The sequence below is a fragment of the Haemaphysalis longicornis genome, unplaced genomic scaffold, assembly GCF_048455015.1.
Source record: "Haemaphysalis longicornis isolate Haplotype H1 unplaced genomic scaffold, Haemaphysalis longicornis Haplotype H1 scaffold_1, whole genome shotgun sequence".
In the NCBI taxonomy this organism is placed as follows: domain Eukaryota; kingdom Metazoa; phylum Arthropoda; class Arachnida; order Ixodida; family Ixodidae; genus Haemaphysalis; species Haemaphysalis longicornis.
This window is the reverse complement of record NW_027526203.1, coordinates 189,519,694-189,591,782: the sequence shown is the minus strand read 5'-3', so window position 1 is coordinate 189,591,782 and position 72,089 is coordinate 189,519,694. Positions and strand designations below refer to the sequence as shown.

At 46.5% G+C, this 72,089-nt stretch overlaps 2 protein-coding genes and 2 long non-coding RNA genes across 4 annotated transcripts in view; 3 read left to right on the top strand and 1 right to left on the bottom strand.

Moving 5' to 3' along the window:
• The first annotated feature begins 31,693 nt into the window (after positions 1-31,693).
• On the top strand, positions 31,694-40,513 carry LOC144156056 (uncharacterized). Its single transcript, XM_077687841.1, has 5 exons — positions 31,694-31,837; positions 37,788-37,894; positions 38,181-38,373; positions 39,891-39,964; positions 40,492-40,513. The coding sequence occupies exons 1-5, from the start codon at positions 31,694-31,696 to the stop codon at positions 40,511-40,513; spliced, it is 540 nt and encodes a 179-aa protein (XP_077543967.1).
• A 9,390-nt stretch (positions 40,514-49,903) lies between these two features.
• On the top strand, positions 49,904-51,141 carry LOC144140114 (uncharacterized). Its single transcript, XR_013316330.1, has 2 exons — positions 49,904-49,994; positions 50,161-51,141. It is a non-coding gene; the product is annotated as an uncharacterized LOC144140114 (long non-coding RNA).
• A 7,527-nt stretch (positions 51,142-58,668) lies between these two features.
• LOC144140103 (uncharacterized) lies at positions 58,669-59,994 on the bottom strand. The gene is made up of 3 exons (XR_013316321.1): positions 59,685-59,994; positions 58,779-58,874; positions 58,669-58,717 (listed from the first exon to the last, which is right to left on the bottom strand). It is a non-coding gene; the product is annotated as an uncharacterized LOC144140103 (long non-coding RNA).
• A 10,917-nt stretch (positions 59,995-70,911) lies between these two features.
• LOC144156046 (homocysteine S-methyltransferase YbgG-like) overlaps positions 70,912-72,089 on the top strand; it is a 1,987-nt gene continuing 809 nt past the window's right edge. Inside the window, exons 1-2 of the mRNA XM_077687830.1 lie at positions 70,912-70,943; positions 72,001-72,089. The exon at positions 72,001-72,089 is cut by the window's right edge and continues 809 nt beyond it. Of these exons, the coding sequence (XP_077543956.1) occupies positions 70,912-70,943; positions 72,001-72,089 (121 nt within the window). The remainder of the gene's footprint in view (positions 70,944-72,000) is intronic.

Below are 72,089 nucleotides of genomic sequence, written 5' to 3'. Positions count from 1 at the left end.
ACACCGCACCCTCGCTCGGTAGTGTCCGCCGCGACTGCGGGAAACTTCAACCGGCGCCGCCGGCGCGGCTGCGCGGGGACGGCGCTACGAGGAAGGCGACCCGCCGCCATGTTGGAACAAGGCCTACGCACCTCCCGTCTCGCAAGCGGGCCGCGACTGCGGTGCTCGGAGGTATCCTACTGACTCACCGCCTGGTGCGTGTAGGAAGGTTTACACATTTGCCGTCACGGCTGTATCGGGCATCACAACTGTCTGCCTGCAACCGACTGGCGCGAGGCGTTTCGTCCGAAGTCTTCCGGACAAAGGGTAGCGGGCTACGACTGCAGCAACGCATTTCTCGGAGAGCTAGCAACCTCGAATTCGTCCGAATACGAGACCCACGTTCGGGCGCCATGTGGGATATACGTGGGGTTTCTCGGGGGCCTTGCCAGCTCTCTGGGGTAGGCCCCCACGCTAGCTCCCGGCGTGTCAACCACGCGGGCTCCCATGGCTACGGCAGCCCAGCGAGGTTCGCCGATACGAGATCACAGTAGACAGTAGTGCCGAAGCACAGCCGTTTATTTGGGGAATCCCAAAGCATGCGAGCACAAGGCTCGACGGCGTTCACGAATCACGCCGTCCGGGTCGTGACCGCGAACGGGAGGTGGGCACTCACGGCGCGCGACAAACAAAGCTCCCACCTGAGACACAAGTATCCATCACCGCCGCCATGTTCCGCCGATCTCGCCCCGACCGGGTCTCCGACGAGACTCTTCTTCTCCCGTGCGCGCACGCTCGCGCCGCCCGCGCCCGCGCGCCTATCCCCGCACACATCGGTGGCTCCATCTCTCGGGGGACGCCGACGAACCAGCGGAGCGCCGGACCGGTTCCAGCGCACAAGCGTCTCTCCCGAAGCGCGCGCTGGCTCGGGATCGCAGGTCGCGGTTCTCCACGATTCCCACAAATTAAACCAGCGCATTAACCCGCAACGGCCGCTGATTATTGCGTTGCTAGAGGAAATGCGCAAGCAGAGGTAACTATGTCATTGCTTACTGTAAAACGAGTACACATATTGGTTGTTTTGTCGAGTGCAGCACGCGTCTTGTGCCGCGCGCAACGTAAACTAGCAGACGACCCGAGAGCGCCATCCACACTAGGAGCGGTTCGTCCCGCCGCCGCCAGGGGCCGACTGTGTTCGCGCTCGGGGCGAATAGAGCAGGGTGAAAAAAAGAAGCATTACTGAAATTATATTAACATAAAAGGATGGGAGAAGCTTTCTCGATAAAACGGCGTTCGATGAACTGCCCGGACTACGCAGGGGTTTTAAGTTAATCCGTACCTTGGTCAGGAATTGTTTCCGAGCGTAACGTTCTCACATTTTAAAATAGATCGTGAACTGTTCTGAGACAGTTTATCGAACACCGCTTTATCGACCGCCGTTTTATCAAAAAATGGCCGTTTTATCGACCGTCGTTTTATCGAATGCCGTTTTATCGAGCCACCCACGACCGTTTTATCGAAAGTGGGGCTTTGCGGCTTTCATTGTAATTTTCTGGGTTTATTTTGTTTAACTGGCCGTCGCATTCAGCTAACCTCCAGTTAGCTTCATTCTACATTGTCTCTGCCGTGCATTACATACAAAAACATGCCTATATATGTTGACGCGTCCTTCACGTGTTGTCGATCACCTTTTCTTTATTATATTTTTATTTGTTTGCGTCTTCATTGATTGCACTCAAGCATGTATTTCCCCTTGTTTATAATACAGAATTATCCACTATAGTAGGAACCCTGACCCCATCGCAATATGCCTAGATATGTACCGGTGTTTAGTTTGGTGTAGCCAAATATATTCCTTACGCCATGGTTCATCATTACGTGACCCAAAGTCTTGTCCTCCCCCGATTTTTCTAGTCACGTGCTATCTACGCGACTCTATTCGTACCATGTGGTCACATTGTTTTTATCTGGAGAAAAATCGTGCCGAACTTCGTAAAGATTAGTGCTATATGAATGGAACAGGGGAGGTTCCGACAGGGAAAGTGAGGCCCCAGTAGAAGTGGTGGAGTCTAGGACAACTCTTCACAAGCGAACCCACCACAGTCAACTCGTCATAGGCGAATTCGTCAAGTTGGGCAAGTGGTCATAGGTCATCTCGCACTAGGGAATCTCGTAACCTAGGACAACTGGCCCATCCCTTCATGATTTGGTGTTTTGTTAATCATGCTCACATAAAAATACAGGATTTCGTATAATTCCATACTTTTGCGTCAACACTCTTACGCCCCGCATTCGATTCACCAACCTTACGTTTCCTTGGTGACTTTTGAAGGAGCACGCCAGACCAGACAGTGCATTTTGTTGGTTTTTTGTGTGCTTTGTTCAGATAATTGCACGGGAAATATTAGATTTTGTTTGTTCGTTCTCAATTTGTTTCAGTTCTACATTTTTATTTTTAGGTAATCGGACGACGGCGCTTTATTGAGTTCACCTTCACGATTTCTCTATTTTTGGTGTTTAATACTTTTATCTTACCTTTTTTATGCCTTATGATAAATAGGTAAAAGAGTACGGGCTAAGTCAAGTGTTGCACACCAGGGGTGCAACATTTACCGCTTGCACTTAACACTTGGTGCAACTAGGGGGGGGGGGGAGATAAAAATGAACCAATCGGTAGTATGGTGACTAATTTTGTAACTAACTTTTTTTCTCGTCAGTTCTAACCAAGGCATCGAGAACAGTAGGACAAGGCTTGGTAACCTCTCAGTAACTGAACTCAGTGCCCATTAAGAATAAGGCAGAAATCGGGAGAGACTTTGGCTAGCGTTCCAGTTAGGTTTTCGACATTGGACTCACAAGCACCAAGACGTGCCTTACTTGAAGAAATACGCGGCGAAATAATTAGATTATATTAGATACAAAAGTGGTGTATACAAAAAAGTTCGAAGAATATCGAGGCATTCTAGTCCATATACGTCACAATGCCGTGATATGCTTCGGATCAGAGGGTGAAATAGAGATACAAGGGGATTTGTTATGGTAGTACCAGAGTCCTTCAATTGAAGGACTCTGGTAGTGCGTACCTGCGCAATGAACAGAACAATTTCGCGCATCACAAAAACAAAATGCACGAAGGAAATAAAAGACAACTAGTGCAAAGACTACAAATTCTGTTCAATAGACTTGCCGTGGAAAGATTTGCAAATTACATAGCGAAGAGGAAATTAAAAAACGTGCTGCAAGTTTTGTTACACAAAAATGCCGGGAAAAACACTTTCGATAAAACGGCTTCGATAAAACGTCCGTCGAAAAACGGTATCCGATAAAACGGCGTTCGATAAAACGGCTTCGATGAAGCGGCGTTCGATAAACTGTCCGGACCCCCTCGTGGACACATTCGACAAAGATCGAAGTTATTTAATACTACGAAGAGAGTATAGGTATTTAAGCTCGAGTCACTTGACTTTCAAGGTGACTTGGAATGGCAGTTCTCGTTAAACAGCCTCAAATCAGTCTAGGAAGGCTGACGAAGAGGGGTCTAGGACCGTTTCGGTGATGGTGCTTCCCTGTTTGAGACAGCCTTTATATTTTTACATGTGCAGCTTTCCCGCTCATGCAAGTCCTTTCAACAACGATTACTCCGCAGTTCTTCAGCGAAATGTAAAGTTATTTTGAGCAGCTAACATTGGGGGAGAAAACTTGCTTTGTGCGCAGTTTCAATTCTCGCACATTGCGCGACTAGGTTCCTGAGGCATGTAAACTGTCCCTTAGAAATGCATGGGGAGTAAGATTTGACATAGAATTACACACAAAATATTCAGAATCCTGGAATATTCTTTCAGTATTTTGATGTTCACGTTGACGCCTTGCTTTATGCCAAATATCACTTTCGTGAAGTGGTTTTGCTAGGTTCTTGAGAGGTCGGAATTTTGAGCGAGAAAGCTGGGTATGTTCCGCTTAACGTGGGTGTGGACAATAATCTGGAGCAGTAATTTTATTTTTTGAGTGATGCCATGTTTGATCTTTGCCAGGTATTTTTAAAAATTCGATCTTTATATATCTTTGTTCTATACCTCGTCCTGGGGACACCCGTTATGCAGCCGACTGATTGAATTCTTCAGCACGCGTTTCTTTTTTCATTTACAACAGGCTGTAAATTTATATTCGCTCTTTTTTTGAGGCATTCAAATCAGCTAAGACAATTAACTGGTGTTTACGATGGTCTAACGCCTTCTTTATGTAATTTTTTTAAAATTACATACACTGAAACATAAATTACGTGCACACTCTCAATACCCAAAACAACACACATACGGTCGCCCCCCAAAATGCAGCAAATCTTATGAAGAGTACTACGTAGGCTGGGCTGTCATGCTAAAATGAATTTGCAAACACTGTTCCCGCCATTTTTTTTTTTTACGGACACGTCTAGGATTTTGTTGGGGAGGAAGAACGGGCCTTTTAGAAAACAGCCGCAACTTCTATATCTCCTCAATGCTGATTAAGCGGATACGGGTTGTGCACATGCATTCTGATCGGGAAAACCAACCTTCATTTTATCTTTACATGCTTACAATCACCTCATTTTAGTTCTTTGTCCTAGCAGTCCCCCACGCCTGCCGCTAAGCTTCAATATCGACCAGATTTCTTTTTTAGTCATATTATTTTCGGTTTCGCCTGAAAATCTTACAGGCCTGGCGGAGTTCACGGCCTCCGAAGCGTCATCCCAGTAATGCATGAAAAAGCTTTACATTCACTATGAGTTTACAATACCTCTAAGATGTGCAACAAAATGCTACCCAAAAAGCCGCTGAGGACACAATGGCCACTATCGTTGGCGCCTGTCGTTCCCATCGAGGAACAAGCTTGCTGGCTTCACCTTTCCGTGAGTCGCGGTCATACCGACGGCGCCCCTCTCCAGGAATCGCTCTTCCTTCGCGTTCGGTCGCCCCATCGGCAATTAACTCTTCAAGTCGCGCATATCATGGACACACCAGACATACCTCGCTTGCTTCTATAATAAGAAGAAACAAATTGAATAGGCTGGTTTGACAAGAGCTGCGACAGTCGTCTTCAAGTCATCGACTTCCAGTTTACACATTGGAAAAACAAGTGACATGCCTCTCTCTCTACCAAGGTGTTTGGTAGTTGGTGGTGCTCATCACCCCCCCCCCCCCCCCCCGCTTTTTTAGTAAAGCCACTGTAAGTGTGATCGTTGGTTAGTTATTATAGAACCAACACTGAATGCAGCGAAAACGAGATTCATAGAGAAAATAATGGAAAGAGAATGCACACGCACTTAAGCTAGCTCGTTTCCTCCCCGTCATATTTCTTCCCGTACATATTTACTTCTTCCTGCCACACTTCGTTGGTTGATCGCCTTAGTTTTATTAGGAACACGACGATGTCTCAATTTCTCAAAAAGAAAGTCGTTCTCATAGCCTACCAAGCCATGCTAACTCTTGGACGACGGGTACCGCCAACGAGAATGCCCGCGCAAAGAAAAGTTCAAGGGGTCATGTGAAAATTTTCAATGCCATTATATCGGAGAAATGCGGAACTTCCCAACACGACTCCGAAAATACCAAAACGTTCTCCGATACTGCAGCGAACATTACTGAACACTCCCCCTCCCGCTTTCGTCTTTGGAAAAGGGTATGTGATTGCCACTAAGACGAATTACCTCTAAAGAGCCCCCGTGAAAGATTCTCCTGAGGCGACGCCTTGACACCTCCGTGCCTACGGCACTTAAAACGCGGGTATCTTCACAAAGAACGGTGGGTGCTGGCACAAGGCAGGAAATCACGCGAAAATTTCGAGCACGTTGAACCAGACGCCGTGCTAACCGCGTTGCCCTTTGTTTGATGCAAAGCAGATTTCCTCAGCTTTATGTGGCTACGCTTTACGTGTTCGAAGTGGTGAACAGAAGCGTAAACGGCAGCGGCGGCAAAGAAAGCAAGTTGACACACTGCGCATACGTGTCAGAACGAAAATATGAGCCGCGCGGGCTATTGAGATTCGAATGACACCGGGGCGCGTATTCGGGTTTCGGCGATGCATCACCCACGAAAGGGAGAAAAGGAGGAGTGCGAGAGTGTAAGGCGAAAGGTTGCGGGGCTGTTCTGCCGGTGTGCACACTCCCAGCTCTTGGCCCGGCGGCCGGCCGACAGTGAATACCGAAGCGTGCGCCCTTTTCACTTGCGCGAACCGGCAAGTGTTTCAATTGCGCGTTGGATTTCGCCTTCTGGGACGGCTGCGCTGTGATTCAACCACACTCCTACATCGGGATATTTTAACGAAGTTAAAAGTGCTTCAACTGTGCCTGTGTTGGATTTCGCGTCCCCTTGTGGTGCCCGCCGCTGTGCATTTCGAAGTGCTTCAACCGGGTCGTTTGATTAAGTTTTACGCTGCAACAGTGTTCGAGGTAATATTACCTAAATACTTTGACATCCGTGCTGTTTTGCAATCGCAGTGTAGCGTTCGCAAATCGTCGCGTGAACGGTTGCTACGCAAGCGTGCATCCACAGTTCACCCTGTGATCGGCCGCCGCTGTGAAAGTCGTCAACCTTTATTATGAATGAATTCGTGGAGTGTGACAAATAGAAATTTAACCTAATGCCCCATAAAGTTGGGCCGAAGTCACGCTGGGAATACGCGATAAGTATAATCACTTGTCGCCCACCTTAAACATGTTGGTACTCAGATTTTCTGACGATTGCTTTCAACCTTGTCACGATGGCTGCACTTTGTGCCCTGCTGCTTTTTATGCGATGGCACAAACAACCGGGTTGCTTGTTTTGTTTTTTTTTCTTTATCGTATCTAGCGCTCCGCCCAGACGAAACGACAGTTGGCACTAAAGTTTTTCCCAGACAGAATTAAAACTGTCAAATACTCCTACTCTGATCTTCGCCTCTTAGATTTAGACACGCAGGACTACCTTTGCACCGGCTCCTCTTCGCGATCGTGTGTTCACGGGTCTTTTTCTTTTTTGCTTGCAAGCCCCAATGGTGCTAGCACCCACATTTATTTGCGAGTTGGACTATGAAGCCTCCACTGATGATTTACGTTTGTCCACACACACTGACAACAACAAGCTACAAGGGGCTTTGGTATCCAGTATTCTTAAGCTGGAGCATGCTTCAAGGCAGGTGATCACAAAAGCACTTAAGTTTACAGCAAATACAGGTTCTCAAATTGACTGAAAAACTGAAACATAACATTAAGCCTTATAAATATTTACCTAGTATGTGTGCTAGTTCTGCATCAATTGCTAAAAAAAAACCTGCAACACATGCTAATGAACTGATCATGAAAAGGTGGCGTAGTGGATAGTAAATCTATCTGCTGAAAACAATTTTTTAATAAAACTACAGATTTGAATATATTGCAATGTATGGGCATATGAAACAGCATAAACCAAGTCCCAAAGCTCGAAAATTCTTTATTAAATGCTTTATAACCTCAAATATACATACAACATTTTACGTGTCCATCACGGTTTAGGTCAGGAACATCTTGGCTCAAAACTTTCCACAATTTCTCAGTCAGCACCTGCAACACCAAAAGAAAAAAAATAAACGCTTCCTTTTACAACCACACCGCAAACGTCAAGTGAATCTAAATTCACAATTGATGGTGCATTTTGTCCCATATATGGCTACATATTAATGTGTACACAAAAATTAGTTTAGCCTGCTTTTGAACTATTCTAACTGCTTATTCTGAATTTTTTTTCTACGTGACACCAGAGATCCTTTGCTGATGCAGTCTTGTGTCTAAAACCTGCTTTAGTCCCTTCACACCAAACGGTATTTTTGACTTTTTTGAGAATTTGTACAAGGCCAAATAATGGCTTACACTAGTAGGATTAAAGTTCTGAGCTAGACTGCTTTGATCTCTGATCTCGTTAACAAACTGCACTGCCCTTCCCAATAGCTAAGCAGGTGCTTACAGTGTATCTGACAGAACAGCTGTCACGCAATGGCCATACAGGACAACTGGGTCGGTTTATCAGTCAGGAATTATGAGGGGTACTAGGCTGAGCCCAGCTCATCGCACCACTGCTGCAAAAACAAAGTGGAAAAAGATTCTATTTCGGGGGTTGTAGTTGCCGAGGCCACTCTTGGGCTATGAAGCATGACACAGTGCTAGGTTCGATCCACGTTAATCCTGACATTTGGATATCTTAACTCGCACTGAAATCTCCACACACGGGCGTTTTCGATTTTTTTTTCATTTTTGGCTTCACTAAAAAAAGAAAAAAAAAGGAAAAGGAAACAGTCCTTGGGCTCTGCTGCACAATGCTTTAGGACTGCGGCTGCTGCTCAGGCACAAGTTGGAGCCATTACTTGACTAGGCACAAATCCTCAAGAGTTGAAAACTGATTTCAGCGCAAAGCGGCAAAACAGCACTTTATTAAAAACAAGAGAAGTGGGAAAGACCTTATAACAACACGCGCTAAAGAACGACCTCTTTGAATAAACACAGTGTCACTTTGTAAATCGTCAATGCCTGGATAGCATATCCTTCATGCACAAGTATATTTAGTTGCCCCTTTAGACCAACAACGATGGCCAGAAGAAGTCAGGCTGCTGCCTTGCACGCCTTTTACTTGCTGCTTCGCCTTAATATTACCATAAGTTAGGAGCCAAGTATCTGAAATACCCATCTGTTTGATGCTTTGAACGTGCCATGTAGGTGTTGTCGTGCAGTAATCCTCATTGGACGACAGGAACGAATGCAAATTAAATGACTCGCGAGCGAAAAATGACGTTACCAAAGTTGATCAGTTCGCGACTCTGGCACCGCTTTACCATTGAGCCAATGCTGTGGACTTGTTTGTAAACAACCTGTAATTTTTCCGCGCCACGTAACATCATTGATAGTGGTTGCGGACTGAAGTAGCGTAGAAAACCGGGCTAGTTGGTGCAGATTCATCTTCGCAGCGCACAAATAACGGGACAAAAAGGAGGATAACACTGGACAACCACTGAACCAAAACTGAATTTTTATTGACGAGACAAATATAAAGCCATCGACGGTATAAAACAAAGATAAAAACATGACACATGAACCCACTATAAGCAACTGTACAGACGAACGCTCTCAAGTTCTGCTCTCTTCAAGATACGCCAATTCTGCATCTAAAAGTGCTAAAGACGAGCGCTAACACACGAGTCAGACATTTTTTGAATTTTATGTGCTTCCACTATACTTCCCTCACCTTTTGTTCATCGTGCGAGAACAGTACCGTTGTATCATGAAGGAAAAGCGTACGACCACAATCTTTGCAATGGGTGGGAAGAGGGCCAGAAGGCACTCAGTGAACTGGCCAACATCAAAGCGACCACAATTAAAAGGAATGCCATAAACCACATTTAATCTATAAGGAACAACCTGTTTCTCATGTTTCACACCACAGCTGTTTGCTCGGCCCTTATTACTAATATTCTTTTCGATGGCGGGACAGCTGCAGTTTAAGTTAATTTTGGCTGAAAACACCACATTGATGTTATATCTGCTTCCCACTTCTTTCAAGCGGTGAGATACATCGTGCAGGTACGAGATTACAACTATCTTTTCCTTCACAACATCACAAGCAGGAGACAAGTTTTCTTCACCAAATCCAACAACTGAAGACAGGCCGACCCAATGACTCCGTCACCGTAGCCAGCATTTTTGGGTCCAACTAACTGTTCACCAAAGCTAGACTCAATTAGGTGAAAACAAGACTGAAACCAAAACAAGATGGCTGACCTGAGCCAGTTGACAACAATCCCATATTTTGCAATCCTAGAACGTGCTGCTGAAGAGCTCAGTAAAGGCTTCTTCGATCGTGGGCTATAGAGCCAACATACATGATTCTGCTCGAATTTTAACAACAGGTCCAAAAACTGGATTGTTCTTTCGTTTAGCGCCTTGGACATAAAGGTCAGCCTAAATGCATGACGTTTGAATGCTTTTAAAATGCCTACCATTTTTCTTGTAGGGTCATAGTTTCCACAAAGTACTAGGTAATCGTCAACATACATGAAAATTTTAATTGCCAAACCCTCCAAGTCACGTTCTAATACACGGTCAACATGAGCCAAGAAAATGTCACTAACAAGGTGAGGAACTTTAGAACGTCTACAGATTCCAGATCTCTGCACAAAGACTGTCACACCATCCTACAATAGTTGATGCTAAGTAGAAATGCAGAAACTCCAAAAAGGATTCCACGGAAATCCCGCAACTTTGCATAAATTTACTTAACCTCGCCGTTGTAGACGGTGATACACTCTTTCACAGAGACCAAAACTTGTTCATGCGGAAGGGAGTAGAAAAGGTTTCCAGCGTCAATGCTGAAAGCAGAGCACCAGCCTGGATTACTGCGCGCACAGTAACCTCATTTGTGTGCTGTGAAGATGAAGAGGCTTGCGCAGCGTGCCCTATCCTGGTCCTCTTGCATTGCAACATCTGCTACCTCAAACACGGAGCTGCGCAGTGGACACCAGGTCGGCACAGAAATTATGGCACTCGATGGAGCCCTCTGGCCGACTATGCCACTTATGGTCGTCTCCCATCCCTGCGACCGCAGCACCTTCTGCGGCACTGACGTTGATGGCTGGATAAGCACCTACGAGAGTGCGAGCGCTCATAACAGATGGGACGCAACCTTGGGGCTGGCCAACGTAATATTTTACCTCAAGGGCCCAGCCAGACTATTGTTGGTTTGAGACACACGAAGCAGACCTGACAAGCTGGGAAACCTGCAAATTGACATTACGTGAGCTGTTCGGAAAGCTTGTTGGCCACCAACTAGCCGCGAAGAAGCTTTCTTCCCATGCCGAAACCTCGATGGAGTCATCCGTCGCCCATATTCAGGATGGTGTTGCTCTGTGTCACAAGATAGATGCCGACACGTCAGAAACTGGCAAAGCAGGCCATGTGCAGAAAGGAATTGCTGATGGCGCTTTCAACCTGCTTGTTTATAAGGACTGCACCAGCACAGACGGCATCATTACAGAGTGCAGACCGTTTAAACATCTTGAGAAGGGCCTCGCAGCCTCTGGAAAATGCTTCTTTGGTTATCAGCGTAACTAGTTGATGCATTTCTTTTTGTTATTCCCCCCACTGTAATGCCAACAGGCGCTATGGGTACCAAATAAAGAAAGAAAGAAACAAGCGAAAGCTCACTGTATTGCCCCATGGTTCACTCGACTGCCTAACACGGCTCCCACATCCTATTACGAGTATACCACTCCACTGGAATGTGCCCTTCTTTGTTCGACGACTTAAAGGTGTTGTGCCACCAAATTTGTTGCTTGTGCATTCTTTGTTGCAAACGTTTTATAATTCGTTAGAAAGCATGATACATGCTCTCATACGCACATATTCTGAGTGAAAAATTTATTATCGCACGATTCATGTGAACAGGATTCGGTTTCGGTTTCTGGGCGCCGCTTCAAGCAGTGACGTCACATTGTTGCGAGGAGCCTCTGCCACGGCGGCGCTGCGGTACGTTGCGACTTTACTGCGGCGTCTGCTCCCCCACATACGTGCTTCACCACGGAAGTAAACACGCCAACTCGTCACGTCAAGCCGCGACAGCTCCGACGCGGATTCTTTGTCTGCATCCTCGGATGCAGACAAATGAAAACCATGGATTTGCAAACCATACAAATGCTAAAAAAACGTTAAAAAAAAAAAAGGTGCCCCCGCCGCGAATCGAACCGGCAACGTTGACCGGACGGGCGGAACGCGCGAGACCACTGAGCCAGCGAACAAACAATTCCACACCGCGATATAGCCGGTGTACTAGATGGAGGCCCATCCTTGGAGTCGTACGTCGGTGTTTACTAGCTAGTTTACAAAATTCCTGGCTTGTAAACTCAAATTTCTTAAATAGCGCGCAGCAAGGTTCCGCGAAGCCCCCGCGACAGCTTATCGCCGTCAACTCTGCTCTTCTGCGAAAGCGCTCGCAAAAATAAGTGTGCCCGGCTGCGACTGCGATTTTGCACTGAAGGGATAGTTCTTGCCGTACTTTGGTTTTACGTTTTACGTTAAAAACCTTTGCCGATACTGATCTCTTATTACCCAAATTACCCTACGTAACTGTTCTTCTGCACGAAACTGACCTTATATTTTCTACAGGCGAGCCGATCGCACACGCATTCCGGGGTAGCGGCGTCGCAGAAGAGCACGGCCGAAGCGTCGAACGCCAAAATACGGATCGCATTAGCGCTAGTGTTGAGTTGCATGGGCTTCATGGAACTTATTGAGTTTATTACCCTCCAGAAACTAACAAAATAGAGCCGCGTTCATTGCGGCACGAATGTTGTCGGGGCGCAGTTTTCGCTTCTCGGTCGATTGACGACGCGTCGTGCGAACAGTCAGGCGACCGGTTTTGTTGGCGTCTTCGGTCGGCGAGTCAGTCACACTACGGCGACTTTCCATCGGCCGACGTGTTTGTGTCGCCGTCGGCGTGGTGTGACAACACGGTCTGGCAATTCGGCACTTGGCCGATGTTTTAACGACTCGTCGGCGTCGCGTCGTCGTCGCCGTCGTATCGGTATAGTGTGTCGATACGACCAAGCATAGAGTTAATACTCGACCAAGCGACCAAACAAACTGTGGTAACTGGAGTTCACGTTGACGTCGCTCGAGTCGCTAGCTTTGTATGACGTCACAAACTTTGCTGAGCTGGCAATTCATTGACGTCACGGTTAGTGGCGCTAGCGATGGGTCCCGATTTCCAGAAGAGCATTTAGGTAATTTTTAGAAGCGAATTAAAATATATATTAAGCGCTTGCTGTACCCAGCACTTCGTGTTGAGGGTCGTTGCATGCAGATGAAGCCTACAGCAGGCTTTTTACAGACTTAAAATTTGGTGGCACAACACCTTTAATGAAAATGGTACGCTGTGAGCTGGAGGCTACGGCTACGGCTGCCCTACTAGCCCCGACCCGTGAATGAACGTCACCTTCCATCTCCCTAATCCATACGATATACAGCAAGAGCTCGCAAGCCACACCATTCCACGCATTTGCTCTGTAGCTCACCCGAAAAACGCTTTAACTGTTCCTCGTGTCTTAACTGGTCCCCACCAATATGCCCCACGCCATTTTCAGACACAAAATTCCGAAGAGTGGAGTACTCCCGAAAACAAGCCAATATGCTTCCACTGCTGCCACGGTGGGCATGTGGCCCGCTACAGCTTTCGACATTGCCACGCTAAGCCTTCGCTTCACCAGAAGACTAATCAATACAGCTCAAGGAGGTAATACTGCATCTGTGACCTGGACGACAGATCCTCTATTAACCAAGGAGTCTAAGCCCAATTTACTAGACGTTACTGTTGATGGTGTTGCAGCCCAGGCTCTCACTGACACAAATGCTCACATCTCTGTAATGATCTTAACCCTCCGCTGGCATCTCCGCAAAGTTCTGATGCCACCCATGCAAACATTTGTTCGAGTTGCCAATGAGAGCACACCTTTAATTGCCGGATTGCGTACCGCCTGATAATGGATTGCCGACCACGATAGTGTCGTTCTCTTCACCGTCCTTGAAAAATGCCCCCATGACATTATCCTCGGCGTCGATTTTTTCTCGAACCGCTCTCATTGACTGTTCTGCGGGACTTCTCTCTTTAGAATTTCCTTCTGCCAAAAATGCTCAAAAGCACCGTTCTCGTTCCACAGATTATGTCCATTTCCTGTCAAATGCTGTAACATACATGCCCCTGTGATCAAGCCCACCCGTTTCTCACAGGTATTTCTCACCAGATTGTTCGACAAGCCGAGCGGAAGCTACTACAAGCACGTATCCTTGAGTGCCGCCAGAAGCTATATATACGAGCTTTGGAGAAGCAAACCTTTTTTGCACGCCGGCAACTTGAGTATCTTATTCCAGAGGGCTTCCCAGATGTGCAACTGCACGCAAACTTCACCGCTAGCATGGAAGAAGGCCGTCATAGAACGTCGCAAGAGAGGAAACTGCAAGCACTCCGGCCGGACGTGCCACAATGCACCCAAGAGGCCATCAACCTATCTCCGTACACACCAAACGAAGAGGAGGCTAAGGTTTTGTCCCGTGGTTTGAATTTAACACGGAAGCACCCCCGGAGCCAGGAAAGGTGATTTGTGCGGTCGAACGCGCGGTCGGCCAGCTTCCCTCTGAAGTACGGCAAGAAGCGCGCACCCGTGATATTGGTGTGCTCTCTCATTTGCGAAGACATTGTGCAAGACTGCATTTACCGGTAGCGGAGAGGCAAACCATCAGGAGCCTGCGGAATAACAGCAGTATTGCAATCTTTCCTGCTGACAAAGGCAATGCCACGGTCTTGCTAGATAACAGTGACTACCACACGAAGATGTTGGCCCTTCTCGAAGACCAGCAGACATACGCTCCTCTAGCCCGTGACCCAACTAGCAGGTTACAGTCCAAGCTTCAAGAACTGCTAACCAGGCTTTTCAAGCTAGTCCCTCCGCACCACAAGGGCCTCTACTACAGGTTACTGTGCACGAACGATTCAGCCCCGGCAATCTACGGTCTGCCTAAAATCCACAAGCCTTGCGTTCCTCTTCGGCCTATCGTCGACTTCTCGAGGTCCCCGCTCTACCGACTATCAGGCTACCTTCATCAAGTGTTGAGCCCTCTAGCCGGTAAGACGCCCACGAACGTCGGAAACTCGTCCTCTTTTGTTTCAGAGCTGAAGGACGTAACTCCAACTGAAGACGACGTCATGGTTTCGTTCGACGTCAAGTCTCTTTTCACTGGTGTCCCAGTGGATCTGGCAGTAGCCATGTGCGAAGAAGCACTAAACGCGGACATTAGTCTTCCCGATCGCACTCCCTTTGACGTCCCCGAGCTCTGAGTGTCTTATGTTTTGTCTGAGCAACACCTATTTTTCTTACGGGGGAAGCCCCTATCAGCAGACCCATGGCACGGCGATGGGTGCGTCAATATTAGCTACTGCGGCCAATCTAGTTATGGAGGCTTTAGAGGGGAAGGTATTGGGAACCTTCACACCGGCACCGAGGTTTTTCTGCCGCTATGTCGACGACTGTTTTTGTATTTTAAAAAAGCAAGATGTCCCATGTCTTCTGGACATCCTCAACGCCCAGAACGTGCATATACAGTTCACCGTGGAGTTCGAGCAAGACAACATGCTTCCCTGTTTTGGATGTTCTTTTTCGCCGCGATGCGGGCGCTCTCTCCTTCTCAGTGTACAGGAAGCCCACACACACGGGTTGTTACCCCAGTTTTGAATCTTGCCACCCTCTCGGCCACAATACATCCGTTCTGTCGTCCTTGATAAAGCGCGCCGTACGCATCTGCTCAGGTGACAGTGCACTGAAACGTGAATTAGGAACGATTCGCCGCGAACTAATCGCCAATGGCTATCCTAAGCGACTTATTTACCAAACCAAGAATAAGATACTACAGCCAAAATAGCCAACAACAGGACATTACCAGCACGCGCAGCCATCCCCTACGTCCCAGGAATAAGCGAAGCATTGTCTCGCGTCTTTTCAAAATACGACATGCGCATTGCCCATGTACCGACCAGCAAGCTCTGCGACGACTGAAAGAGCACCAACGTGATGTAAGAAATCATAATCACATGACGAATGCCATTGCGGAGCACGCGCACAAACATTCCCACAAGATTGACTGGGAGAACACCGCAATTTTAGCTAAGGAAAAGAACACATCATCTCGGCGTCTGCTAGAGTCACTTTTTATCCAATCAACGCCAGCCACAATGAACCAGACGGATGGGACTTTGCCTCCCGTCTACGCATGCTCTCTACGTCATGTGCTGCCTATATAATTGACGACGACGGCTTGTCTTACGTAGTGACAAGGGACCCGTATATGGTTCCGAAACGTCAATATATTTTTATTCTTGGTCAGTGTTCGCTTTTCTTTTGCAAGTTATTATATGGTCTTCCCTATTACAGACGCGCTGCTTCTGTGAAACGTCACTCTGCCACACATCATCATTACTGTGGTAGAGAACCAAACCTGCCTTCCCTTTCAGTTTTTCAACTTCAGTTTCACACCTCAAGTCCTTCCCAAGGGGATTTCGCTTGCAATGCTGTGCCCTTTCTGCCATGAATGCTAGCACCCCTGCAGATTTACCTCCTGCTGTGCAGGTGTCCCATCAAGCACCATCAATCAAGGCAGTGGCTGCTTCAGACCTCCCACCGGATCATACCGCCGATCTCCCTCGTCTTCTGGAATCCTGCAAGGACATCTTCGACTTAGACAACCATCCACCAACCCAAACTTCTGCAGTCACCCATCATATCAACACCAACGATGCTTCACTAGTGTACAGGTGGCCCTATTGCGTATCACTTGCTGAACGACTCGTCATCCAAAAGGTAAAAAAAATGCTCAGTAAGGATACAGTCGAACCATCTTCCAGTCTGTGGGTGTCTCCAGTCGTGTTGGTGAGAGAAAAAGATGGGACGTAGTGCTTCTAGATGGATTATGCAAACTTAACTATTATGAAGGAAGACCTTATACAGTGGGATCTCATTGACACAATTCTGCATAATACGTTTTTCTTTTCATTCCAAGCCAAAATCCCTTCGAAATAATGCATTTTCGTGCATTTGACACGATCACATTTTGCTAAAAATTGGATAGCACGACCACGAAAGTGAAGCTTGACCATTTTTGGAAACCTTACATTTATTCTTCGGTATACTAGCTCAAACCCCATGTCAACAACCCATGACCTGCATGGCAGCGCCGGTTCTGCGACAAAAGCACTGCTGCCGGGCGTGGGCGCTCTGTTCAATGAGGATGATATGTGAGGCGAGGCACTGCGCCATCTAGTTTGAAGTTTGAAGTTTATTAGGAAGATTGCATATAATACAGTACATACATTGGTAAAGAATACAGAAAGAGGCCCCATAGTTGATCCATGTGGGGGGACCTCTTGTTAAAAAATACATAAACAAACGGTAAAACAAGAGCAGTCAGAAGAGATAAGCAGAAATATAATGTAGATTTATACACAAACGAAATGGACATGGTATAACGGTATAATGAACAATTGCGATGATCGTTCATTACTGATTAGGCCAAAATTTCAGAGCGGAGGTAAAAAAAAAATAAAAAAAAAATAAAAAAATGACGCTTCACTGGACATCAACAGTGTCGAAATATAGAACAAAACAGTTTAATTGTGGCAAATCAGCCTAGGCTGATTTGTTCAGCCTTCATAAAGAAAATAGAGCATGAAAACAGAATTATTGTAAAATATTATTACACAATAAACGCATTACGGGGATCAATCAGGCAACATGCTTTCACTGGGATGGATTAAAAAAAAATTGCAACACAGAAATCAACGTCAGTGAACTGGAGACATACATTTTCCCTGAATACTTACGCTTTCCTTGGATTTATAGGGTGAGAGTGAATGAAGGACTATTTAGAAAGAAACATTTAAGTGATCTCTTAAAGGATGATAATGGATTTCGACTTTTTAAGGCTACCGGCAGGTTGTTCCACAATTTTATCATGTTGAATTCAACCGACTGTTTTCCGTAGTTCGTGCGGACTGGAGGAAGCAAGAAATTATTTCGCATTGCAAAACGCGTGTTGTTGTTGTTGGTAAGACTTGTTCGTCCTATTACATAAAGAAGGTGAGAGTGGCTGAGTAAGTTATAACTGGTAATTCCTAAGTTGTACAAAACGAGCTCACTGATATGGAGAAGGTTGAGTGATCGCAAAAGAGGGCTTACATGGGTGTATCTCGGGCTAAAGGTGATTATTCGGGCTGCTTGGTTTTGAATATGCTGCAGTGACGCAAGGTGAGACGGGTAAGTGTTCCCCCAAGATGTTATGCAGTAATTTATGTGACTATGGATGAAAGCATTATAAAGAGTAATTAACGTGGGCAAGCTGAAATAACGCCGAGCTTTCACCAGTACCCGAATTCCAAAGGCTGTTTTTTTTACTAAGGAAGAAATATGTAAATTAAACTTGAGGTGCCTGTCTAGTTGAACACCAAGGAAAGAGCTCTGAGCAGTACTTGTTATGGGGTGCGAGTTAATCATAATAGTAATACTATCAGTGTGCTGGACCCTGGAGCCAAATATCATAAATTGAGTTTTCGCCGGATTAATTTTTAAATTATTTTTTTGACACCACAAGTTAAGGTTTCGAAGGTCAGAGTTTAATCTCTCAGTTATGGCTTCAGTACTTGTATGGGACGTAAAAATTGTGGTGTCATCAGCATACAATAGGCATTCCATTTCCCGGCTGAGGCAATGCGGTAGATCGTTAATATATAACAAGAATAAAATCGGCCCAAGAATGGAACCCTGAGGAACCCCAATATTAATTATTTTGGTATCTGACAGCACATCAGATAAAGAGACAATTTGTTCGCGGTTAAGCAGATAGCTTTGAATCAGTTTAAGTGGGGGCCCAATTATTCCATATGAAGCAAGCTTACGGAAAAGTATGTTATGGGTAATCGTGTCAAAGGCTTTGGTAAAGTCTATGAACACAGACCCTACAATTTTTCCCTGGTCGATTTCTTTTTTAAATTTGTCAGTTAAGGCTATTAGAGCGAGGTTGGTTGATAAGCCATGACGAAAACCGAATTGCCTTTTAGTTACTATATTCTTTTGTTCAAGGTAATTAGATAAACGCTGTTCGAATAATTTTTCAACAACTTCACTGAAAAATGGAAGAATTGAGATCGGTCGGTAATTTGAAATCAAGGTTCTGTCACCCTTTTTAAACACAGGGATTATTTTGCTTTTTTTCAGTTCCTTTGGGAAAATGCCCGTCTCAAATATAAGGTTAACGATATGCGCAAAAGTATCAGAAATGATGTCGACAATGGCTTTAATGTAGCTTGCATGCATATTATCAAGGCCCGCACTCGTATTTTTAAGATTAAGAATCGTGGAACGTACTTCACTGGGAGTAGTAGGTAATAAGAAAAATGACTGGGGCACGAGTCGCGGATAATCTAAAGTAGGCGGGTCAGCTGAAGTCGGTGGGGCAGAAAAAAAGATACTGAAAGCATTTGCTATATCATCGGGCAGGGTGAGGGTATTGCCATCATGATTTATTTCCGCTATCAGATTCCGGCCTATCTTGTTATGCATAAACTCATTCAACAAACGCCATTGCTTTCCGATATTGCTGCCAGACACAGAGATTTGGTTTTCGTAGTAAACTCTTTTCGCTTTCTTTAGTATTGACGTAAGTACAGTACAATATTTCTTGTACCGTTGCTTTAGTGCGCTGTTGAATGGCTGCTTTTTAGTCTTCCGATAAAGGTTATCCTTTTTTCGTAGACTTTTGAGCAGACCAACTGTTAGCCATCGTTTTTGCGGAGACGATTGCTTTTTTTGGCAAGACATGACCGATGTTGAAGATAGTATGCAGTGATTTATAATGGATGCGAATTCAGTGTAAGATGACTGGGCATCTTTTAGAGATGTGACTCTGGACCAATCTGAATTGCTAGCTAAATCAATAAATTTCGCTTTGTTGAAAGTAGATTTGGTATGGTGCGATAAGCGTTTGGGGTTGGGGCAGGGAAAGCGGAGGGCAATTGGGAAGTGGTCGGTGATGTCAACCTGAATGATAAAGGCTTCCGGTGGGATGAGCGCATTCGTTAAAACATGATCAATTAAAGTGCCTGAATCAGTAGTAGGGCAACGGGTAGGTAGATGAAGCAAAGATTCAAAACCATAGCCATGGAAGCAATTGGTGTAATCGGTATGCTGGGAGGTCCCGTGAGCTAAAAGGTTAAGGTTGACGTCTCCAACTATAATAACAGATTGGTTTTCGTGAGAGAGGGAATGTAATAAATTCTCAAGTTCCAGGCAAAAGGTACCAACCGCTGAATTAGGGGATCGGTAAATGGTACCAATGATAACATTTTTACTGTCAATAGCAAAATCGGGGTCAGTAACTTCAATCCACACTGATTCACAGTCAACTACGTTCAGGCGTAGATCAGATCGCCGTCGGTAGTTGATGCAAGATAAAAGAAATATGGCTGCGCCACCATGACTCGACGTCATACGATGGGAGTACTCTGAACTGTATGAGGGAAAACAGTATAGATTCTTATCGGCATCGCCTAGCTAGGTTTCTGAGACACAGATGATCGAAAAAGGATGTTTTGCTAACGATACGAAAGCTTGAAATTCATCATAGTGTTTTCTAAGGCTGCGGGAGTTGAAGTGAACCACAGAATGATAGGAACCAGTGAAGAATGATTGTACGTCTTTAGCTTTGATGTACGCCATTATTACGATTTCTAAAACAGCTCAAGACCAGTTAGCGAAAGATAGAAAGGTCAGACTCGTCCTTGATGCGGATTGCTCGGCTATCCTCAGTTTTTCTGGCCAAGATCTGGCAGTCCACTGTCCACAGAAATTTCCATACTTTTTCATTTTTTAGTTCCAAGGCCTTTGCAAACAGTTTTTTGTTGCTCACAGTCAAGTGATCATTGACGTAAAGTTGTTTTGTTTCCAATCCATGGAACCCAATGTCTTTTGCTTCTAGACGGGCCTTTCGTGCCTTCTTCACAAACTCATTCTTTTTTTGCGCGCGAAAGAAAACGAGCAATCAAATTCTTTGTGTTTCCTTTGGATGGTACGCGATGTACAACATCAAAATCGGACTCTGACACAGGGCATTCGATCTTGTTTCCAATGGCTTGCATAATTTTCACGCAGTCTTCACCTTTAGTTGTTGGAACGCCTTTAATCTCAACGTTGTTCTTTCTCGAGTACTGCTCCATGACAGCAACCCTACTCTCCAGTTCCTGGTTACGTGCGACCAAGGTTTTGTTTGCTGCTTTGAGCTGTTCCCGCTCTGTTGTCATTTCTTCTATCGTTTCATTCAGGAAAGTAAGGCTGCGTCGGAGTTCATTCAGTTCATCATCAGCTGTTTTCTTTGTCACGGCTGAGTCCGCTTCAAGTTTCAATTTCAGGTTTACTAAAATATCGTCAACCACTTTGGTTACTCTGTCGTTAAAATCATTTTCAAGTTCTTCAATTCGCTTTGCTAGCTCGGCGTTACTAGGCATGCTGGCACAAATTTAAAAGAATGCAACACTCGTAGCAGCAGCAGCAGTCGCAGACAATTCTTAAAAAAACTAGTGTTGACAAAATAAAATTCCAACCTGTTGGGCGGAAAGGAAGAGGTCAGGCACGTGCATTCGGTTGCGACTGCTGCTGCAAAGTGGCGGTCAGATCGGGCCACCCAGGTTATATAGCTGTCAGTGGTATGGCGCTGCTGGCAAAGGGGTGCGCAGCAGGTTTGTAGGTCTTCAGGAGCAGGCGCAGATCTTTTCCAATGGGGCCGCTCGTTCACCGGATGAGTGCAGAGCAGTTGACTGCGGTAATCTGTTGGGCGGAAAGGAAGCGGTCAGGCACGTGCATTCGGTTGCGACTGCTGCTGCAAAGTTACTGTCGAGGAAACATATCATAATCACAGAGTTTCTCAGTTTGATCATAATCGAGGAAGAAGGTTCCAATGCTCTTGGCAGGTGGCGACTTCCCTCCCCAACTTCTCGCCATGCTCTGTGCTTCCCGCTCCGTTCTTTGTTCTCTTTCTGCACTGTTCCTGTGTTCGGGGGTGTTGCTTATGAGGCTATTTTTGTTCTTGTTCTATTTGACTAGTCTTGTTCTCCTTAGGCTGCCTTGTTGCTGTGCGGGGTGTGCTTCCAGGCTTGTGGCAATGTCGAGGAAACGGAAGGCACTCAGTATAAAAAGAAAAAAGTGGAAATTGTACAGAAATTGGAAGAAAACCCGAAGAGGAAATGCGTGGATTTGGCACACAAGCTCGGTTTGCCAGTGTCAACGCTCAACACTATTGCCGGTCAGCAAGAGGAACTTCAAAAGAATCTGCAAGTTTCCGGACCTGATGCGAAACAAGCACAAGGTGCGAAGCATGACCAAATGGAAGACATCCTGTTCACATGGTCGGAGGAAGTTAGAGCGGCAGGATGAACGCCGATAAGTCAGTACTAAGCGAAAAAGTTGACAACACTGCGCTCTCCTTGAGCATTGAGGACTCCAAAGCGTCTGGTGGCTGGCTTCACCAATTCAAGGCACAACGTGAAGTGTCATACAGAACAGCGTCCGCCCAAGTGAAAAATACCAGCAGCTTTTTTTTTTATTTTTACATTTCAGGAGAATTTTCTCCCCGACTTCGAAAAGAAAGTGCAGCACAAATTTACCAGCTACTCCACTGTTGCTCAATAAAATTGAGTTGCTGACGGAGAATGCTGATTTTTCTCATTTTTTTAAGCAAACTCTTTGGATAATACAATTTATCATAATATTTTTTATTTCCCGGTTCCCCTGAAAAACGTATCAACGAGATTTCACTGTACATGATACATAGACAAGATGTGGCTGGCAACTTGTGAAGGGAGGTAACTTCGTGCAACCAAAGCCTGATTAGTCAGGCTAATTCCTCCTATATTTCAATATGGTCTAACACCAGCTACCCCACTTCGGCAGAGCCAGTGGGGAACATTTCACCACTACTGTCACTGTGTACTGCAGAACGAACATCCATCCCGCATTTAAAAACCCTGCATACGAAGCTGCATCGCGCAAAGTTGCTCTATGGTCACTGAATGTCCTCGCTGAATGTCAAGGAAGCGTCCTCACCGACGCGCTTTGGCGTCGTCTATCAGCGGGTTCGTATGTATACAAGCGTTTACAGCAAGAACGGTAAATATATTACTACGGCCTTCAAGCATATGTCGGCAAAATGCGATTACTTCGCCGCGTTCGCAGGATTGAGCCGCACAGTAGAGAACACAGTCGTAGCATACTAGCAGGAATGAACGCATCGTACGGCTTCTTCCACGTTTCGTCACCCCGTGACTACAGTTTACCTCAACACCAATTTATAACACACTAAAAAGCGCTACAGCCTTTCTGGTAACCTTGAGTGAATGTAAAAGCGTAGCCACCGCGCACATCACGTCGTAGCTAGCGCCGACTTCAATGCGAACGCGGTCGTCGACGCGGCTACGTGAACGTACCGCTGACAGCCTCAAGGAAAGTGTATTTGGGGGCTCTAGAACAATGTATTTAAATTTAGCCCATGTTTGCGTTTAACAAATGATTCCTTGAGGGCTTTAGTTACATTGTCATCCAGAATGTGCCTTGACAATTATGTCCAACATACGGAGAGCGCACGGCGTTTGCAGTACACGGACAGGTATATAATTACCCGTCCCTCTTGACACCAGCCCTTAAAAAATATCTTACCTTTCGTTTATGACGCAAAAAGATGCCCAGGAGAAAGCAATCGATGCTGGCTTGCGCTTTGAAACTCGTACACAACAGGCAAGTGGCTTCGGCTTTTCTCCTGGGCATCTTTTTGCGTCATAAACGAAAGGTAAGATATTTTTAAGGGCTGGTGTCAAGAGGGACGGGTAATTATATACCTGTCCGTGTACTGCAAACGCCGTGCGCTCTCCGTATGTTGGACATAATTGTCAAGGCACATTCTGAATGACAATGTAACTAAAACACTCAAGGAATCATTTGTTATTCGCAAACATGGGCTAAATTTAAATGCATTGTTCTAGAGCCCCCAAATACACTTTCCTTGAGGCTGTCAGCGGTACGTTCACGTAGCCGCGTCGACGACCGCGTTCGCATTGAAGTCGGCGCTAGCTACGACGTGATGTGCACGGTGGCTACGCTTTTACATTCACTCAAGGTTACCAGAAAGGCTGTAGCGCTTTTTAGTGTGTTATAAATTGGTGTTGAGGTAAACTGTAGTCACGGGGTGACGAAACGTGGAAGAAGCCGTACGATGCGTTCATTCCTGCTAGTATGCTACGACTGTGTTCTCTACTGTGCGGCTCAATCCTGCGAAAGCGGCGAAGTAATCGCATTTTGCCAACATGTGCTTGAAGGGCGTAGTAATATATTTACCGTTCTTGCTGTAAACGCTTGTATACATACGAATCCGCTGATAGACGACGCCAAAGCGCGTCGGTGAGGACGCTTCGTTAACATTCAGCGAGGACATTCAGTGACCATAGAACAACTTTGCGCGATGCAGCTTCGTATGCAGAGTTTTTAAATGCGGGATGGATGTTCGTTCTGCAGTACACAGTGACAGTAGTGGTGAAATGTTCCCCACTGGCTCTGCCGAAGTGGGGTAGCTGGTGTTAGACCATATTGAAATATAGGAGGAATTAGCATGACTAAACAGGCTTTGGTTGCACGAAGTTACCTCCCTTCAGAAGTTGCCAGCCACATCTTGTCTATGTATCATGTACAGTGAAATCTCGTTGATACGTTTTTCAGGGGAACCGGGAAATAAAAAGTATTATGTGAAAATCGTATTATCCAAAGTGTTTGTTAAAAAAAATGAGAAAAATCTGCATTCTCCGTCAGCAACTCAATTTTATTGAGCAACAGTGGAGTAGCTGGTAAATTTGTGCTGCACTTTCTTTTCGAAGTCGGGGAGAAAATTCTCCTGAAATGTAAAAATAAAAAAAAAGCTGCTGGTATTTTTCACTTGGGCGGACGCTGTTCTGTATGACACTTCACGTTGTGCCTTGAATTGGTGAAGCCAGCCACCAGACGCTTTGGAGTCCTCAATGCCCAAGGAGAGCGCAGTGTTGTCAACTTTTTCGCGTAGTACTGACTTATCGGCGTTCATCCTGCCGCTCTAACTTCCTCCGACCATGTGAGCAGGATGTCTTCCATTTGGTCATGCTTCGCACCTTGTGCTTGTTTCGCATCAGGGCCGGAAACTTGCAGATTCTTTTGAAGTTCCTCTTGCTGACCGGCAATAGTGTTGAGCGTTGACACTGGCAAACCGAGCTTGTGTGCCAAATCCACGCATTTCCTCTTCGGGTTTTCTTCCAATTTCTGTACAATTTCCACTTTTTCTTTTTATACTGAGTGCCTTCCGCTTCCTCGACATTGCCACAAGCCTGGAAGCACACCCCGCACAGCAACAAGGCAGCCTAAGGAGAACAAGACTAGTCAAATAGAACAAGAACAAAAATAGCCCCATAAGCAACACCACCGAACACAGGAACAGTGCAGAAAGAGAACAAAGAACGGAGCGGGAAGCACAGAGCAACAGAAGCGAGAAGTTGGGGAGGGAAGTCGCCACCTGCCAAGAGCATTGGAACCTTCTTCCTCGATTATGATCAAACTGAGAAACTCTGTGATTATGATATGTTTCACTAAATGGCGCAGTGCCTCGCCTCACATATCATCCTCATTGAACAGAGCGCCCACGCCAGGCAGCAGTGTTTTTGTCGCAGAACCGGCGCTGCCATGCAGGTCATGGGTTGTTGACATGGGGTTTGAGCTAGTATACCGAAGAATAAATGTAAGGTTTCTAAAAATGGTCAAGCTTCACTTTCGTGGTCGTGCTATCCAATTTTTAGCAAAATGTGATCGTATCAAATGCACGAAAATGCATTATTTCGAAGGGATTTTGGCTTGGAATGAAAAGAAAAACGTATTATGCAGAATTGTGTCAATGAGATCCCACTGTATAAGGCCTTCCTTCATAATAGTTAAGTTTGCATAATCCATCTAGAAGCACTACGTCCCATCTTTTTCTCTCACCAACACGACTGGAGACACCCAAAGACTGGAAGATGGTACGACTGTATCCTTACTGAGCATTTTTTTTTACCTTTTGGATGACGAGTCGTTCAGCAAGTGATACGCAATAGGGCCACCTGTACACTAGTGAAGCATCGTTGGTGTTGATATGATGGGTGACTGCAGAAGTTTGGGTTGGTGGATGGTTGTCTAAGTCGAAGATGTCCTTGCAGGAATCCAGAAGACGAGGGAGATCGGCGGTATGATCCGGTGGGAGGTCTGAAGCAGACACTGCCTTGATTGATGGTGCTTGATGGGACGCCTGCACTGCAGGAGGTAAATCTACAGGAGTGCTAGCATTCATGGCAGAAAGGGCACAGCATTGCAAGCGAAATCCCCTTGAGAAGGACTTGAGGTGTGAAACTGAAGTTGAAAAACAGAAAGGGAAGGCAGGTTTGGTTCTCTACCACAGTAATGATGATGTGTGGCAGAGTGACGTTTCACAGAAGCAGCGCGTCTGTAATAGGGAAGACCATATAATAACTTGTAAAAGAAAAGCGAACACTGACCAAGAATAAAAATATATTGACGTTTCGGAACCACATACGGGTCCCTTGTTCACTACGTAAGACAAGCCGTCGTCGTCAATTATATAGGCAGCACATGACGTAGAGAGCATGCGTAGACGGGAGGCAAAGTCCCATCCGTCCGGTTCATTGTGGCTGGCGTTGATTGGATAAAAAGTGACTCTAGCAGACGCCGAGATGATGTGTTCTTTTCCTTAGCTAAAATTGCGGTGTTCTCCCAGTCAATCTTGTGGGAATGTTTGTGCGCGTGCTCCGCAATGGCATTCGTCATGTGATTATGATTTCTTACATCACGTTGGTGCTCTTTCAGTCGTCTCGGAGCTTGCTGGTCGGTACATGGGCAATGTGCATGTCGTATTTTGAAAAGACGCGCGACAATGCTTCGCTTATTCCTGGGACGTAGGGGATGGCTGCGCGTGCTCGTAATGTCCTGTTGTTGGCCATTCTTGGCTGTAGTATCTTATTCTTGGTTTGGTAAATAAGTCGCTTAGGATAGCCATTGGCGATTAGTTCGCTGCGAATCGTTCCTAATTCACGTTTCAGTGCACTGTCATCTGAGCAGATGCGCACGGCGCGCTTTATCAAGGACGACACAACGGATGTCTTGTGGCCGAGAGGGCGGCAAGATTCAAAACTGGGGTAACAACCCGTGTGTGTGGGCTTCCTGTACACTGAGAAGGAGAGAGCGCCCGCATCGCGGCGAACAAGAACATCCAAAAAAGGGAAGCATGTTGTCTTGCTCGAACTCCACGGTGAACTGTATATGCACATTCTGGGCATTGAGGCTGTCCAGAAGACATGGGACATCTTGCTTTTTTAAAATACAAAAACAGTCGTCGACATAGCGGCAGAAAAACCTCGGTGCCGGTGTGAAGGTTGCCAATATCTTCCCCTCTAAAGCCTCCATAACTAGATTGGCCGTAGTAACTGATATTGACGTACCCATCGCCGTGCCATGGGTCAGCTGATAGAGGCTTCCCCCGTAAGAAAAATAGGTGTTGCTCAGACAAAACATAAGACACTCAGAGCTCGGGGACGTCAAAGGGAGTGCGATCGGGAAGACTAATGTCCGCGTTTAGTGCTTCTTCGCACATGGCTACTGCCAGATCCACTGGGACACTAGAGAAAAGAGACTTGATGTTGAACGAAACCATGACGTCGTCTTCAGTTAGAGTTACGTCCTTCAGCTTCGAAACAAAAGAGGACGAGTTTCCGACATGCGTGGGCGTCTTACTCGCTAGAGGGCTCAACACTTGGTGAAGGTAGCCTGATAGTCGGTAGAGCGGTGACCTCGAGAAGTCAACGATAGGCCGAAGAGGAACGCCAGGCTTGTGGATTTTAGGCAGACCGTAGATTTCCGGGGGTGAACCGTTCGTGCACGGTAACCTGTAGTAGAGGCCCTTGTTGTGCGGAGGGACTAGCTTGAAAAGCCTGGTTAGCAGTTCTTGAAGCTTGGACTGTAACCTGCTAGTTGGGTCACGGGCTAGAGGAGCCTATGTCTGCTGGTCTTCGAGAAGGGCCAACATCTTCGTGTGGTAGTCACTGCTATCTAGCAAGACCGTGGCATTGCCTTTGTCAGCAGGAAGGATTGCGATACTGCTGTTATTCCGCAGGCTCCTGATGGCTTGCCTCTCCGCTACCGATAAATGCAGTCTAGCACAATGTCTTCGCAAACCAGGGAGCACACCAATATCACGGGTGCGCGCTTCTTGCCGTACTTCAGAAGGAATCTGGCCGACCGCGCGTTCGACCTCACAAATCACCTTTCCTGGCTCCGGGGGTGCTTCCGTGTTAAAATTCAAACCACGGGACAAAACCTTAGCCTCCTCTTCGTTTGGTGTGTACGGAGATAGGTTGATGACCTCTTGGGTGCATTGTGGCACGTCCGGCCGGAGTGCTTGCAGTTTCCTCTCTTGCGACGTTCTATGACGGCCTTCTTCCATGCTAGCGGTGAAGTTTGCGTGCAGTTGCACATCTGGGAAGTCCTCTGGAATAAGATACTCAAGTTGCCGGCGTGCAAAAAAGGTTTGCTTCTCCAAAGCTCGTATATATAGCTTCTGGCGGCACTCAAGGATACGTGCTTGTAGTAGCTTCCGCTCGGCTTGTCGAACAATCTGGTGAGAAATACCTGTGAGAAACGGGTGGGCTTGATCACAGGGGCATGTATGTTACAGCATTTGACAGGAAATGGACATAATCTGTGGAACGAGAACGGTGCTTTTGAGCATTTTTGGCAGAAGGAAATTATGAAGAGAGAAGTCCCGCACAACAGTCAATGAGAGCGGTTCGAGAAAAAATCGACGCCGAGGATAATGTCATGGGGGCATTTTTCAAGGATGGTGAAGAGAACGACACTATCGTGGTCGGCAATCCATATTCAGGCGGTACGCGATCCGGCAATTAAAGGTGTGCTCTCATTGGCAACTCGAACAAATGTTTGCATGGGTGGCATCAGAACTTTGCGGAGATGCCAGCTGAGGGTTACGATCATTACAGAGATGTGAGCATTTGTGACAGTGAGAGCCTGGGCTGCAACACCATCAACAGTAACGTCTAGTAAATTGGGCTTAGACTCCTTGGTTAATAGAGGATCTGTCGTCCAGGTCACAGATGCAGTATTACCTCCTTGAGCTGCATTGATTAGTCTTCTGGTGAGGCGAAGGCTTAGCGTGGCAATGTCGAAAGCTGTAGCGGGCCACATGCCCACCGTGACAGCAATGGAAGCATATTGGCTTGTTTTCAGGAGTACTCCACTCTTCAGAATTTTGTGTCTGAAAATGGCGTGGGGCATATTGGTGGGGCCCATTTAAGACACGAGGAACAGTGAAAGCGTTTTTCGGGTGAGCTACTGAGCAAATGCGTGGAATGGTGTGGCTTGCGAGCTCTTGGTGTATATCGCATGGATTAGGGAGATGGAAGGTGACGTTCATTCACGGGTCGGGGCTAGTAGGGCAGCCGTAGCCGTAGCCTCCAGTTCACGGCATACTATTTTCATTAAGTCGTCGAACAAAGAAGGGCACATTCCAGTGGAGTGGTATACTCGTAATAGGATGTGGGAGCCGTGTTAGGCAGTCGAGTGAACCATGGGGCAATACAGTGAGCTTTCGCTTGTTTCTTTCTTTCTTTATTTGGTACCCACAGCGCCTGTTGGCATTACAGTTGGGGGAATAACAAAAAGAAATGCATCAACTAGTTACGTTGATAACCAAATAAACATTTTCCAGAGGCTGCGAGGCCCTTTTCAAGATGTTTAAACGGTCTGCACTCTGTAATGATGCCGTCTGTGCTGGTGCAGTCCTTATAAACAAGCAGATTGAAAGCGCCATCAGCAATTCCTTTCTGCACATAGCCTACTTTGCCAGTTTCTGACGTGTCGGCATCTATCTTGTGACACAGAGCAACACCATCCTGAATATAGGCGACGGATGACTCCATCGAGGTTTTGGCATGGGAAGAAAGTTCCTTCGCGGCTAGTTGGTGGCCAACAAGCTTTCCGAACAGCTCACGTAATGTCAATTTGCAGGTTTCCCAGCTTGTCAGGTCTGCTTCGTGTGTCTCAAACCAACAATAGTCTGGCTGTGCCCTTGAGGTAAAATATTACGTTGGCCAGCCCCAAGGTTGCGTCCCATCTGTTATGAGCGCTCGCACTCTCGTAGGTGCTTATCCAGTCATCAACGTCAGTGCCGCAGAAGGTGCTGCGGTCGCAGGGATGGGAGACGACCATAAGTGGCATAGTCGGCCAGAGGGCTCCATCGAGTGCCAAAATTTCTGTGCCGACCTGGTGCCCACTGCGCAGCTCCGTGTTTGAGGTAGCAGATGTTGCAATGCAAGAGGACCAGGATAGGGCACGCTGCGCAAGCCTCTTCATCTTCACAGCACACAAATGAGGTTACTGTGCGCGCAGTAATCCAGGCTGGTGCTCTGCTTTCAGCATTGACGCTAGAAACATTTTCTATTCCCTTCCGCATGAACAAGTTTTGGTCTCTGTGAAAGAGTGTATCACCGTCTACAACGGCGAGGTTAAGTTTATGCAAAGTTGCGGGATTTCCATGGAATCCTTTTGGAGCTCCCGCGTTTCTACTTAGCATCAACTATTGTAGGATGGTGTGACAGTGTCTTTGTGCAGAGATCTGGAATCTGTAGACGTTCTAAAGTTCCTCACCTTGTTAGTGACAGTGTAAGAATACTGGATACCAAAGCCCCTTGTAGCTTGTTTTGGTCAGTGTGTGTGGACAAACGTAAGTCATCAGTGGAGGCTTCATTGTCCAACTCGCAAATAAATGTGGGTGCTATCACAATTGGGGCTTGCAAGCAAAAAAGAAAAATACCCGTGAGCACACGATCGCGAAGAGGAGCCGGTGCAAAGGTAGTCCTGCGTGTCTAAATCTAAGAGGCGAAGATCAGAGCAGGAGTATTTGACAGTTTTAATTCTGCCTGGGCAAAACTTTAGTGCCAACTGTCGTTTCGTCTGGGCGGAGCGCTAGATACGATAAAGAAAAAAAAAACAAAACAAGCAACCCGGTTGTTTGTGCCATCGCATAAAAAGCAGCAGGGCACAAAGTGCAGCCATCGTGACAAGGTTGAAAGCAATCGTCAGAAAATCTGAGTACCAACATGTTCAAGGTGGGCGACAAGTGATTATACTTATCGCTTATTCCCAGCGTGACTTCGGCCCAACTTTATGGGGCATTAGGCTAAATTTCTACTTGTCACACTCCAGGAATTCATTCATAATAAAGGTTGACGACTTTCACAGCGGCGGCCGATCACAGGGTGAACTGTGGATGCACGCTTGCGTAGCAACCGTTCACGCGACGATTTGCGAACGCTACACTGCGATTGCAAAACAGCACGGATGTCAAAGTATTTAGGTAATATTACCTAGAACACTGTTGCAGCGTAAAACTTAATCAAACGACCCGGTTGAAGCAATTCGAAATGCACAGCGGCGGGCACCACTAGGGGACGCGAAATCCAACACAGGCACAGTTGAAGCACTTTTAACTTCGTTAAAATATCCAGATCTAGGAGCGTGGTTGAATCACAGCGCAGCCGTCTCAGAAGGCGAAATCCAACGCCCGATTGAAACACTTGCCGCTTCACATGGAGGAAAGAAATGGGTATTCACTGCAGGCCGGCCGCCGAGCCAAGAGCGGGGAGTGTGTACACCGGCAGAACAGCCCCGCAATCCTTCGCCTTTCCCTCTCGCACTCCTCCTTTTCTTCCTTTCGTGGGTGATGCATCGCCGAAACCCGAATACGCTACTGGGGCTTCTCGTCAACAAAAAAAGGAGGGAGTGCTCCGCGCTTGTTACGAATGTATGCCCTCAGATCGAGACGAAATGAGGATAATGTTACTGGCTCGAAGGTGGCACGCACAAAGCGGCTGCGGCGACAAAGAATGCAAATTCACACAGTGCGCAGGAGGGGACCCCATTCTATTTTTTTTACTGCGCGTTTTTTAGGTAGGTGAGAAAACTGCATTTATATGGCGAATTGATAGGCTACTACAGGGTCTCAAGGTCAGCTCCACCCGAGATGGACGTCAAATTCATAAAAACACAGAAGGGCAAGGACGCATTAGTGTTCGAAGACTGCAAATATTGCCTTCAGCGAAAGATTTTAAATGGGATGTCAGCATGGCGATGTTCAAAATACTGCAAAGGTAACTGCAGGGCAGCTGTTTTTAGTGGATGAAGGAAGAGTGAAGTCAAAGACACAAGGTAAGCTCATTATGTTTTGCTAATTTTCGTGTTGCTATTGGTGTTTGTAACGGTAGATCTCATTTAAATCTTGAGTGGAAATGGGCGATGCTTGCTTGTAGAAGTCTGTCTAAAGACGCAATTTTATGAGCCAGAAACAGTGCAGAAAATATCCTTATATCCGATGTAGTGCGGCGCAAGGAGGCATGGTTTAAAAATTGATTGAAAAGCTAGGCAGGTTGACTTGTAACAGACCAGTTTGTGTGTTATAACCCGCGTGAAAATAAATTCAGTTTTTCGCACAAGTGTGCGGAAAAGTTAGGGGAAAGTAAATACAATGAACCATAGAAGAACCTTGCTAATGATGTTTGACTGCCACGTGTCATATTCATTTTGTAATAATGATGGCTGACGCAGCCTTATGGATAACATATCCTTCTCCATCTATGAGCTCTCTCTTACTTAAAAAATGTGGACCGGGATTTCGTTTTATAAAAGGGCATTGGTAAAACTGGAAGCACGGGGAAAAAGAGGCACAGAATAATTGTACCTGTAATCGGCATCAAGCAAGCAAAAACCCCCAAAGCTTTTCGATCAAGGCATTTCAGTGATGCCTGTTGCACAAAAAGTTACGGAGGAGTTGTAGAACTGCTCAAAAAATTTTTGTACAGCCTGCTGTGCCAAACCTGCCTAGGGCACGCAGACAGACAGGAATAGTGAAGCGAAATATGAATCAGTCGAGACAATACAGAAGACGTTTCGGATACTTTGTGGTGTCAGTACTCCTTATTCGGTATTCAGTTGCCACAGCGCTTTCTTTGGGGCTGTAGCCAGAAATCTTTTTTTCGGTGGGTGTCATGGGTTGTCGGAAAAGGAAATAAAATACGGAGGAGGTTCTTTTTAATTTTAAGTTAGGTTTTTTTTTATTCTAACGACATAATTTTGAGTGTTTTTGCAAGGACATGTATCAACGTTTTCTCAATCTCGATTCTGACGCGGAATGAGCAACCACAAAAAGAGGCAGTGGTGTGATTTTTCACGGCGGATAATCGCATTGCGGTTATCAAATCAATGCTGCATGGAGCCTGTGGACATCAAAATTGTTTGCAAGGCCAAAGTTCCAATGTCGCTTCATAGACTGCTTTACAAGTGTCATCGTAAGCCATTGCACTAGTGTTAATTGAGAAAACTGCTTCAGAAGCAGCACTTATAATGCAGAATATTTCATGCAGCAGTCATAAATTCCAGCGAGTGAGTGAGGGTGGATTCCCATTTATTGGTTCCTACGGAATCTCACAGTTTGAGTCCCGCGAAACAAGCTAACACAAATGTACGAAGGGCTTTAAGAAGTAGCAGTAGCAGTAATAAACATTTTTACTTGGATAGTAATCGAGAAATAATGGGCTTCAAATTTATTCTCGCACCTCTATCAAACAATTTTCGGTGTCACGAAATAACGATGCATGATTCAATCAACCAAACAGTCTATTACGAGTCTGCCTATGACGAACCGCTATGTGATGAATGTGATGAATACTCCGCTGTTTACCAGCGGAGTATAAAACTGTGCCGCGAATGAACCGTGTGGCGCCTCATGCTATGGCGATTGTTCTGTTACGAGCAGGTGACGAGCGCCTATTCTCTCCTCAGACTACTTTTAAATGCAGAGCATTTCAGTAACTCACGATGTCACCCGCGTTGGCGTCCGTAGTCCGCATCACTCGTAGTCCGCATCGCTCCCCCTACACTATATAAAGAAATAATACTTACCGGCGCCAGGTTTCGATCCCACGACTCTGCGGGCGGAACGCAAGGTGCACGTCGCTCTAACCACTGCGCCACAAAGCCGACACAGAGTAGAAGGTTACGAACGCGCCTTATATCCTTGACTCATTCAAGCGTCGGCCACAGGTGCGCCCTCTCCCCGGCGTCCTCCTCGCCTTCTCTGCGCTCGCAACACCCTCTCTCGCCGCGTTCGGTTCGCGCGCAAGAACAGGTGGGGGCGCTCGCATCGCGCTCTCTCGCCGCGGTCGGTTCGCGCTTAAACCACATATGTCGTTCGTGCGCTCTCCGGTCGCTAACATCTGTGGCGTGATCGTGACGTCAACATCACGCGTTCGTGTGGTGGCGCGATTTCGGCGCTATAACACTCTCTCGCGAGGGGCATTGGATTGGATTCGATTGGATTGGCTTGGATTGGCTTGGATTGGTTTGGATTGGATTAAAGTGGATTGTGTTGGATTGTGTTGCGTCATAGCCGCTCCACGTTGCGTCATAGCCGCGGCAGGGGGTTCACGGCACGTTTCACGTTTCACCATCGACTTCATCGACAATGTCTACGCTGGAAGACAACAATTAAAACAACAACAACAACCAATACGTAATCCATACGACTTGCAGGCACGCACCCCGCGGAAATGCTCTGCATTTGACCGTGCCCCTCGCGAGGGGGATGTTTGCATAATGCGTCGACGCGGGCGACGACTGTTTGACATGCCTGCGCGCGGCCAACCCCAAGGCATCACGCTGTGGACAACTGAAGGGTCAGTCGGAGCCCAACAAGACACCACTACACCAAGCCATAAACACCATCAATACGTATCTCATACCTCGAGGGCTTCGCTGTCAAGCCGAGAAGTCTTCAGTACTGATGCTTCGCTCGCGCACACGAGGTACGCCTCCTGAACTCCCAATGAATCCTAATCTGAAAATCCAAAACACTTCTATCCACCAAGTGCCTACTCTGCGTATTTCAGATGGAGAATGCCTACTCTGCGTATTTCAGATGGAGAATAGCTGCGAGAGGAGCTTGTCCACGATGGTAGTGTGGGCATGCATGGAGAGAGTCCGTGACAATCGTGAGGGGGTGTTGAAGGTAGTGCGTGGTAGCGGCGTTAGCGATTGTCTGTCTGTATGTCTGTATGTCTGTCTGTCTGTCCGTCTGTCTGTTTGTGACTCGATTCAGCCACCCGGCCAAAGCAAAACAATGCCTGCGCAGTAGTCTTATTTAGGAAGAGCTAAATCTACCCGTCTATGTCCGGTGTAATGCTCATACTTGTCAACATTGTTGAAGAAGAACAAGACATTACGCAAATATGTGACAACAAATCAATACAGAAGTGATATTTGCAGTGTTCCTGTATAAAAAATCAAACATGCTTGGCTTTTGCGAAATTAAATACTTCATCAACTGCAGAAAAAGAATTCACTCCGCCGTCGCCTGCTGTCGCCCGCGCCACTACAACTTCGGGCGCCATTTTAAGAAAGCGACCGGCAACAGTTACGCAAGGTTCCGCTAGATAGGTTTCACGTTCTGCTTGCAATGCACGTGGAGTAGGAAAACGCGGTTCTATAAACCTTGAAGTAGGGCGCCTCGATGAACACTCGTCTTCACGGTACGGCAGCGTTCGCATCGAGACACCCGGTTTGGAGCAGTGGAACGCGGGAAATTTAAAATGATTTAAGCAAACATTTGGCGTATTTACCTTGGGAGGAGCGCGACGCAAGAGGAACAACATGAGAGGTGAGCGGGAAAGCGAAGGGAGGCATTTACTACGCAAAAGCCGATAAAGACTATCGATGATGTGATGATGATGTTTGGAGTTTAATGGCGCAAGGCCGACTAAGGGCAACGATAAAGACTATCGTCTTTTGACGGCATTTGCAACGAAAGGAGCAGATACGCGGCCATTTTTTTTATTTATTTGATACCTGCATCGCTTTTGCATTCATTACACGAGGGGGATACATAAAAGTAAGCATCCAATTTGACACCAAATAACAAAATAGTTCTAAAAAGCGCAGTAATGATCATCAATAGAAACAATAGATACAATTATAGGTGGCATAAAACACGACTCTCGTATTGATCTAAAAATGAACTGTGCAAGGCGGCACATTTAAATAGAGTTATTAATTTACTTTGAATTTAACTTCGCACTTCGTGATGTGTAGAATAGCGCTTGGATATACTTCTCCTTATCGATTACAGTTTACGAATGGTAAATGTTGTGGAAAAAATTCAACCTGAGGTTTCATCTGCGATGGTTCACGTATTACCGTTTATGTTCACTTTAGCTTTCCCTCATACCAAGTTGGCGATTCCAATCACTAAAACGAATCGCACTGCCTGTTTGTCTATGCTTTCGAGCATATCGACCTGCTCATTGGTGTACAGATACCGAAAACACATTCGTACTCCACCATTCGGCATACATGAGTGAAATACGGTTGTTCTTTTAAGTTAGATGTAAGTTCGCTGGAATTCTGTCTCAGAAAACCGAAAACACGTGCAGCCTTGACTTTTATTTTGTGAACGTGCCTATTTATTCTCAAACCACGAGTAAATTAACTCCTAGTTATTTATATTCACTGGCAGTTCTACAAGGAGCGTCATTAATGCTATACGGATTCAACTATGAAAGGTTCCTTGTAATGATGACGTGAACACACTTTCTAACATTCAATGAAATTTCTTCGGCAGTGGCGGTGGCGCCGAACGTTTCTTGGGCTGACGTATCGTCTTTACGTGATGCACGCATGCAAAAACTTTTCAACACCGGATTTCTCTGCGGGATTTTCGTTCCCCCGTAAGGAATTTCCTCCGTCTATTCTGCGGATTACTTCGCCCACGTGGTACTTTTAAAATGGGAACTACTGCCGCTAGCGCCCCTATGCTGTCATTCACCGCAACAATCCCGGCAGCACTGCAGCTGGAGCGCCCACATCTTGCCGCTTCGGCAGTGGCGGTGGTGGCGAACGTTTCGTGGGCTGACGTTTCATTTTTACCTGATGCAGATTGGTTATTCTGTGTTTTAGCCTGAAAAGTGCTGCTGTAATTTTTTTTATTCGCCACTTCGCCCTGGTGCTGCCGACGTATGTGATATTTGCCGTTTTCTTCTTTATTATTTCCTTGTTTCGCAACTTGTTGTCAATGTGTAATGGACCATTCTGACAATAGAGAGTTTTAGCCACTAAGTAAGACCGTTTTTGACGCACAAGCGGAGCGTCAGCAGCCGAGCGTCAGCAGTTCCGCACAAGCGGAGCGTCAGCAGCCGAAAGGCTTTTAGCTAAGCGATAACCGTATCTCCCTCGGCGGGGAATGATTCGCGTGACTGGTCGTTTCGCGTGCGCCTGTAAACCAAAACTTCAACCTACAGGAAACATAATAATTTGTATTTGGTCACCCAAACAAAGCAAAATAACGTGTTTCTTACCCTCATTTAACCTTTTTTTGTATTATGTAGCCGCTGACATGGTATAATTTTTCCAAATACCAATAAACAAGCCGATAAACTTTGGAATAGCCAAGCCAAGGGTGTCTTTCACTGCGCTGCATAAAACCAGCCCCGCGGTTCGGTCGACGTTTTTCGCTTCCGTCATAAAGATCTTTGAGGTGTGTGGCACCATTGCCTATTCGGAAGAGCTTTCGCGGCTGCGTCGGTCGTGTTCCAACTGAAGAAACGAAGTACGCCGTAGCGCGCTCCCATCGCGGGGGCAGCCATGTTAAATTTCCGCACGGTAGCGTAAGCTGCCGCGACGGTCCGCTAAGGGGTCTCAGTTAGCGGAGCGGGCCCCCCTCCTGTATCGCCGGTAGCGCGCTAGCGTGCCACGCATGCGCAATGGCGCTCCCGCTTGCTATCAGAGCAGAGCGGACCGTCAGAAATGGTCAGCTAAAACTCCCTAATGCTTGCGGTGGCTGTTGTAAAGCGCTTCCTGCGCGAGGCCGTTCTATGCGATGCTCGGAGTGCTCGAAGATTTATCTTGGTAAATGTTCCGGTATCACTGAAGCAGTGGTTAAGGGGAATGGTGATGCCTTTTTCGAAGCTTGGAAGTGCGCAGCGTGCTAGTCCTCGCGACTGAGAGGTACAGGTGCACCGAACGAAAGGTCTGATAGCGACCTATATGAAATGTTGCTCTCTATTAAACAGCAGTTGAATAAGCTGGAAGACCTGCCGGAAAAAGTCGACAAGATCGAGGAATCGATTTCTATTATGTCTGCCGAATACGACGAAGTGCTGGTTACCATGGCAAGACAGTATGCGGAGTTAAAGGAACTGCGCAAGCGCGTAAACGTTCTTGAGGCTGATAATCAAAAACAGGAAACTGAGCTACTCAAACTAGAATTAATACTGGTAAGCCTAAATTTAACTGGGTACGCAGACAATGACATGAAACGAAGCACAGGCGCTGACTGTGCTTCGGCGCTGACTGCGCCGTTTCATGTTATTGTCTGCGTACCCAGTTAAATTTAGGCTGACCAGTATTAATTCAAGTATGATCCAACTAGCTCAGACTCTGCCTATTTACTTTGTTTAAAATAGAGGCAAATTATTGGATTTCGGTATAAAAACAATACAATTTATCAAAACCCTTACAGAGCACACCCACCCCCCTGACAGCAAAGAGCTCAGTGAGTGCCGATTCAAGAACTCGCTCAAGGAGACAGCCAGGCAGCGTCCGCACACGTCGGCCCCGGAAATTTACAACCAAGAGATGCTGGGCCTGGTGGGCAAGGTAAATTTCACTTCTACCTATTCAGCATGGTTAAATAGTTAATATTTCTAGGCACCGTACATCAGTCAACCAAGCTGCAATACTATGCGAATGAAAACTCGCGATAATTGAATCATGATGAGGTCGTTTTCGCAGAGGAAGTTTTATGAATTAAGACTTTAATAGCCGCTTAATGAAGTGTCCGATTCTTACGTGCCGTCCTGTTTTGACCGAAGATTGTAAATTTTGAATTTGTAATGATGGATTTGTAATTTATTTCCACTGAATGTTCAGCCGTCAAATACGCGCTACGTTTTGTGAAGATTTTGTTAATTAGGCCGGTGAAGATACCTATTCGCTCCAGAGGAGTTAAAACAGTGTATAACCATGATTTTTTAGCGTTAAAAACTTCAGAATCTGGCATATTCATTCTCATCATAAGAATATTTCTAATACGAAGATTAAGCTCCTATTTAGTTTAGTTTGGGTTACTCACGTTAACAATTTGTCCTAAAATGCATGCTGGTGTAATTCTATAACACGAGATTAAAGACCTTGATCCGGACAAAAACTGTATGGTTAATCATATAAACGCTCACGAACCAGTGGGGCAGTCATTATAGTTTTAAGCACGTATGAAAATGTTTTTAGGGTAGGTACGTAACGGTGCCTCGTCACAACTACAGTCGAGGGCAGGGAATACAAGGAAACGGATTCAATTTAAAGACCAAAAGCTCTGCAAGCTGCGGTAACCGGTTCACTGTATTTTTTAAGCTTCCATACAGCTGCGGGTTTGAAATTTTACCGAAACTCATTATTAGCATACAATTGTGTATGTATATTGGCAAAAGCATATTTAATTTTCTTTTCCATTTTTTTTGCTCCACGTTGTATGCTTTATACGTTGATAGCAATATTGTGAAGCCCTAACAACCAAGAATCTACCTGACTTCTTAACTTGCACCACTGAAACTATGCGAAAACTATAGTTCATATCACAAGCTAGCTGGAGCACTGCGAATGCTACGAAATTTAACCAATCAGGTCAATACTCTTGAATTTACGTTAACGCCGCCATATCAAGATGGCGTTTTCCGCAATCAGTTCGATTGGCTTTCATGATTTGGTTCGACATTGAAAGCCAATCAGAAGAGGCTATTGGAAAGATGGCGATTCCCAGGCAAACTGTCCCACGGACTGCACGGACGGTTCCGTAAACGTATTCCTCCGCCAACATCGTAATCAAATATGGCGGGAGCTGGCTTGCGGGGAATCACCGATGAATGCAGCCGTGGCATGGGATAGCCGTCTGTACGCTTGTGTGGCACTCAGGTAGCAACAAAGTAAAAGCGAAGAGACATCGCGTTACCGTTGTGCTCCAAGATGCAACCTGCGTTGTGTAGCCGAGCGCGAAGCTTCGAGCAAAACGTCGAGGCAGCGATGCAGCCGTGCAGTGTGTGTTTTGGTGATACTATTGCTCTAGCGCAGTTTGCCGTGTCAAACGCTTTTACTGGAATGAACTTCCGATGCGCTTCCAGATACGACCGGCCGAGTCGGCGCACTCAGAGGCTCTCTTCGTCTGGGAACTCCCTCCGACTGCGGGCGTGGGAAGGTGAGTAGAATGTGGTGTTGCAATTGTGTGGATCGTTTCCCAGTACGCAAGAACAATCAGATGCTACGAAATAACAAGCGCGAATCATTCTAATATGCCCTCACGCTATCCAAATGTAACATGCCCTAACGCTATCCTAATGTTTTAGTTTTGCACGTTTCACCAGGGGACGCCGGGTTGTAAAACGCAGTTACAGGCGAACCTAAGAATATGATATAAAACGTTCTGCCTAACCGTATGCTTAGGCAGAACAGAAATGGCGAGTAAAAGAGCAACAGGAAATCAGTCTCGCTTTCGATTTCTCATGTAATTACATGCGCAATAATAATTTGCGTCAACTGCGAAGTATGTCCCAGTGTAATGTAAGCTGTAAAAATAGTGTCCACTGACCTAAATCACCATAGAAAGGTAAGGCAAATCATTTTGAAGGGTAGGATGCTCTACCACAACTCTAGATAAATGTGCAAGGAAGATTTGACATAGTGGAAGACTGATTCTTGTAATTTGTGTGCTTTCCCTTTTTGCAGGCTGAAAGCGTCTGTCATCTGAGGACCAGCATCTGCAACAAGAAATTCCGCCTTAATCCTGTTGGGTATGCTTTCATGACTCTTAAATGTGATGAAACAAGTATGAAGCTGTGCGCCTTAAAGTGTTTCTGGAGTACCTTCCACAAATGCACAGGGTTCTTCACAGCACAGTTTGAGTAATGAACGCCTGCAAAAATTTTGTAAATGGAATGAGTTATTACAGAGCATATATTTGTTTGTAAAATGCACAAGTGAATAATGCACAACTGAATATGAACTGGTGAGGGACGCGATGTGACCAAAACTACTGCGCTCGAAAGAAAACAATTTAGGTATTTTCTGGATATTTTGAGTTCAAGCACCGCCCGCCTATATTTCTTTTTGGCTTAAAAGAAGTCCTACATTGTAGCGGGATCCCACATTCTTCAGCCCATGCACGTTCTTGTGCGTGTGTGGCATGGCAGCTCGGTTCTCCACCTGTTCTTACCCTGCCTGATCTGTATATTAATCCCTCACACACAGAAATGACTACCGAATTTGACTACAGCTATTAGCGCACTACAGGTTCTGGTCTTGTTGGGGGTGTCGAGATTTTGACAACAAATTGTTGTGGTGTTCCTTAGAGGCGACATAAAAAGGTGTAGCATACTTTGATTTAAGGGCTAGTTGTCAGTCCATCTTAGGAAATGCATAGTTACAAGCAGTCATATTATTAGTTATCAGAATACCAAATATACTGTAGTATAATTAAGTTAGTAATTACAGATGCAGCATAATACATAACGTGTAATACCTATTTAGAAAAGAAGTACTCAATCTTTGCTATAGTACACAAATAATCATACTCCGATCAGGAAAAGAACGTATACTTCTAATGCGGGGTACAGTCTTCGGCATATGACAACAGAAAATGGTTTTTCACAGAAATTTTGATCATTATTAAGATCAACAGGGATTTTATTCCACACTTTTGCACCAACATAATGTATAAACATTACGAGTAAGGGGAAGATTGAAAATGTTGAAGGTGAAGTTTCTTGTGTGCCATAATGGACTGTTCAATAGGGAACCCCATCAAGAGCATCCTTCCATCTCCTCTTCACTGCCCCACCTCTAAGCTATGGGAGTCGGCACTGACCAGCCCAGCAGCGGAGTGGCGACTTGCCCTGGTGCAGCGAACACTGAAATAAGTGTGGCTCGTGGCCTTCCAGACATGGGAGGCTGACCATGATGATGATGATTGCTATTGGTTTCCCCTTTATAGCAGGGTGATGACGTGTCATCTTACCAAAATTGAATTGAATTGAATTGTTTATTATTCCAAACGGTGAGAAATACATACAAATTAGTATACAGACAAGGGTCCCATAGTCAACAGACTGCAACGGGACCCTTGATTAATTAATACAAAATGAAGAATACACAGAAAGCAGCAAAATTAAAAAAGAACAGTAACTAAACGCAATGAACACAGCTTAGGCAGCGCTAAAGTAGAGTAAGAAAAAGTGACGAAACCGGTTAAACAAAAATTCAAAAAATACACGTAGCATATTGCTATCACAATACTAATTCAAACAAAGAAAAAAGGTAAAAAGGTTGACAAAAAAAACATATTAAGTATACACTTGTATTACAACTACAATCAAGCTGAACTAAAAAAAATTGGGCAACGAAATGAACAGTAACATAGCAATACAGATAATAAAAAGAATACATTCATCGATTCAACAAAAACGTTTTTAGTAAGTGTTGAAGGAAAAGAATGATGATGAAGATTTTAGTTCTACCGAAAGACTATTCCAGAATGAGATAGCTGAAAAAGCGGATGTCATCTGACCATAGTTAGTATAGAGTATGGGTGATAAATAATTTTCGTTGGCTGCAAATCTGATGGAGTTGTTATTTTGTAATAGTTGCCTGTCAATAAATTGGTACGATAAATTATTAACACGCAGCTGAAACAAAAACGTGGCTATGTTGTAATAAAATAAATTTTTGACCGATAAGACATTATTCTGTTGAAGCAAAACACAGGCGTTAGCACGAAATGAGATGTTAGTAATGATACGAATAGCCTGATTTTGAATATGTTGTAATTGTGCCAGATGACAATCATATGTGTTACCCCATGCAACAATACCATATGTGATATGACTATGAACGAAAGCAAAATAAAGAGACATAAGGGCTTGGCGTGAAAAAAATGGGCGGGATTTTATCAGAGCTCGAATGCCAAAAGCAGTCTTATTTCTAAGGTGATCGATGTGTTTATGAAATTTCAGATGCGAGTCGATGAATACTCCAAGAAAAAGGACGCTGTCACATGGGGTTATGGTACTCGAACAGAGAGAAATGGTTGGAATATATGATAGGCGCTTCTGGGGTGGTCTAAAAATCATAAATTTGGTTTTTGATGGATTGATTAGTAGGTGGTTGATGAGGCACCAATTAGTTACTTTAGCCAAAACAATATTTAGGTTAGACATAAGATTGGACAAAGATTTATCAGCCGAAGATACTGTGGTGTCGTCAGCATATAGAACACAGTGTGAGGCATTAATGGAGTCAGCGAGGTCTTAATATAGATAATAAACAATAAAGGACCTAAAATAGAACCTTGCAGCACACCTTGATTGATCGTTTTAGTCATAGAATACGCATTATTGACCCAAACACTACCTTCCCTGTTAATAAGAAAATTCTTTAGGAAATTTAAAGCTGGTCCGGTTAATCCATAGGATTCAAGTTTGTGAAACAGAATATCATGATTAATAGTATCAAAAGCTTTAGTAAAATCTAAAAAAAACAGATCCAACAAACATACCTAAGTCGAACGATTTTTTATAAAATCGGTTAAAGACAAAAGTGCAAGATTAGTCGAACTTCCAAAACAAAAACCAAATTGACAGGGACTAATATACTGATATACAAAAAGGACTAATATACATGTTTTATACTCTTGGTTTAATTCTAGCGCGTTTAGGACAGGCACAAAAAACTTATTAGGCACAAAATACTTTTTTTTCCTGTTACAGGTGGTATGACTGGTTACATGGATGACAGAGTGTGGAGTCCTCAGCAATATTCCCTTCTCTGCTTTTCATCCGCCAGCATTCACCCCCCCCCTCCCGTTCCCCCGAGCTCAAATAAAATCTTTCACCACCACCGCAAACGTGCGTTAACCCTGTTTCTCCATCAAAGGTAGCGCTTGACCCCTCACATTTTTTATTCCCCTCGACAAGTCTTGCCCAGCACCGCGAACCTCAAACGCTCTACTTTGCACGAGCTGATATTTTCACGTTTATTTTCCCACGTGTCGTAACGGGGGGAAATAGCCTAACCCACCAAGAGTGTGGAGTCATGGATTGAAACATTTATGTACTTGTTTTATTGCACGTGCTTGAATTGACCGTCCTGCTTGGACAGTGTCCACAGTAATAAAATATCACAGACAAACCACAGTAATAAACAAAATATCACAGACAAAGCAGGTTGTATGTTCACACATTTGAACTGCTTTTCATGGCACCAAACACATCACAGCCCTTGCTGCTTAGTTATACATATCCAGTAGCAGCTGTCGACAACAGCAACATGTAATGACCGAATAAATAGGCAGTTGTGACGTGCCAAACGCTGTCACAATAAGCACGATTAAAACCTTTCACGCCAGTGTAGCACATGCATGCAAAATTACACAGTTGAGTAATTGTAGCATGTGAACACAAACACAAAACAAAAATACTTATTGCACTTCAGAAATCTGCAGCCTACTGCTTCAGAAAGCAGCAGGCACATCAACAATTTGCAGGGTAATAAAAAGTCATTGTCATTTGCCGTTTGTCCTTCAAGCACTTTTTTTGCAATAACGAGCGAATTTAGCGAAAAGCCCCCTTCAAAACTGAAGAGACGAGCATAATTCAATCCATGACGACCATTAAGCGGACGGCCGCACTGGTGCTTTGCGTTTCTCCGGCCGTGTGCTAGACGTTGAGCCTGACGTGGTGGCATATAGTTCGAATCATCCGTGGCAGAATCCACTCCCATTCGAATTAATGGGCTTTTTTATACGTAGGCTTTGTGGGGAAAGAGTTTCGGCACCAGAAAATGTGTAACGAAAGAAGACCAGCGTCTGGCTTCCGATGTGGTGATCGAGTCGATTAGCGAGGCAGTGAGCACTCCTGATCCTCCTCTTCTTCTTCTCCTACCGTCGCCCCCTGCCTGCACATCTTTATTTCTTAACATGCTCCCGCCGCCGCCAAGTTGGTCAGGAGCTAGCTGGCAGCGGCACTGCCAGTGGCGAAGTCTGGGCCCCACTACGACCAGTTTTTCGACTTCCATAGCGGCGCATGATTTCTTAGCAGCGATGCTTGTAGGCTGGCTGGGCGATCTAGTGGAGCCTTCGGCTGGGTGTCTCGGTGCCGTCGATCTCGGTAAACGGCCTTGTCATTCGAGCGAGGCAGTACAGGTCCATGGACAATTTCACGGACAACGACCGCTTCCGGAGTTGCTGGATCAAAGTGACTTAGGGGATAAAAGTGAGGATTGCGGACGGTCAACCGGAAAGAGAGACGATGCTCCTGGTTTTCAGTCGCCAGGCAGCCGCCAGGATCAAATGGGAACAGTTGATGTATACTGCCAAATTTCCAGGGAGCGTCATGGTAGCGTGATGGCATTGCCGTCGCCTCCACGTCTGATACTGCTTCCATGAGGAAATACGTGTGTTCGATCGGCGTATCCGTTATCTTTGCGAACAATAGGATTTCACTCTCGCTGAACTCAACACGGTACAAAGTCTCGTCCCGAATCGAGTTGCGCTTGCTGGAGAAGGGGTAGTCACCATAGAAGCATCTGTTCGGCTTCGCCACGAGGATACCTCCCCACCGGGCCTTGACGAGCGTGGCCGAAGCTCGCTTCCGGCGTCGAAGCTCGCTCATGGAGCGTCGGAGGAGCAGGCGCTTCGTTATACCCAGACGCGAGTCAATCTTCTTCACGAACGGTGTTTTTGTTGCTGAACACAATGAAAACTTATTTGACTCGTAACCGGGTTGCTGAACTGCTGGCGAAAAGAGAGATGCGTCGCCGACGTAAGGGTCACAACAGGGAAACTCGGAGGTCTCCGAAACAAGAGTCGCATCATTGAATCTAGGGCCGTGGCAGAACGGGTCCGACGTGTCCGTGGCGGTTTTCAAGTCGTGAATGCGAGGGTTGCGGAAGGGCTGTAATGACTCCTCTGACGTGAGAGCCGCGTCGGTGACGCCAGCGCTGCGGCAAGGCCGGTCAGACGTCTCGGAAACGATGGTCGTGTCAGCGACGGCGAGGTCTCGGCAGGCTCCCTCAGATTTCTCCAACTCGGAAATCTCGGCAACACCAGGGTTGGGCGGTCGCTGGAGCCACTCTCCCGGGCTGAACCCATCGAGGTCTTGCTTGGCGTTCTGAAAGGCTGCAGCGCCTCCGTCGTCGTTGTCCTGTTCTTCTACCGCTGCACCAGTTATTTCCCGGACGGGCGGCACGTCACCCAGGACCACTGTCCGCCAGGCCTCCTCGGGAAGCGAGCGAATATTCGAAGTTCCGATGCGGGTGGTAAACAGGGCCGCCTGAGGTTGAAGAACGGGGCTTGCGGAAGAGTCTTGGCTCGCGGAGAAGCGTACGCGCGTTCGCAGGGCGCAGATACGCTCGTCGTAATCGATCGCTTCCAAACAATCAGCATCACATTCTTCACTCTGCAGGTTCTCCTGAACTTGAGCGTCAAGTTTGTGAAGGCTCACCTGGTCATGCAAAATGAGGTCGAGGACATATTGTCTGTCAAGGGCCGTTGCTACCTGGCTCCGCAGCAAGGCGTCGAGGACTGTCATGGCCCCGGAGATGGTCGCTCGCAGGACATCTCGGCGAATACGAAGAGCCTCCATAGCACCAGTCGATGAAGCAAGACGCTGGGGTTGCGAATACCAAAAGGACAAGGGCGGGCTTCGACACGAGCCGAAAGGGGCGGCGGCCGAGGGCAAGGCTTCCAGGATAAAGCAGTACGAAGGTATTCAAGCATCGCGTGCCTCGGAGCCGCTGCGCCGTCGACGTAGATTCGCTCGTGCGCCGGTTCCCGGGTTTCGGCACCAGAAAATGTGTGGGGAAAGAGGACCAGCGTCTGGCTTCTGATACGGTGATGGAGTCGATTAGCGAGGCAGTGAGCACCCCTGATCCTCCTCTTCTTCTTCTCCTACCGTCGCCCCCTGCCTGCGCATCTTTATTTCTTAACAGGCTTTTATGTAGCTTGGCCGGACCAAATTCTGCAGTTCAAATTATCCATAAATTCCAATTATTAAAGTTCAAATTAACGAGCTTTCACTGTACCACTCACAGCAGTAGGAGGGGGTTAATACCGTAAAACGCCAAAAAATCAAAACATCCCCCTTGCGAGGGGCACGATCAAATGCAGAGCATTTCCGCGGGGGGCGTGCCTGCAAGTCTTATGGATTACGTATTGGTTGTTGTTGTTGTAATTGTTGTCTTCCAGCGTAGACATTGTCGATGAAGTCGATGGTGAAACGTGAAACGTGCCGTGAACCCCCTGCCGCGGCTATTACGCAACGTGGAGAGGCTACGACGCAACGCGGCGCGGCTATGACGCAACACAATCCACTTTAATCCAACCCAATCCAAATCCAAGCCAAGCCAAGCCAATCCAATCGAATCCAATCCAATGCCCTTCGCGAGAGTGTTATAGCGCCGAAATCGCGCCACCACATGAACGCGAACCGAACGCGGCGAGAGAGGGTGTTGCGAGCGGAGAGAAGGGGAGCGAAGAGGACGCGGGGGAGAGGGCGCACCTGTGGCCGACGGTTGAATGAGTCAAGGATATAAGGCGCATGCGTAACCTTCCGTTCTGTGTCGGCTCCGTGGAGCAGTCGGCAAAGTGCCGTGTACCTTGCGTTCCGCCCGCAGAGTCGTGGGATCGAAACCTGGCGCCGGAAGGTATTATCTCTTTATATAGTGTAGGGTGCGGACTACGTAGTGATGCGGACTACGGACGCCAACGCGGGTGACATCGTGAGTTACTAAAATGCTCTGCATTTAAAACACATAAACAGCTTTCAATGCCCTAAGCACGCACTACAGTTTGCAGCATCACAAATCGCAAATTCCTGAGGAAACGGTATTAACACATACTGAGTCAAAGGCAATGAAGTTGTAAAACACATGACCTTTTAGTTAAAAAGAAATGCTATATTGCCTTTAGTGCCCCTTTAACCTTTCCAGCACATGAATATCACAGCCAAAACGAAGCGGATAAGTTTGTATATTTGAAACACTTTTCATAACACCAAGCACCCTACAACGTTTGGTGCTTGGTTGTAGGAATCTAGCAGTGGCTGTCAAGAAGATGGAGCAAGTAAATAAATCAAATAATTAGGCATTCGTAATACGTAAGCTGTTATCACAGTTCGCACAAACACCAGCACAATGTAAAAAAAATCGTGTTGACATACAGTAAAAAAGTAAACGTGACCCGATCTGCTGCGTGAAGGAACATATCTGTGATTGATTGATTGTGAGGTTTCACGCGCCAACGCTACACAGGCGATGAGGTGTGTCGAGTAGAGGGCTCCGGATTAATTTTGACCACCTCGGGATCTTTAACGTGCGCGGAAATCTCGAACACATGGGCGTTTTTGCGTTTCGCCTCCATCAGAAGAGCAGCCGCCGCAGCCGGGAATCGAAACATACCTGTGCAGGCTAAACTGCAATCTATGAAAAAAATTAATCGATGAACATAACTGTGTTTTCTTCTTCAATCACCCCAGATCCAGTGAAAAAAAAGAGGAGGGTCCTTTCTTCCTACCTTTTTACGTGACAAGGTATAAACACATTTGTGGTGAACACATGGAGGGGTGAAATGAGACAATTCTGGGTCAAAGTATGTACTCGAGCAGCACAGGACAGGAGCGGTTGCAAGTGAATGGGAGAGGCTTTCATCTTGCAGTGGACCTGAGTAGGCTGTTGGTGATGCTGATGACGATCTCTTCAGTGCACCAAAGCCTTGTTCAGTCCCAGCTCAGGGGCTCGCATCCCAGATCACCGTCGCTCATGCTGCTGTCATCACTGCTGCTGTCGCCTTCCATGTTGATGACCACGGGCGAAATGTTGTCCACCAGATTATCAATGATGTGGTCCAGCTTCGCCATTTTCTTCTCTTCGTTCTCAGTGTGCTGCACGTAGGCCTTCCACTTAGCTGCAGTGACCTGGTTGATGCCTTTCCAGACAAGGTCCTCCAAGAGCTGCATCTTGAAGTTCCTGTTTTCTTGCGCGACAAAACCCTTCACGTCGCTCCAAACAAGCTCAATCGGGTTGAGCTGGCAATGATAGGGCGGTGTGCGCAAAACTTTGTGCCCAGCTGCTTCAACAATGCAGTCGACACGGTACGTGTCGCACCTTGTGGGCACACTTTCTACGAGCTTCTACACTTTCTACACTTTCTACACTTTCTACACTTTCTACGCACCTTGTGGGCACACTTTCTACGAGCTCTGCCTTCACCATGCACTGGCTCCAGCCGCGCAAGAAAAAAAAAATGGCGCGTTTGAAATGCCGCAAAAAGCATATATTAGTATGAAACTCTATGGAAAAAAGGCTGCAGCCGCGCAAGAAAAAAAATATGCAGGTATGATGTCAGTGTGAAAGTACAAGTTTAAAGCTTCGCTTTATGTCGATTGCCACCTATGGATGTGGTCCGGCAATTTTTAAAGACGGTAGTCTTTCTTGGGCTACTTAAAGCCAGTCATTTTTCTCTGTCTGTCTGTCTGTCTGTCTGTCTGTTTGTCTGTCCGTCCGTCTATCTGTCTGTCTGTCTGTCTGTCTGTCTGTCTGTCTGTCTGTCTGTCTGTCTGTCTGTCTGTCTGTCTGTCTGTCTGTGACTCGATTCAGCCACCCGGCCAAAGTAAAACAAGGCCAGCGCAATAGTCTTATATAGTCACAGCTAAATCTACCCGTCTATGTCCGGTGTAATGTTCATACTTGTCAACATTGTTGAAGAACAACAGATTACGGAAATATAAGACAACAAATTAATACAGAAGTGATATTTGCAGTGTCTGTTTATAAAAAGTCATACATGCTTGATTTTTGCGAAATTAAACACTTCAACTGAAGAAAAAAAATTCCGCGCCTTCCCGCGAGGGGAACACGAGTAAATGCAGAGCATTGGGGCCTCAGTACTGGTTAAAGGCAGTGTTGCTTCCATCGCTTCTTCCGTGATGCTGGAGTAGCAGATACGAGTAAACGTGGGAGCGAGCGTCAACCAAGGAAGGAAGGAGCAACGCAGCGACTGAAGCACGAGCGACCGCTAGCCGCATTATTCGCCCCGAGCGCGAACAGAGTCGGCCCCTGGCGGCGGCGGGACGAACTGCTCCTAGTGTGGATAAGTGCTGGCGTCGTCTGCTAACTCCCACTGCTTTCGGGCGCCTTCCGCATGGCTACGATGGAAAGCGAAGAGGACGACCTGTTTCACAGTGAGTAATTTGTGGTTACTATTCATTCGCAAGCATGACAAGCCTCTAATCCGTGATCGCGGGCAATAACGTGCGCATTTAATTTGTTTTGATGGGGGTCATCGCTGGCGGTCGCCGATAACCCAGCGGTGGAGAAGGCTAATGTCATTGTGTCAAAACCTCGCAGTTTCCTTGCCGTTGAGCACGATTCTCGACTACGTCGGGGACGGCTCAAGATGCCTTGTTGAAGGGGACTTGGTGTTGGAAGCCGGACACGTGATAGAATGCAGCGCAGTCGCCTCTTCGTGCCGATCCAGCGGGCCGGTGCACATCATTGCCTACGTGCTGCAGTCATCGGCACTGAATAATGACCCGCTGAAAGTCGAACTCAGACTGCAGGATGAAGCGACGATCGTTGAAATCAACTGCACCTGTCCCGCTGGGTAAGCTGAACGTCGTGCAGCACGCGCGGTAACATGTGCACGTGAGTGAAAAGGAAGGACGTCGAGCGACCGGCCAACAATTCGTGCGTGTGAAAATGTTGCGTAAAAAAACATGATCACCACGCTATGCGGCTGTGTAATATTTGTGCCACTAATCCTTATCTTACTCTTTTCCGCGACCTATTCGAGATCGTCCCCAAACACGTGCTGCTCGCAAATATTTTACCTCTCCCCCGTCCTCTCGGCGCTGCGCCGGGAAAGTTAGCCTAGGAGTATTGGGAAAAATATATTATGGCAATTTCAACTGGATATGTGCACGCATATTTTCTACACGTTCGCTTTGCACCTTCAACATGTGATTGTCAACAGCACTAAATTCAGTAACAGTAATCCAAGTGTGCAGTTAAATGCCAGGTAAAACGTAGCTTTGCGGGAGCTATTTTTAATACCGTAGTAACTACACAGATTCAGACTAGCTTGACAGTTTTGTAACTAACACTGTTTGCAGTGGGTGAAGCTCCGAGCAGAATTTCGAGGTCGCCGGCGGTTCTCGACTGAATTATTAAAACTGACAGAAAGCTGAATTTTACAAAGAAGGCTGTTAAATATTGCCGAAAAACTTGTTACTATGAATATACAGATTTCCTGTACCATGTAGGCTAACTTACCTGTGGTAGTGATCTTTTGATACTTTGTGTTTGCAACTTAGGGCATCTTTTTTTCTTTCAGAGCATCCCAAAAGTGCAAGCACTTTATTGCAGTTCTATTGTACATCAAGCAAAGAAAGCAGTTGACTTTGCTTTCCTCAACAGATTTGCCGCAGTCATGGGGACAGAACGCCAAATACACTGTAAAACAGAAATATGCACCCACCACTGTCCTCAATCTACCCTGCTGCCCAAAGGCAAGTTGCATTGTTGAAATTAAAAGTACTTCTTTTTGTAGGCTTGGGCCGAGGGTATAACCGCTGGATATGAAAATATCACTTAATGTACTGTCATGAAGCACAAGGCAAAAAGGGCCAGCAGACTAATGTCAAGTTTTTAGTTACTGTTTTTTCTGTTCACTGTAGCAAATTTCAAAATTTACAATGAATTTTAAATTTACTGCTTCCATGGCTGCAATACGTGCCAAACGAGAAATTCTGGACTTAATTGTATCAACGGTTGTAGCAGCTTACATTTTTTAAACACGAACTGCATATTCAGTTCCAGGAACCTGCTGTTCCCCGTCCCAGAGACGGCGTGCTACAACGCTTGACAGCCAACCTGCCGTACACATCTACGGCAGAAATGCACATGAAAAAGAAAGTGAGACTCGGTAAGATTTTGCTTTGTAGTTTCCGGTATCATGAAGTATAATATGATACAGCGCAAAATATTGTGTAGAAATTGCTCCATCCCAATCTGAGAGTCCTTTAAGATTGCAGCACAGTGCACAACACCTGTCCCTCCCTTTCAAATGTCGGTGCACTGTGACCAATGTGCGCTATCTTTTGGCATTGTAATTTAAATAAGTTGCATACAGCATAAGAGTAGCATGCAAGATAACTATCATTGTAAGAAAAATAAATAGAACTTGCTTTTTTTGTTTCATGCTTCATCTTTGCAATTATTTAATCCTATAATCATTTCTTGCTCTATATATTAGGGCATTGCAATGCCAACAGTGTGTGCGAATAATTCAACATACCCCTTTTTACCCGTGATTTATTTCTACTTGAAAAACCATGTAAATATTCATTTGCTTCAATGCAGCACCTGATGCATCCATGCAACCCGAGGCCTCCACCCAGGAAACTTTGAGCACGGCCCCAGCTCAACGCCAAAGACCACCATCAGTGCTTCAGTTGATAAGAAGAACTGACAAGGTAGACCTTCAAGCTTTTTTGGAGGAGGCGCATGAGTGGTACGACGAAAACACCATTCTTGACATCCAAAGGTGTACCATAGAGCAATCCTCAAGTGAGGAGTGGCATGAGTATCGCCGTGGAATGGCGACAAGCACCATTGTGCATTCATTTAAGACTAAGGCCCACAAACTGCAAACTGAGCCCCGACCGCACAACCTGACTGGCCTGTACAAAGCTGTGGCAAGGCAGAACCATTTTCAGAGTGCAGCAATGGTGAAAGGCCTTCAGAAAGAGTCCGAGGCCCGGGAAGTTTACCGGGCAGTTATGACTGCAGACGGCCACGATGTCGAAATCGGTGAGACTGGACTCGTCATCTGGCAGCACTTCCCTTTAATGGGGTGCTCTCCAGACGGAGTAGTTTCGTTCCGGTGCGAGTGCAGCCCAGCGAGGCAGACACTCCTGGAAATAAAGTGTCCAGTGAAGGTGGCAAACTCGTTTAGCAAAGATCGCCCTAGGCCTCATTACATGACTCAAATGCAGGTGCAGATGGGGATCGTAGGCATTTCAACATGCGATTTTTTTGTCTACGAGTCACCTGATGTGTGGCGGCTCTTAAGGGTAACATTTGATGAGGCACGTTTCAACGACTGCTACAATGCGGTGAAGTCGATTTATGCAGAGTACCTTTTTGACGCCCTTCGCGCACCATAATGACATAATACAAAGTATCACTGCAGCCTATTCTGGTCCACTGCAAGACGAAGGGCTCCCCTAATGATTTCCAACCACTCCTGTCCTGCTTTTATCGATTCTATTCGTTGCCCCAAATTTCCTAATTTCGTCCCTCCATCAGATTAATGGTCATCCCCTTCTGCTAGACCTATCTCTTGGTAGCCACTCTGGTACCCTGGCGGTCCACCCGTTGTTGGTTCGTCTCATTACATGACCAGCCCAAGTCAATTTCTTTTTGTTTACTTTAACTATGATGTCCTCTACTCAAGTTTGCTCCCTGATCAGAGAAGCTTGTTTCCTGTCCCTGAGTGTTACTCTGATTATTATTTGCTTCATGGCCCACTGGGCCAACCTAAGTTTGCTTTCAAGTTGCATAGTAAGGTGCCAAGTTTCCACTCCATATGTCATCCCTGGCAGGATGTGTTGGTTGTATATTGTCACTTATGCGGTTAACTATTTCTTTGGTAAAAGCTTGTATACAACTCAGAGTGGGCTGCGGGGTCTGTAATTCCTAAGGTCTTCTCTTCCCGAACTTTTCTTTCCTCCATGTTCTACACACTGTTAACAAGATTTTCTTGACACTTTTATGGATGCCAAACCTCCCCCCTCCCCCTACTGACCATCCCCCTCATTTAAAAAAAACTCACGGAGAAACTGACACCCATTGTACATTGATTGACCAATGACTTGCTGATTGTTTCTTTTGTTGCAATGCATTTTTTTGTGAATTTTGATTGTATTCTTTTGTACTATTTTCTGCATTGTAATTTTTATTTTTCTGCACCCTACTCTGCTGTGGCACCGAGTTCAGGCTACAACTATTGTGAAATACCTGAGAATATGAAACAAGTTCAGGCTACAACTATTGTGAAATATCTCAGAATATGAAGCCTGTTCGGGATCTATTCGCACAGCTACAGGAACTATGTTTTAGTACAGGGGCAGAAGTTTGTGAACCCCTCTGAATGAATTGACTGCAATAAAAAGAGAGCTTTGGGGGCACAGCTTGTGCGTGATCTTCATTTATTTTTCATAAACTTCCTTCAGAAAAATAAATATATGTACAACCTGAGAACAACGGTTTGAGGAATCATCGTTGTTAATCTAATGGGATGGAAGTGGTGTACATAACATAAGGCATCATTTACACAGGCACTAATAAAACTTGCAAACTTTGCGTGAAAAAAGACAAAAAAATCACAGACAAATAAAATCACAGTTATCTTGTACTACCCACGTACACATAAAAGTGGAAGACTAGTGAGCACTTGAAGCACATTTATGACTGCAACAACCTGAGAACAACGGTTTGAGGAATCATCGTTGTTAATCTAATGGGATGGAAGTGGTGTACATAACATAAGGCATCATTTACACAAACACTAATAAAACTTGCAAACTTTGCGTGAAAAAAGACAAAAAAAGCACAGACAAATAAAATCACAGTTATCTTGTACTACCCACATACACTTGCAAGTGGAAGACTAGTGAGCACTCGAAGCACATTTATGACTGCAAACAGAAAAAAAGGCGTATGGGATTTGCTGCTTCAGAACTATAATGGCTGCTTCTGACAAACATTGGGGTACAAAAAAATCAAAACTGTCCTCTTGTCGGCAAAGCAAACGTAACACGTGAAGGAATATCGTGTCGCATTTTGAAAGCCATGGGTTTTAAAATAACTGTCTGTTAACACGATTATTTAAAACAACTTAACTACAGCACGCCGACAGACTTTGGTTTAGCAGTAGATAAACAATGAACATCTTTAAAAAAAACACGCTCAGTCACACGATTATTTGACACTACTTGACTACAACTCTTTGGTGCGTATTTGGGAGGAACTTGTTTTCAGCCAAGATGGGCCTTGAAAGGTTCACAACACCAGCAAGCAACAAAACTACTTTGTCAAAGACAGGAAGAAGTTGCAAAGGAAATTTCTGCTGCAAGGTTTTATAAACTTTCAAACGTTGTATTGCTCGCTCAACGTGCACTCGTGCCCTAGCAATAGCTTGGTTACGAAGTGCTTCGTGCTTTTCCATCTGCCGCCTTTTTTTTAAGAACGGAGGTCTATCCATGCCTACTCGGGCTTCTTCGCAAAGCTTGTCAATCAAGAATCCCTTGTCTACCATCACATGGTCAACGTATGGCATGCACTTGTTGAGAATGTCTGATCGGGCAGTGAGCTGAGAATCTGATGCTCTTCCGCCATACCCAGTGCCTACCAACGTTATCATGCCACTTGGGGCACAGCCAATCAGGACTTTGATGGTGTAGGTTTTCTTGTAGTGACTGTAGGTCAACAAACGTGACGTTAGGTCCCCTGGCCTTTCAAGTGCGATCTCTGTGCAGTCAAGCACAACACGTGTGTTTCTATACTGCTGAAAATAAATAGTCAGGTTCTCCAGTATAGACTCCTTTGGGGGAAAAAAAACTGCATCTGCCACAACACGCGCAAGAATGCAAATGCTAATCTTTAGAATACTGGCTGCCGTAGTTCGGTGCACAGAAAACAATAGCCCCAGAAAGCTGAAATTAATGTTGTGGTACAGCTTAACAAAGACCATCAAAACCACGTCTTCGTCGCTTAAGGCAAAGCCTCTTGGTACACAAACAGTGCGTAAAGCAGTGAACTCTGAAATTATGTTCTGCATAAGCTGAAGACACCCCAGCCCTGTTAAAGTCCGAATTTTGCTTTCCTTTTCAACAAATGAGTACGAGAGCAACGGCTTCGAACGCCCAATTTCTGGCTGAGGGTTCACTTGGATGCAAGCATCTCGTAATGTACCCGCCTGCTGGCACACAATGGAAGCAAACATCTGAAGAACATCCTCAGGTGGCACTGTAAAAAATGTGCAAGTCTACAATTAGGCAGTGGCATACCTGGCACTGCATGTTGTGGAATAAGCAGTCATTTTGCAAACAAGTAACTCTTCTCTAGCAAGAGACTGTTTCTATACACTCCTCTAGTTTGAGCGTGGTCCCTTAGTAAGCATATTATTCAAGCAATTCAGTAACGCAACTATTCTGACGTTGATGAAAGGTTAATTCATTCGCATCTTAGGAGTGCATAGCCTGTATAAGAACAAAATTCCGGTTTCGAAGCAGCCAGGGCTGTGAACTTAATTCGCAGGTTATAACTTTTCCAGATTTGCTCTCAGGAAACAGAGGAAACTGTATAAAAACGAAAATGCAAGCGCACATGCTTCCTATCCATTTAGTTGCTGTGAATAACCTTGGCTCCGAGGCTTACGGCTGCAATTGCAGCATTTGCAGAGGGTACTTTTGCCAACAGCTAGAGTTATAAATCTGACTAGTAATGTTAGTGCAATTTTTGGACCAACCTTCAACAGTGTTATCCTCTGTGTCGCAGGCACTGCAGTTGTCAGCACCATCATCACCTGCACAGTAGCGTATTAAGTTCCCAAGTAGTGTTCGATGAAAAATTCCACCTACCAATGGCGAAAGCATCCTTTAAACTGCTACCTGGGTCTTTTGGACTGGATGGCCCTTGGCTGGCTTCTACATGCAAGCGAGAAATAACAGTGTAGCTTGTCACAACCCGAATTCTTTGGGGCTACTGTAATTTAATAAATCAGACACAATGTGATGCAAATTGTGAACATCTGACAGCAGAAATACAATATCAGAAACGTCTCACAGTAGAAAACACGCAAAATATATTTTAGCAATATTCAGGCACACTGTTATGGCATTTAGGCACAAGCCGACCATTTCTTGAAGTTCAATGAAGAAAGATGTACCCATTAAATGCAATATCATTAGTCTAAGTATTAGTTCTCTTGTATTGAACAAAAATAAGCGTGACGGCAGAATAACCGCTAAGAAAAACTGTGCTAGCACCTACCCATGTGTTACACTAATCTTGCTGCAACCTAGTATGTGCATTGTTTGTCTGCCTTCCTCTGTACGTCCAGTTAGCGCAATTTTCATACGGCATAATGCAACAACTAGCCCAACAACACATTGTACTGCAGTAGAACAGATTCTCACCACACAACACGTTTCTTTTCAAGTAACCCTACCAAAGAAACATCTCCCAGGTTCGAAAGTCGAACAAAATTTCCGTATTTTTAAAATAGCCAGTCCTGTCAAGAACGAATGAATAAAACCTACAGGCTGGCCCTGAATTTACATATTATGGGGAGCATGAAACAATGCTTCCCCAAATCCGCGCCATCGCAATAATGACGATGATGCATCATTTGTATTCGAGATAGGCATGGCCAGGCAAACTCTACAATTGGTTTAGAAAGACGTGCCAGCCAAATAAAACTGCCAAAGGAAGGGCTGCAAAGGTGCAGTAATTAGAGCACTGCATGGGCCCGGGTCGGCCCGAAAGCCCGGGCCCGACCCAGCCCGCGGGCCTGGCCGCCCGAATTCGATTATCGGCAGGCCCGGGATGGGCCTGGGCTCAGTGCCGCGGTCCCGGGTCGGGCTCGGGCTTGAATTCATAGGCCCGGCCGTTAATAGTTCTGACATGAAGTGTAGAAAAGAACATAAAAATGAACATTCTGAGTTTATTTTTATGCGCTTCTGATGTTAGTTGTAGGAATTGTTTTAAAAACATGTTTTGCAATGTCTGATAGTCACTATACTGTTTTTTTTAAAATTACATTTCACGTACTGCATCAAAATTTTATATTTTCGTGTGTAACATACCAAAGGTGCAGTTACAAAGAATGCCCTAGCGGGGAAGGAATTAAGACAACCTGGAGCTGTGCGCCCATGACTATGTACACGTGTTTTAAATGTCGCACCAATCCAAAAGCGGCTGCCGTGGCCGGGAATAAAACTCGCGTTCTAGAGAAACACCATCGCTTAACAACCACTGCAGGTAAAATATTTCAATGCACACACATACTTTAAAACGGGAAGCAAGAAATTTCAGCAATACCAAATTGTGGCCGAGACAACCACGTGAAGTTGCCAAGAGTCTGGTCATCACAGTTGATGGTGTCTCTGGTGTAAGATTACGAGCTATTATTACGCCAATGTGGCGTGAACTGCAGATGGTGTAAGCTAAACTACGTGCACTTTAAAACCTTTATTTTCTGCGTTTCAATTCCTGATGTGCTTGTAGACTAGATGTTCCGTCTGATTGCCCGCTAAGAAGACACTGGACCAAATATAATAAACAAATTTTCTTCACCGTCTATGACCTGGCCTGATCACACACAGCGGGACCTCCCTAGGCTCAAAAATAAATGACTAGGCCCGGGCCTGGGCTTGAGACGACGGGCCCAGGCCGGGCCCGGGCTTGGCCTTATAGGCCCGGGTCGGGCTCGGGCTTCACAAAGCGGGCTCGGGCCTTACATTGGGGCCCACGCAGTGCTGACCATTATTTCTTATTAATAAGCCCAGCTCACATCACTCCTGCAGTTTAATAGTGCCTCTGGCCAGTCAGTGAGTGGAAGCAGTTTGGCCATTGTCTTTAGTAAAAAAAAAAACGGCTTTATCGAGAGTTATGAACAAGGTGGTGAGCATAAGTTGCTCACCAATAAACTTCTAGGTTGTTCAACACCAATAAAAACGTGCAACAGACCGGTATTGATTCACTGGCTATATTCGACCCATCTTTGGACTTACACTCCGACGTACCTTAAAACAATTTGTTCATTTCATGCAACTCACCCGCACTGCTGCTGGGGAGTCCACAAGTCTTGTCAGCTGATTCAAAACTGGAGCTCTGTAGACTAATAAAAAAAACAATGTGTCAATTTGATGAGGTCTTAAAAATAACAAACAAACTCTCACCTGGTGCCTTTCGCGGTAACTTTGGTCTGTCAAAACTACGCTGCGGCAGATTCAGTGTAGGTTCAGCATTGGTCTTCAACTTTCTTCGCTTGCAGACTAGAAGAAAAAAAAGCGTGCGAGGGAGGGCACATTAAGGTGCCTGTTTTGAACCCTACATCGGTAACAATTTCAAAGAAGGCTATTTTCAGCGAGAACGTTATTTGCACGCAGTTTTACTGTAACTAGTTGCGGTTTTAGACGAAACGATCGCTTGGAATCAGGTACTAAGTATGTGGTAGCGACTACACTTAGCACGATTCCACTCAACATGTCGCACAGGAAACTGTCTCTAAAACAAAGCCAGGAAGTCCATGAGGAATGGTGTTTCCTCCAGAAACTGGACGAAACTCAATTAGAACCCTAAAACTTGCGGGTGTTGCACATTAACCATGCAGCGTACGTGATAAACAAACGCTAGCTCAACGCACAGGGAGGTAGATAGGTTCAATCTATGCAACACTTGAACATCAGCCGTGTTTACAAGGCTACGACAAAAGCTCAGTGAACCGTTTCTGTAGAAAACGGCACGCCGCCCTTGTACGTCGCGGCGAAGTCACAGCGTCAAAGACAGGATCATCGACGCGTCACCTCACCGCTCCGCCAGCCCGCTGCGATGCCCTTCTGTCGAAGCCATGTAAACAGGACCACATTTTAACAAATCAGCATCTCAACGTCCACACGAACTAGTACCACAGTGATGCGGTACGTATCGCGAGAAATAAATAGGAATAGGTGAGCGCGTTGGTAATGCCGACGATCGCAAGAGAGCCCACGGGCATTGTTTACGCTACCTTCGCGCATACGATTCTCGCCGCTGAAGTACTGCGGGCCGCAGATAATTCGAACCATAAAATTTTAGAGACTCACCTTTTCCGTTTTTCCTCACGGCTACGAAAGCATCGTCAGCGAAATGCTTGCTGCACACCATCGCATATTTGGACGGCTCTTTGTCGTTCCGCAGCCTTGCAAGCCACTTTTTGCCGTTCACGGCATTTTCAGGGTAGTAGTGGAAGCTTATCCCCGGTTCCGTGCAGAACGTAGAGCACTGGGGCACCGAACAATACCGAACCATCCTTGTCAGCGGGATGGTTTTAACGATATCACGCGAAATTAATCATAGCGAGTTGCCGCTCCATAGACGAACACAGTACTCGGTCGCGGCGTATCCACACTAGCGGCGCGACGCTATCGCCCCCTATATGTCGAGCTCGCGGCGAATAGTTGCAGCGCGCGCAGTAGAGGGAGAGCAGTACGGGGGATAGAGCGCGCATGCACAAGCAGCGCGCGCCCTTCCACGCCCCACCGCGCTGCTATCACGCACCTGTTACGCCCAGACCGCGACGGAGCGAACGGGCTGACTAAAGCGCTGGACACATGTACGATTTGTACACGCGATTCGCATGCGACTGATCGTCACGACTGTCACCACGACTAGTCGTACGCGTGAATTTGAGACACATGACCCGATGCGTGCATGCGATGCGTCGTCGGCGTCGCTCCGCCCACCGTTTTTGCTCCATGGTCAACTACGACTATCGCTGAGCTGAATTTGTAGATTCCGCGCGTTTAATCGCAAAAAATGGATAAAGCAGGCCATAGGCGTCAACTACGTGGGGGCAACGGGGCGCGTGCCCCCACCAAGCTTCCCCGGTGGGGGCGTCGCCCCCACCGGGAAAGTTCGTGTGGAACTCTCTCCGTCCGGCCAGCCGGGGCCATCCTATTGATAGTTGGTGAAACCTGTAATGACCTCGCAGCTAGTGTAACTATACCGACCAGTACGCACCCGCTCTTTGCACGCTCTAAAGCGGTAACTAGCCCTAACAACTGACATTTCGCCGGCGTTACAAGAGAAACATCGACGTCTCTCAGGCCCCTTCGACGCAGTCGCACAGGAAAACGCGTCTTTCAATACTCCCATACAAATTATCGGCCTTTCTGCTGGCAAGACCGCAAAGGTGCGGCTCTCCGCCCGTTGTGCGCTTAATTAAATTTGCGACATCTCGGTTTTCCCAGAAAAACAATGAAAGCGTGAACGTCTTCCACACAACCCTGGCTGGGTGCATAAGCGGTCCCAGAGACTGTTTTTTTTTTCCTCTTTTTTTTTTTGGGGGGGGGGTGCGAATTTCGATACCGATAAAACAGTAAAAAAAGACAGTAAAAACAGTAAAAAAGCAGTGAAGAAGAAATAAGATGGCACTCGTCGTTATTATTCGATGCTCCGCAGCATGCAGGTGTAGCGGTCCCCTTTTCCGAAATCAGTTAGGGGCGAAGAGGCTTTATTGCACCTCTGAGGATCTTTGACTTGTTCCCAAGCCTGCGCTCCGCGCATAAACGTGACGTCAAGGGTCGCACCCCCACTACAAATCAGTCGATGGCCTAAAACCGTTCGTCGTGACGCACGCGGAACGTCCCGAAATGCCGCATGCTGACAGGACCCTCCGATACCCAAACGGCAAACGAGCACGCACCCGTGATGCCACGGAAGCTGCCGGCGCACTGTTCTCGGAATGCGTCCTAAGCCGTGCGCGCACGCACACACACGGTTCGTAGAAATGGTGAGGAAGCTGGAAAGGAGGTGGCCGGTGGGGAAGCGTGCGGCCTTCAATCCAGTGGGACACAGGGAAGCCGCCGTAACCCAACGCTCCAGCCTCCACGCAGTGTAGGCATCGGCAAAGGCGGAAAATGGGGCCGGCCGGCTGTTCTGCGGACCCCCCAGTCGTCGGCAACTAGTAAAGGAAGCGACTTCTTCGAAACAAGTGCACGTGGTTCGGCGGCCACGGGTGCAGCCTCGATAAAGAACCGCGCCCCTCCTTGCGCCACTTCTGCGGAGGAGGCGATAACCATGCCGGCGTGTGCGCGTATGCGGTGTAACCTTACGCGAGGGCCGCTAACCTCGCAACTACGAGGTTAGCGGCCCTCGTCTTAGAACTAAATTCATTTGAATTCGACAATGAGTACTTTCGGCAAGTTAGTGGAACCGCCATTGGAACCAAGATGGCACCAAGCTACGCCAACCTGTTTATGGGGAAGTTAGAGGCCACATTCCTGTCTGAACCCACTTAAAACCCCTCCTGTACAAAAGGTACATTGACGATATCTTTTTTATTTGGACCTACAACGAGGACGAGCTCCTCCACTTCATTGGCTGTTACAATTCTGCACACCTGAACATCAATTTTACTCACACCTACTCTCAAGAGAGCATAAACTTCCTGGATGGGACCGTGAAAATTGAAGACGGTGAACTCACGACAAAGCTGTATCGGAAGCCAACGGGTCGCCAGCAATATCTGCATTACCAAAGCGACCACCCACGTAACTGTAAAAATAGCATTCCTTATAGCCAGGCCCACCGTTTCAAACGAATCTGCTCAAAATCAGAAGATTTCACTACCAACGCCAAAAATTTAAAAACCATGCTGGAGGGGCAGGGGTACCCAGCGCGTGTAACTGATGACGCCATAAAAAAGGCCGACGCACTCAACCGCGTGGACCTAATTGCAAACCGTCCCCCACAACGCGACTTACAACGAACAGACCTATGCTTAACGTACAGCACCAACTTTCCTAACGTAAAAAACATCTTGAAGCGGCACTACAACATTCTCGAACAAAGTGAACGCCTCAAACGGACGCTTCCGTCCGTTCCAGGCGTCATCTACCGACGATCCCGGAACCTCAAAGACACACTCGTGAACGCAAGGACAAATTCATTGTCCGCGCATAATGAATGCCGGCCATGCCTGAAACCGCGGTGCCTTGTCTGAAAGACAATGCAACAGACAAGCACTGCTCAAAGCTCCAACTCAGAGTATTCTTTAAAAATTCGCGGGAACATGACGTGTGACACTTCCAATGTGATTTATTTGATTGAATGCAATGTGTGTCGAATGCAATATATAGGGCAAACAGGCACCTCTTTCAGGCTCCGGTTCAATAATCACAAAGCGCACGCCAAAACGCGCCCGACCCTGCCCCTCTCCAGACACCTCAGCCTTCCAGATCATTCTTTCGATAAACTAAGCGTCACGCTCTTAGAGACGGGGTTCAGGTCAAACCGGGAACGAAAACAACGTGAATCATACCTCATATACCGATTCAATATAATCAAAAAAGGTATAAATGAGGACCCAGGCACACTTGCAGCGATTAAAACATTGTCATCTACCTAACCGTATCAGTGGCGCTGTGTATGTAGCCGGAGCCGGACTCTCGAAATCACATGCACGAGCGTTTGTTCAGTGGATTTTTCCCACATTGCTGATGTCTTTCCGTTTTTGTTTTCATTTTTCTTCCTTCTCTCCTTTTCCGCTCTTCGTGTTCACTCCTATCCTTTTCTCGTTTTTTTTTAATTCTCTCTTTTATAATATTGTGTTATAACTTCGGAAACCTTTTCTAAATCTCCATCACAATCTTACAATTAAGTAATGTTGCTTAGTGCCGGTGCTGTTTCAGCAATAACTTCTGTTTACCTTCTCCCCAAAACACGTGTTCAAAAATTGGTTGGGAGATTTGAACGTTCAATTGGATATGGCGCATAACACAGAAAATAAGCAATACAATTCTCTCGAGCGCACATATCTTTGCCGCTGTTATCACTATTCGCCCCCGCGGACTGGTTACATTTTTGACGGCTAGCAAATCTATTTTTCCCTCCCTTGCACCTACAGTCGTCTTCTAAGCCGGGCTACCGAACCACGGCCGCTGGGTGAGAGCGCATGCAGTGCGCCTTTCATCCATCGGCCGTGACCGAACCATCGGGGTTTATTTTCTCCGTTTTCCCCTCCATCCCGTTGAGCAGCTTGCGTTCTGGTTTGGCTGTTCCCCCCACCCCCCGCATCCCGACACCGACGACGCACGGGTTGTCGCTGAGCTGCAAAGAGGCAGCTCTTAACAAAGACCTGAAAACTCGGCCTAGCGCCCCGTTCTCGGAAGGCGTCCGTCCGGCGAGGGAACGGTGGAATGGTGGCTGACCGTTTCCATCTGCACGACCACAAAACGTCCTGTAATGGACCTCTCCCTGTATGTAAACAACGTGACGTCACTAAGCGCACGTGCGCGACGGGTGGCGCCTGCTGGCGGCCGCGAAGTCAGGTGGTGGTTGGCAGAAAGCGCCTGCGCCGACGGCACGGCCTGGCCGCGGGGCGGCCGTAAGGAACGATGTGCCGTTGGTTCGTGCCGTCACTGGCTTCCCACATTGCAGGTGGGGGTCTAGCTATCCTAGCTGTGGCCGTCGCACCTCCATGTAGCTTTCCGCATCTACAACCTCCGCAACACTTTCGTTTACCGCACGGTCAACTGAACGGCGACGCTTTCGGATAATCAGTGCGCGGCAAAACAGCCTAAACGAGTCATTCTGAAGGTTGGTGCTGTTACGACGCATCCCGAAATGTTTTTTTAAGATTCTTTGTGTTCGGACACATACCAAGGAAAGCTAATTTATTGTTGCTTTCGAGGTCCGCTTAAGCTAAGCGCGGTGCCTCAGGCAGCTAAACGCTCCCTGTTCTTGGTCTCTTTGCGTCGCCCGGAGACAGTGGCGTACACACGATTTCATGTCGAGGGGAAAAAGGAAAGGTAAAGTATGAAAGGATTAAATAGTAAAATAAGCAGCAACGAAACAAAAATATGAAGAGCAAAAGGCGAAACTTATTCCAATAAAAATATCGCGATGATGTCGTTCTCTACGAGATTTACCGATTGTTTTCTTACCTTTACCCCTGTGAAATCTCGAAATGGTTCATCGTCATTGTGAGAGTAACATAGCAGCCACATATGGCTAGTGCGTATATCTTGCGACAGTGCACTGAAATATTTTCGGTAGCCATTATTTCATGATAGTTAAAGTTAGTGTCCATGTACGCCAGCTGCATACGCCAGCGTCGGGAGGCCGCAACAAATGAATACATTCACTGAGTCTGTTCGCTAAGGGCAAATATATTTTTCGAGTCGCGTGAGCGGCCCATCTCGCCCCGAAGGCACGATGCTACATGTGAGCACGGCAAGCATCTCAGTTTTCCGGCATCCTCAAGGCAGAATATAATTGATCAAGGTAAAAATTTATTGTACTTACAAGCAATGAATTTTGTTCGTCTTGAACAGATCCCCCCATAGCAAAAGACCAAACTTGTCGTTGTCGATCAGGCGGCAGGCCGGTATCGCGGATCCCTCGTTGAAACATTTATTTCGCGTCGCCTAAGCAGGTTAGGCATTCATTGTGTTTTTAATACAGTGCTCTACCTCCTCAAAACATGACAATATTTCGCAGCAAGAAAATTTCCGTCTGCCCCCTTCTCGCCCCCGCCCCCCCCCCCCCCCCCCCTATTTCACTTGAGCAAATTTCTGCTGGTGCTGCACAGTGTTGTACGGAACGGCGTTACAAGGAACGGCGTTCCTGGAACTAGTTCCTTTTGGAGGAACGGAGGAACGCCACCGTTCCATTAAGGGTCGGTGGAACTGTAACGGTAACTCGTTAGGTTTTTGAAGGAACGGCAGGAACGGCGTTCCTGCCGTTACATCGCTAGGATTTGGCTGTTTTTGATGCCAAGGCTCGAGTACAAAAATCAACTAGTCGCAACTGCGTTTCTCTTCCTATAAGCCGGTCGATTTGCTCGCCCTTCAGCCGTAAGTGCTTCCTCGAAGGTCAAAGGCAGAAGAATAACCACGCAGCAGGCCGCAGCTTGTGCTTGCTTTCATGCTGGCTGAACTTGCGTGGATTTCGACGGGTGAATAGCGTAGCCGCGAGAATGCTTTTCACGTTTCATCGTTTGCCTGGGGAGGCCAGGAAGCACGTCTGGCCGATAGGATTGGTCCCTGGCGGGGATTGTCTAATTCGGGATCCGGAGATTTCGGTGTCGGACATTTATGTGCAGGACGTTTCGGTGCGGACATTTCTGTGCACGGACATTTTGGTGTACGATGTCTTGGCCCAGACATTTTGATTCACGGGATGTCCCAGGCATTCTTTGAACATTTTATCTTTAGCATTGTAATTTCGTGACTAGATATGATTTTACGCTCGAAACTTGTGCTTGCGCCGCCGTGCGTGGAAACGAACGCTAAACCCTGGCGGAGCATTGCCACGTAAAACCCAATTTCTGTAGTAGCTAGATGGTAAAAATTAACGCGGTTAATTTGCATCCATTCAACCTTTTTTTTTATCACATGTGAACAACCCTACGACTTTAAATGTTAGCAAAGCGCTTTGCTTTCACTTCACCCAACGGTGCAAGACGCTGCTGCTTTTAGTCCATCCTCCCCCGCGCACCCCCCCACCCGGCAAAACATCCGCGAAAAAAAACACAAAAACGAGGTAGATTAAGCGCGTGTACATTGTTTTAATTGTTTTCTCAATCAGTCTCGTATTGGTTGCATTCGGTGTCGGTTCTAGTAAAAACTAACCAACCAATGATCGCACTTAGGGTGGCGTCACTTAGCGGAGGGGGAGGCTGAGCCCCGCCGGCTACCAGCCCCCTTGGTAGACAGAGAGGGATGTTACTTGTGGATCACCATTGCGTCAACTGGACTTCGAAAATTTGAAGACGGCTGTTGCCGCTCTCGTCACACTAGCCTATTCAATATTTTTTGCTCCTTATAATGGTAGAAAGCAATGTATTCCTGGGGTGTCCATGATATGCGGGACTTGAAGAGTTAATTCCCGATGAGGAGACTGAAGGCGAAGAATGAGCGATTCCTGGAGTGGGGGCGCCATCAGTATGACCGCGATGTGCGGAAGGGCGTAGCCAGCAAATGATAGTGCCCATTGTGTTCTCAGCGGCTTTTTGGGTGGCTTTTTATTTCACATTATAGAGGTTTCGTGAGCTCCTGGTGAATGTAAAGCTTTTACCTGTATCACTGCGGTTCGGGTTCGGAGACCGTGAACTCCGCCACGCCTGTAGGATTTTCAGGGAAACCGAAAATATGACTGAAAAAGAAACCTGGTCGAGATTCGAGCGTGCAGGCGGGGAGGGGGTGCTAGGACAAAGAATTAAAATGTGGTGAATGTAAGCATGTAAACATAAAACGAAGGTTAGTTTTCCCGAACAAGATGGGTGGAATTCGTATGCACAACCCGTACGCGCTTAATCAACATTTAGGGCATAAGAAGCTGCGGCTGTTTTTAAAAAGGCCCGTTCTTCCTCGACGACAATACCCTAGACTAGTGTTCGCAATTTCATTTCAGCAAGGCAGCCCAGCCTACGTAATACCCTTCCTAAGGTTTTCAGCATTATGGGGGGGGGGGCTAGCTAATGTTTGTTACGTTTTGGATATTGAGAGTGTGCATGTAATTTATGTAAGTGGAGGGTGTGTAATTTAAAAAAAATACAAAAAGGTCGTCGGACCATCGTAAACACCGGTCAATTGTCTCAGCTAAAAAACAGCGAATATAAATTAACAACCTGTCGTAAATGACAAAAAAAAAATGTGTGCTAAAGAATTCAATCGGCTGGGCTGCATAATAGGTGTCTCCAGGAAAAGGTATCAAACAAAAATATATAAATGTAGAATTTCTAGAAATACCTGGCAAAGATCAAACATGGCATCAATCAAAACATAAATTCACTGCTCCAGATTGTTGTACATAACCAACGTTAAGCGGAATTAAAATATAACGGCTGTCCCAAACAGGCAAGCACCGGATAATTTGGTCGCCGAAAAGTTCGCGCACCGGAATGTCCGTACACTGAAATGTCCGTGCACCGAAGCGCCTGTACACCGATATGTCCGTACACCGAAACTTCCGCGCCGAAACATCCTGCACCGAAATGTCCTAGAGCCGTCTAGAGTTTGTCCGGTGCTCCCTGAAAAAAATTTGCCTAGGAGATTTTCTGTTGATTATTTTTATCTCCAGATAATCTGCTGCCGGCTGTGTTAATATTCGTATAATACATGTAGTTCAATGTGAGTTTTAAATTTCTCGCTTAATTTCGCCCCAGGATTATCCGACACTGTATTTTAATTTAAAAACCTAATTGTAACGTTAATGTAACGACACGTTCCAATTTTCGAATGGAACTGGAACGCGTTCCTTTCTCAATAAAGGAACTTGTAACGGGAACTCGTTTCAAAATTGGGAAGGAACGAAGAACGAGCTTTCGTTCTTATTTTAGAGGAACGGGTACAACACTGGTGCTGCATGATAGCAGATGCGCATGGTTCATAAACAGTATCATTTCATTGTGATGAATCAGCGCGGACTGCCAATGTAGACGGTATGACTGCGCTTTGGAGAACAGCTGAAGTTCGAGAATGCGAAATGTTGCTACGAGTAAGAGCAGACTATGTCGCTGCTTTGGCTGCCAGCCTCTTCGGCACATTGCGCGCATCCACAATACACGCGTGGACTCCGAAAACTCTGATGCCACTGATTTTGCTCGCAAAATTTGGGCAGCCGAGAGCACAGCAGCCCACCGGCATCAGAAAAGCCAACACGCAAACAAAAATCCCACTTTTGCGCGCGTCTAATGCAGCCTCACTGCATACGCGCCGCGCGCCGGTCCGAATGTTTTGCCAACCACCCTCCCGGCCACACCCAGCACGTGCGATTTCCGTGACGTCACGGCCGCCGCGTGACGTACCCCGGGAGAGGTCCATTGTCTCAGCCCCGGGAAAGGGCCCATAAACTGGGTGTAAAATGCCTTATTCGCACTTTCCGAACATATGGCGGGACACTCGCTTTCAATCAACGGAAACGCGATCCCTCCGAGCGTCTGGGCGTTTGCATGGTGACGGCTAGCGGCGGAAGATATATTGCCTTCTCTCCTTTGTTCTACAACCCCACTTTCGGACGCTGTTGATCTTTTCGCGTTTCCGCCACCACTCGAATTCCTGTTCAGTGCTCTTTCGTCTCCCTTCCTTCCTTTTTTTTTTTTCAACTATCTTGGCGTCTCTCTCTTCATTGTTCATTTTTTGTTCATTCTTATAATAAGGAAGATTCCCGCTTCGTGTTTGTGTTATTCACGTATTTTTGTGTGTGGTATCGTTTTCCATTCGTAAACCCGGTTTCCCCTCTCGACATATATGCTCTCTTCCGAAGCGACCGAAGCCATCATTCCCGTAGAAGACTTGTCTCGAAGTCGAAACGTCGAAATAAACCCTCCGCTGTTGCTGTTACCGAGGTTTCTTACTTTGTGTTCACCACGCCTTCGGCCCCATCGCCAGCATGCCAGTTATATATATATATATATATATATATATATATATATATATATATATATATATATATATATATATATATATATATATACATGTGTATTTGCCCCCACCGGGAAATTGAAAACTCTACGCCTATGAAGCAGGCAATCGTGAAGCGTTTCCTGCCTTCGGAAACAGTTCGCGCACACGCCGGCCGCGCCTGCCAGCTCGGACACTCAGCGGCTCGAACCGGCGCAGACCACGGTAGCAACCGCTTGTCGCTGCTCTTCTGAATCAATCTGGTCGTTAAAATGAAGTTCCACATGCGAGAAAGTAGGTGTTAGTGTGGTGAAAAATTGTGCTTGGGATTGTTATCAGGGCTTATTTTAAAAGCGGCGATCAGATATCTGCCGCGATGCAAGCGTATACGCTGACCGGCCCCCGCGGCGCGCGGCGGGCGGTGCGCCGACCGGTCGAGAGATGGCATTACCTGCGCGGAAGCATCGAAACAGGCTACGCAGATGTTCAACTACGACGATCGCTGAGCTGAATTTGTAGATTCCGCGCGTTTGTTCGCAAGAAATTGATAAAGCAGGCAATCGCGAAGTGTTTTCTGCCTTCGGAAACAGTCCGCGCACACGCCGGTCGCGCCTGCCAGCTCGGCACACTCAGCTGCTCGAACCGGCGCAGACCACGGTAGCAACCGCGCTTGTCGCTGCTCTTCTGAATCAATCTGATCGCTAAAAAGAAGTAGCTTATGCGAGAAAAGGGATGATAGTGTGGTGAAAAGTTGTGTTACGGATTGTCATTCGCAGTTACACAGATAGCGGCAATCAAATATCCGCCAGGATGCTAAGCCTAGAGTTTCCAACACCCGAGCCGACCAGAGCAACGCACGCCGGTTGCGGGGTGTTGGGGCTCAGCGGGCTCTCATTGGCTGTGGCCTCACGACGATTGCAACGATGGCACGACTGCATCTGGCTTGCCAGACGCACGTCGTGAGCCTCCTCCGACCAGCGATCGACGCCAAAACGGGTCCTAACGATCAATCGTAACGATCAGTCGCATGCGAATCGCGTGTACCAGTCGTACATGTGTCCAGCGCTTAAGACGCATGCGCGCGCCAGCTGCTGTTGAGAGAGAGGAAGGAAGGAGGAGAGGCGCACCTGCTGCGGACGCGGAGCTGTTGACGCCGTCCGACGCAGGAACAGGCGAGGCTAAGAAATGCTCTGCATTTAAAATACGCGTTCGAAATGACGCAAAACAGCTCTAGCATATGAAATTAAAGCAAGCACAAAAAGAACGGACTCCCGTTTGCGCAGTTTCAGGCAGGGGCGTGCGAGCACTGCGAAGGCAGGAAATTTGAAATGCATTCCGGGGTGACAGCAGTGAGCGGATAACGGCGCTGCAGCCAACTATGGCGAATCACTGCCCTGCACTTCCGACAGCTTTCACATTGAGTGGAATGGGCTTTAATTGTTTTTTATATTTTTATGAGAGCGTTTCGGTTGGCCAACCAGTTCACAGGGAAATGCATTAGTTTTGTGACAGGACGTCATCGGTCCCACTAAGAAAGTGATCGCTATAAAAAAATGCAGTACTCTTCCGCTCTGCGAGGAAGGATAACCTGCGCAGCTGCGATGCAGAGACTCAACGTGAGCGACAGTATGCCTTTATCAGGGCCCAAGGAGTGCACAAAACAACACACGTTTGTTTGCAAGTTGCGATTGAGAATACTTATTAGTTGATTACCTGAATGAAACTTGGACAAACTAGAGTTTTACTGCAGCGAAGAAACATGGGGCTGTCCGTTTCCCTTTGTAGGAGCCATTGTATTGGTAGCAGACGGGAATTCCTTAATATTGCAAGACTCGGACACGGGAGACTTGAAGGGCGCGTTTAATGACGACGCAGCCTCGCCGAGAGGTCGTTGCAAAAAGCGGTGGTGGAGAAGGCATCGAGGATGGAAGATAAAGAAGATGGTGTGGTGCTCGCGTGCGCCACACTGATGATGAGTTGCTAGGTGGGATTGTCCATTCGAGTAACAGTTATAAAACAACGATGACGCCTGTGCTCACAATATTTACAACTTCACTGTTGAGCATTTAATTTTGAAACGAAATTTCACGTAATAGTAGAGCCCTCTTAGCGGCTGTCATAATTGATTCTGGGATAGTTGCAATGAAACGGGGCTTGTAGCCGTTTTCTGTAATCATACCCCCTCCGTGGACGGACATGCTTCACTGTGCAGCACACAACGTGGAAAACCCAGGTTACAGTTAAAGGCCAATTAAAGTCGTCTTCCCCTCTAAGCACAAATTCATTGCTGGAAAGCCATTTTTTGCAGGGGCCATATAAGCGTGTTGTATCAAATTGTGAAGGCCATACGATGTTTTTATTTTAATCATTTTTTCACACACTCAAGCTGTACCGCACAGTTTTACGATTACACGGACTAAAGTGGGCGCCGCGATATATGACGCTGCGCTTACGTGGTATCCTTGTCTATATAGCTCTGTCCTAGCCATAGATAGCTTCAGTGTAAAAAATGAGTTTGACAAGGGGGGGCGGGGCTCGGCAGCAGTTCGCGCAGGGCGCTGATTGAGGTCAGGCCGGACCTGGCGTTCAGTAGCTTACAGTAGCACGTTTGCAGTCGGCTACAAACTCAACACGAATGGCAGAATGCAAGGTTTGGGATGCCACCAGCGCCACGAAGCGAAAGCCGTCGTGTGGGAGGTTTTTTGGAGTGAAGGTTACATCTTGCCTTCGTTTTTTCTGTGGGTACGTACGAAAATAATAATTAGAAGAAAAGAAGTGCCGATAATCAGCGGAGTGCAAACTTATCCGGGACGATTCGACAGCACAAGAGCGCGGTGCGCGCGGCGGTGCTCCTCGGCGCCTATCTATTCCTGGATATCGCGCTAACCTGACGCGCGCGCTAACCGAGGTCGACCAGCGTGCGGGCACCTTTCCTTCGTGGCAACTGCACCATTCCTTGACAAAATGGCGTCGGCAATGTTCGGCCAATCTCCTGTTCCCGTATACGTGTTAGATGGTGGTGTGTCGGTTCCGAGCTCTGCAAGCGGGGCTTGATTTTGCCTGGCGATAAGCTCTGGAGTGCCAGCGTACTGAACAGTAATG

Excerpts from the sequence above, each read along its gene's own strand:
- LOC144156056 (XM_077687841.1), top strand. The coding sequence starts at position 31,694 with ATGGACGTCAAATTCATAAAAACACAGAAGGGCAAGGACGCATTAGTG. Across the intron at positions 31,838-37,787 it reads AAGGTAACTGCAGGGCAGCT|CAGTTGAATAAGCTGGAAGA; the intron begins GTTTTTAGTGGA and ends TCTATTAAACAG. Across the intron at positions 37,895-38,180 it reads CTGGTTACCATGGCAAGACA|AGGCAAATTATTGGATTTCG; the intron begins GTATGCGGAGTT and ends TGTTTAAAATAG.